We start from the raw sequence: 72,089 nt of genomic DNA on the forward strand, positions 1-72,089 counted from the left end.
GGAGGCAGCTCCTGCTGGTCATTGGTCTGGTCAGGCTGCAGCCCTGTACCTGCTGTGGGTGCACAAATCTGGGAGGGATATGTTTACTTCCCCCCCCCCCCCCCACACACACACACACTGGAGCTGGGGGCAGCAGATTGGGAGTGCGGGGCACCAGCAGAACCAGGGGGCTGTGGGTCAGGAGTGAGGGGCATCAGTAGATCAGTTTATGGTATTTTTTTTCAAATTGCATAATGATGAATGTCACTTGGAAGTAATGGATAGCCACATATTGATATTGCAGTTAATGTTTTCCTGTTGGTATTGATTTCTGTCTTTAAAATTAAGGCTGTTGAGCTTTTTTAACTTGTAGCACATGTTAAGTATTTTGGAGCCAAAATACTTATGTGTTTTCTTCTTAAGCTATTTACTGGGTCAGGACTGGCCAATGTTTACTAATGGGTCCTGATCCAAAGAAGGTTGAGAACCACTGCTGTAAATAGTTCAGTCAAGCCCATTATTGATGCTTTACTCCACTAACTTCATGCTTCCTGATGCCCCTTCCATGTTTCTGTAGCTATTATCACAGTCCACCAGGCTAGCTAGTTTAGTGGATAGAGCTGGGGACGGAGCTGGGGGTTGCAGGGGTAAGGATCAGAAGCCGGGATTCAGAAACTTAGTTACCAGTCTGAAGGATAATCCACAGGGCAAAGTCCAAGGTTAAGTCAAGCTGGGGTGAGGAGTCAGAGAACAGGTCTGTAAGAAGAATCCAAAGGCTGAAATCCGGGAGCAAGCTGAGGACAGGATCGAGAACCAAGGAAGTCAGCTTTGTTGCTGGGACAGGAACTGCTCAGAGGCTGGAGACCAGTGTGTTGTACAGCAATCCTCAGGTGCTGGAGGAGTTCCTTAAATGCATCTCCAGAACCAGAGGGAAGGGGCTGGGGGTCAACTGGCCTTGATTAGTGGTAACTGGGGCAGTGCACTTAACAAAGGCTAGAGGTCAGGAGTGTTACAGGAGCCTGCTGAGTATTACAGAGCTGGCCCAGGCTACAATGTAGGAGCCTTACACTGATCTCCTTCCCCTTCCATTTCTTCCCCTTTTCCTTCCCCGTCCATTACACTCCTTCCCTTTCCTTCCTCTGCCATTTCTTTGCTGTTCCGGGATTTCTGACAGTGGCTTACTAGCTCGCTCTATCTTGCTTCCTTCAATGCCTGGGTCTCTCGGGGGCCTGCATCCTTTCTCATCTGATACTGTCACTGCATCTGCCTTCTCCTTCTCTCATGTTCCCACCCTGCATTAGACCATGATAAGGAGCATTGGGCTTCTTTCTGGATCCTGCTACTCCCAGCTTCTCTCTATTTCTCCTATTTCCTACCATTTCTTCCCTTTCACATAGCGCTTCAGCTTTCTCTCCCTATTCATGTTACTGTCATTTGTTGTCTGCTTGGCTTTCCTTTCTGACTTTTACTCCTAGATCACTCTTTTTGTTTCCTCACAGTTCTTCATGCTTATCCTTGGTGACTTCAGCTTCCACAACGGTGACCTGTCTAACCGTGTGGTGGTGGTTCCCTGCCTTTGCCTCTTCATCTGGCCTGCAGCCCTGGTTCAACCATCCCACTGATATAAAGGTTATTAGCTGCACTTTGCCTGCATTAAGCCCTGCTTCCTCTCTCTGATCTTTTTGTCGCTGTTTCCTTCTTCAATCAGTCATCCACCACGTTGTCACTTGGCCTTAATGTTACTTGTAGTAGAAAGGTTGATGACGTTTTATTTGCTCTCAGCCCTCTCTTCTGTGATCTCTCTTATCTTTCTTCCCTGGATGTGGTTGTTGATTCTCTCTAGGCTTCATTCTCCACAATCCTAGCTTTGTTGGCTCCTCTCTCCATACTTTGCCCAACTGCAATCCATAGTTCACCCAAATCATCCACTTCCTTTGCTCACTGCACAAGGTCCTGTGACTCAGCTGGCTGCCTCTACTTCAAGTCTGTCTGCTCCTTCAGCTCTGCATTCTTCCTAGCTGTGAATCTCTGCTTCTTCAACTCAGTTACACTCCACACCCACAAACCTGGCTAACTTTTGCTGATCTTTGACTCACTGGTCACTCTCTTCTCCTCCTCCTGACTCTACTAGACTCTGCACAGGATTTCTCTGATTCCTTTAACAAACAAACACATAGATAACAGTTTGACACAATATGTATCCTTCCCTTTCTCCTTGGTTTTCCCTCTCTCCACTTGTACACCTCTCCCCTCTTCCCACGTGTCATAAACACAGGACTTTCTCTCCTCTCTGCTTCTCCAATGACCCCATCTTGTCCTATCTCTTGATTGCTCTTGTGCTCACTCTCATTCCTGTCCTTACTCTTCTCCATACTCTTAGCTGCAAATAGGCATTCATTTCTAGCATTGGAAATTTTCCACCACTAGAAATGTTTCTGGGAGAGGGAAACTACTGTGCATGTGTTCATCTACAACTTTCCCCTCTCCCCTGCTCCTTGTGTTTTTCTCAGACTGGATTGATCCTGCTCTGGGGAAACTATGGATAGCAGTGGCTGCTCCAGGCCTCCCATTGCTTGGGAAACCAGAGCAGAGCCACAACCTCCATCCTGCTTCTCATACCAGGAACGTGGTGTGAGGAGAGGGTAGTGGGCAGAGCATGGTTCCTTCACCCCTCTCCTCCCAGTTTATGGGAGGGGTAGAAACAGCTGCCCCCCAGACCTTCTCCAGACAGGGGTGACTCTAGTTTGGGGAAGGCAGAGGTGCCTTTCTCTGTTGCTTTATTCATCCTCAGACTGAGAAGAGGCAAGCAGCAGCTGCTCCTCCTGCCTTCCCTTGACCAGGATGACCCCTACCTTGGAAGATGTGGGGAGCATTTCCTTCTTGCTCACCTCCCCCTGGTCCCCGAGAGAAGTCAAGTGAAGTTAGTGGTGGGGAAGTGTACAGACATTAAATCTCCTGGGAGAAAGTGTCCTGGGAGTGACTTCAATCTGGTTAGAGATAAGTTATTTTTATCACAGAAAAGCTATTTTTATTCCAGGAGAAACTGGGTGACCACCTGTTCACTTGTGCTTTCTATCGGGAAACCTGTGATTCTCCCAGTAGAAACATAATGCCTCTGTCTCTCTCCCCTCTGGCTCTTTCACCTCACAATTTAAACACGCTTTAGTACTCCACTTTAAAATGCCCACCCTGACTGGGCTTGTCTCTCTAGCTACTGACCTGTCTCCTGTCTCATTTTGTCTATATTGTGAACATTACAATAGTTACATTTAAAAAAAATGTCTAACTATCACAAATTTTGTGTAAATGTATCATATCTGGGAGCAATTATTGGTTATAGGAGCTATATGAAACTATTTGTTAAAAGAACTATTGTTTGAAATTGTTAGCTTGGAGACAAATATATTTCCTTAAGTGTTCCCAATAGTTTAATATAAATAATTGAGGCTAATTTTTTAACCTTTATGTGTTAATACATGGTACAACAGTATCAAATAGTGAGCTCACTTATTTTAGATTAGATTAAATTTAGAAGATTGCATTTATTTTTAATAAACTTAAATATGACCTAAAATAAAGCATAACGGTATTCTTTAATATATAGAGACAGACACATAGGTTTACAAAGCTTGCTTAAGTAGTCTTCTCATCTTCTTTCAGAGTCCCCAAAGGAATAAGATGGCATATGGTGAGAGTTCCTTTAAGATAATCGTATAAGGAAAACTAAACAGACAGAAATACATTAGTTGTTGACTGTAAGGTCAAAGGTCCCCAGAGATGTTAGGTGAACGCCAGCATGAAATCTAGTCCATACTGAAATGGGCTTTTGTTCCTTTTTCTTTCTTCACTTTGAAGAATATATAGCACTTTCAGTATTAAAATATGATAATGATGGGTATTCAGGGAGATTATAATATGGTTTGTAAAAAAAGAAGATTATAGTGATACTACTAGATTTAAAATATTATATTCACAATTAATTATTCTTGTCTTTCTTCACGAATAACACCTGAGATTATAATTAACATCAAATTTAGTGCTAATCACAACAGTCCTACTAAGGCAGCTCTCAATGACTTCTTTTAAAGAATGAGGCTTTCACTTTCACCATTGATAACAGTTGTTTTCTTTTTAGATTTCATTCAGCTGAGACTATAACAATGAACCACAACCTTCTCCAGGTTTTTTCCTAGTCATTTGTCAATCTGCTTCTCATAATACAGTTCTGTGGTGAAGTTGCAGATGACTCTGGGTTAAAGAATAGGCGTTGACTGTTTAAACAATTCAGTAGATTTTTTTTCATTAAAAAATAATGCAAGCATTTTTAACATTGGTAATTTTTTTAAAGAATCCTCCCCCCCCCCCCAAGTTTTGTACTTAAAGCATGTTATAGTTTCCCCTTTATATTTTTAATTTATGTGAGTTCTTTTATTAATGTATATGTATAGTATTGATGAAGTTATTCACTGGCTTAATTTTTTTAAAGAGCTAAAATTAGGTTCCTACAGTTGTATTGAAGCATCTTCATATGTGAAATGGCCTGTAAGTTACCTGTTGTGATAAGTAGGCTTATCTTCAAATGTACTGAACATTCTGTGCCAGTTTCTATTCCATCTATTAGGCATATAAGTGGACATTGGGCATGTGATGCTTTAATGTGCATTAGTCGAAGTTAATGCACATTAAGGGTGTGTGTCTATACGGGCACACCCTTAATACACAGTTAGGCTCTTCACACCTACATTTGATACTTGCAAATGCAGGTATCAAAGTTAGGCACAAATAGTTAAAGTGCATTAATGCACATGTAGACATGTTAAAGTGCATTAACACTGTGTGTATGGACTGACTTGGGACTAACTTTAGATCCAACTCAGTCCACACACAGTGTTAATGTGCTTTAATGCCTGCATGTGTAGACACCTGCCTAAACCCACTTAATGAGCATTAAGCTAATGTGCATTAAATTTAGGCACGCTTAAATGAATGTGTAGATGTACCCTTAGGTGCCTAAGTGTCATTTCCAAGCACTAACTTTGTAGCTGGTTGGCTCTTTTATATCTGGATGTACTTTTTTTATAGTGTGGTGATTACCTGGGTCAATCTAAATTTATTGTACATTTAATCGTTAAACATGCGTAACATCCGGCAGGGACTGAAGTTAACTCTTAACACTTCCACTGGAAGATGTATTGAGCTTTGGCATCTGTGATATTATAGGCATTCACCCTACTTTTAAAATTCTAAAGGGATGGTATCTATCTTAAAATCAGTTTCTTAGATGCTTGTCTGTGACTTTTCTTTTCTAGGCTGTATCTTGAAAATGTGTGTACTAGCTGAGGACATAAGTCATCAAAAGATTTTGGGCTTTACTTGAAGTTATCTGGATTCTCATATAGTGTTGATTTTATATCACAATTGTTCTTGGTACTTGACAGTTACACACTATTCATACTGATGTATTCAATTAATTTAGTTCTTTTTTATGTAAGGTACATGACCTAATTGTGATTTTCCCAAATGAGATCATTTTTCATAATTATTCATCAGTTCATTTGTATGTACAAATGTCAGCCTGTGGATTGTCTACAAACCCAGAGCCATGTTTTTTGTTATGTATGACTAGCCATGTAAATCACATAATTTTTCCCTTGATTGGCTATCCTAAGCTTTATAAGCAGGAGTAATGTCTGAACAATTTTTGAGGCTTTGAATCTTTCAGGGATGGCAGAAAGCACTTTAAGTAGACAAGGCCAACAGGCCTGGGGGATTTTGGGTTGTTCTACATCTTTTTCTGTCCCTGTTTGCAAAAAAGAGCATTCTATTTGATTGCATTCATGGCCCAGAGATGTAAGATAGTCTGGTTCTTCCTGACACGTTGAAGCTAACGGATACATCTAGGTGCTCAGTATGTTTGAAAATAAGACCACTTGTTTAGCTACAGAATTAGTAATTTAAGCTTAGACCCTCAGAGATGCATAGAATTTAGCTCCAAATTAATGCATGTTAGGTGCTTACATACCTTTGAGCATCAAAACCTAATTTTAGACATGCTTTTTTAAAAACCTCATTTTAGTTTCTGTGTAGCTGTTGGTGAATGAATGTAGATGGGGAGTACAAACATGAGTATGAGAAGATGAGAGCCTGGACTGCTGTAAATGTAGACATACATTTCTGGATGTTTTGCTAAAGCTATTTGTTTTTAAGTTCTGTCTTACAATCCAGATTTAAATTTATTGGAACATCAGTTTAGTCAGAAGTTAAAACAGCAACTCAGCACTACAGAATCTCAAATTTTTTTTTTTTTTAATACAATCATTCTGAACTTTCCCTTCTCAAATAACCAAAACTGATCAGTTTTACCCCAGTCAGGCTAGACTACATTTATGGGTGTACCAGCTACTAAGAGTTTAAATTCTATGCACATAATATATGTAATTTCCAGGAAAATTAACCAGGAAGTCATATCAGGTTTTGGTGATTATATTATATTATATTATATTATATTATATTATATTATATTATATTATATTATATTATATATTGCAAGGGTAAAACCCTTTTAGATCCCTATTGTGGAACTCAGGTGCAGTACTGCTATTCTGTCTACTTATGTGGAATTCACAACATGGCCAGAATCTCAACTGACATAAATGAGGTAACAGCATGTGTGGGGAGATGAGGTTATCAGAGTGGAGATAGGTTTGAGAAGAGTTTTGCCCTACCATAACTACCTTTTCCTCTTTGCATGTCCATGCCCATCCAGCTGCCATCATCAGTAACTGAGTGGTGTGATGCCTTTCCTAAGGTCAAGCAGTCACCTCCCAAGCAAATGTGAGCTAAGTCAAACTATAATCTCAGAGACAGCTGATCTTAACCTTTACCGATATGGCAGTGTAATGTCTCACGTTTCTTACTTTGCTGGTTTTCAGTGTCAGTTTCTGCAAAGCCCTTTTTGTTAGGTTGATGCAGTCTCCCTGCCCATCAGAGAGCCTACAAAAAGCAACCTGATCAGACACTAGCCCAGAAGCAGCCAGTAGGAGAAATAACACAAAGGAAAAAGACTTGTCTGGCAGTCATGAGCAGGCAGCCTCTCAGGAAGCTCCAGAAAGGTGAAGTAATATATCTGCCTTATGTGAAATGCCACAGACCTGGACAGCCAGGAAAGCTGGCTCAGAAACCTTCCCAACATGCCAGAATAGCCGCCCATATGCTCAGTATGGTCATTCCATGGCTGAAATCACTGATAGGGTGGCTGAACCCCGACGAGTGGTGCTCAGAGGAACAAGCAGAGATGAAGCTCCTTGGTTACTCTTGGGAAAAAAAGGAACAAAAAATTTCCCCAGTTTTCCTCTTTGGCTTCCCCCTACACAGATATCTGGGACAGTGAAAGTGTAAGCCTTCACAATGAGCTGTCTGCCTCCCTGGAAAAGCCACCATTGCTCCCTGAGTGGTTTCAGACCACAAACACTCTGTAGGTGATAGAGAGATTCAAAGGGTTGTGCCTGCAGCACTTCCATACTCCTTGCTGCATTGCTTGTATTCTCTGTGTCAGATGTTGATGACAGGAGGCACTGTACCCCATCTAGCATAGTTCATATAAACCAGGGTCCATCAGATTCCTGGTGGCCACAGTGCTCAAGGGAGGGGCTATACTAAAAAAAGAACATCTCTGATGGCACTGAGAGAGCTACTTGCCACAAAGAACTTTCCCACTCATTGGGAAGTACTATGAGAAAACATGCTTTTTACTTTTCATCTCCAACACTTTACTTATCAATATTTGCCTGAGTTAGCTGTTTTAAGAAAGCTGCATGTTATCACAAAAATAAAGGGTGAAAAAGAACTCCAAGTGTTTTACTGCATTGATATTCAAGAGTCAAGAGTCAGTCTAACAGTGAGAAGCAAAACAAAGTGGACTCATGCAAATTTATAGTCTATTCATATGTACGTTTCCATCAAAGTTATCATTTGGCTCAACTGGTGCAGCTGCAGATTCATTTCACAAATTTCATGTTGTTTGAAGCCTGGAAAAGAAGAGACTGCCCAACAAAGGTAATTTTTAGTTTTGTGGGGAACAAAAATACATGCTTTCCCTCTTCTCTCTCTGGAAGAAAAGAAGTAAAGCCAATGCATCCTATGGTGTGCACAGTAGGTCAAGTCTGAAAAAAATCATACCGTTCCCCACCACCACTTTTTTATGCATTGAATGTTTTTACTGTTAAGCTATGAGCAAAAGTATGTCACAAGATCGTGTTAATTGTGCTAGACTTGGTATTTCTTCTGAGTGGCAGAGTACAGACTTCTTTGACATACAGAGATTCATCTTCTGTATTTGTTGGCAATAAAGATTCTGAGTAGACTTCATGCTTAACCCCACTGAGGGTACATAGCTGTAATCCATTCTGGAGGTCACAAGGTGTGAATGACTATGGTGACAGTCAGCATTGAAGGAAATGGCCACAATTCTCTAATTAAACAAAGAAGGAAAAGGCACCTCTTGCCATTGGTGCCACCTGGGATTCAAGAACTAATCAGGGAAGCAGAGTGCAAAACTCTTTGACAATTAGATGACATAACTCTACTGTCAGGCCATGTATACATGAAGTAAAAAGGCCATTTTCCATGCTCCCATCTAGGATGCGACTCAACTAGGTCAAACAATTCAAAAGGGTTAAACTCCATCTGCATATATGTTAAGAGGTACTTTCAAATTAATTAAGGTAACTCATTTGGGTTAATCTGATTTCCCATGCAGAATCTAATATGGTAAATATTACCACCTTCTCATATTTCATCTTACTGCCCACTGAAACAATTCCCATCTTATCCCAATTGAGCCTACAGCATTTTGTGTCCAGTACTGGAGTGTCTTCATGGAGGTATTTCTCGGTCTGGAGTATGCAGGTTGCAGCAGGTAGGCAGCATGTACTGCCATCACAGGATGGATATATCCAGTATGTATTGGCACATCTGGGACATCTACCAGACACCTGAGATTAGCCTACTGCCAGAAGGGGACAGTCAGCTTTTTCTGTGTAATACCAGGCCTACTGTCAGATTGAAACTGGTCAAGGAAAACAGTCCTGTTAAGACCAGAATTGCTTCACTACATCCTTTTAAATTATACTGCCCCTAAGAAAGTGTTAGAAACACAGTAATAGCTTACAAGGCTGTCAAAGTTGTGAGATTTTTTTGAGAAAGAAACTGGCATTTTGCCCTGACTGACAGTCTCCAGCAACAAAGGAACAAATACCTCTGTATTAGAAAAATACCACCTGTAAAGGGACTGAGTTTCATTTACCATTCTCATTGCAAAAGAACCAGAACCTCACCAAACACATTAGCCCAATATCAGCCAGGAAAAGATTGTATTTATCTGTTCCTACAAGGGATTAACTTAATAGGTTCATATATTTTAAGGCCAGAAAGGATCATTAATTAGACCATCAAGCCTAAAAGTCTGTGTAACATAATCCATAGAATTAACCCTTGTGTAACATAAAAGATCTCAAGGTACAACCCACCCCGCCTCTTTTATTACTGAACTAACTAATTTCCCATCAAGAATGAAGGATTTCAGGGAGTGTTACAGGGCTCCCCCTTCGCCCCCCACCACTCACCCTTTGGGCCTGGTCATTTAAAGACTTCCCCCACCATCTCCTCCTCCTCCAGCCTCCAGCACGGGGGCTCCCTCCCTCCCCTCCCCCCCCAACTTCTGCTTCACATCAGGGCTTCCCTCTGCCTCCCCTCCCCTCCCACTGTCTCCACCTCCCTGTCAGCTGTTGTGGGGCCAGGCGGCAGGGGAGGCATTGCCACTGTGACCCCCCCTCTCATCCCCTCCTCACTTCCCTCCCTTTCTTGCTCCCCTGCTGCCCAGCCCCAACAACAGCCGCCACCATGACCCCCCTTTGCCTCCCCATGCCCACCCAGGCCCACACAGCCTCCCTCCCTCCCTGCTGCCTCCCCCTCCCTGCTGGCTGTTGTTGAGGCCCCCTTCCCGCTTCCCTCTCCCACTCCCTCCCTGCTGCCTGATCCCAACAACAGCCAACCCCGTGGCCCCCGCTTCACCTCCCCCCACCCCACTCCCTTCCATCCCTTCCTGCCTGCCATCTCTCCCTCCCTGCCGGGTATTTGGGGGGGGGCATTGGGGATGGGTGGCAGGGGGCACTGCCACCATGACTCCCCCTTTGCCCTCGTGCAGAGAGGCGTAGGGAAGGCCTGATGCTTAGGTGGCTGGGGCATGTTTGCTGCCACCACAAATTTCCCCAGCAGTGGCTCAAACTTGGGCTGCCCATACAGCCAATCACCACCTGCCCTCTCAGCGGCATATGCTCAACTGGCCAAAAGCATTATGGACAGACACACAGACAGACAGACTAAGCCCTTTATTATATTAGAATACCGGTCTGATTGAAGATGGGAAAGTACCTTAATTATAAGAGAAACTAGTAGACTTAGCTAAAGATTCGGAAGGAAAAAGAAAAGGAAGACTAAAATAACAGAAGGAAAAGGACAAGCACAGACTTTGAGACTTATAATAAATGTATTGTTTTATGGTAAATCTGGTACCAAACTATTGCACTAACATTCCCATTTTATGTTTGAGCAACATATCAAATGACAGGACTGTTGAGAAGGAGGCTTGAAATACTTGTTTGTAGACGGGACAAGAATGGCAGATCAATATCTCTAATCTGGAGTATAGGCAAGTGGATTGCTTGTTCTGCTTTTATATATATATTATGTTGTTAATGCTGGTATTTGGGACATTTTTCATACAGTTCGATACAAATGTCTGATGGGAAGCATCAAGATAAGTTAAGGAATCTAGTAGACTGGATCTTTTTGGTGCATGTCTGTTGACTTTATTCATTTTGGCTTCAAGTTAATATGCACAAAATCTATCATTTGAACAGTCAAGGCACAATAAAGTACCAGATAAGTGTATATTATTGTGTGCCTACAGTCCTGCATCTGAAATGCTCACATTACTGAAATGCATGGGATCGTATCAGATTTTTTAAGCATGTATCCTGATTTTGGGGGATTGGCTTCATATCAGTCTAGAGCTTTTCTAGTAATGTCAGGTCATGCATACCCTAGAAGGGAACAATGTGGCTACCATCACAGCTGGTTGCTTTTGAATTTCCAACCTGTATGACCATATGCCTATTTTTATGGCCAGGTTTACAAGAGTAGCCTTCAGCACAAGTCCAAAATAAGGCTTGCACTCATGCCTGTGGACACATACACACACACCAGCTTGCTTAGAGGAGTGCCTCTGCTCCCATGTAAATAGAGTGGCTAGGGAGATATTCCACTGAATTATCTGAGTAAATCCTGTGAATACGAGGGTGGCATATGGCCTCTATGCTTTTGTTTGGCCGAGGAACTACCTGCAGACATGAACTACTCACAGAAAAAAAAAATCTTCTCTTGTTCCCATTTTTATCCTGTGCTACCTTCTGTTGCCCGGAAACTCTGTAACACCACATCACCGTCAAACATGGAGACTGATCAGGCTGGTCCATTGAACTAGTGTGTGCTCTTTCCTAATTTCTTCTATTTCAGCTACTGTCTGTCAAAATTTTCTTTTACTACAGAGCTGTACAGATTGGTCCAAGTCTGATTTAATTTATCTGCTAAATTAGCAGATTACTCCTCTTTGTGAGAAATATCTGATTTGCTTCCAGGTGAAGGCAGTTCAGATTTATTAGGTTGTCCACTACCAGGAACTGTTCCTCTAATTGTGACTTTGTGGATAGTACAGTGCAGGAAAAAAATGGTTTCTGTCTTCCTGCACAGCTATGACATTGGACTTTAAAAATTGTCTATGCCACCTTTACTGAGACTCACAGTGCCCTGTCAGCATCAGTGCTCTCTCTTAATTTACTCTTCATAAGCTTAATCTGCCATAGGTCATCTACATAAGTAGTTGTACAGGAAGATGACATTATTGGTCTGAAAAGAGACATGCTAGCTCTGTAACACTTTTGATAAGCTAGAAAGAAAAGATTGCACATGGATTCCTACTGCAGTGGTGCTGTCATCAGAGCTGGCCTACACACTACTGTCCCCCTCTGTTTGATTTAAACTTCCAGCTATACCCAGATCTCGTGCTTCTGGGGTCAGCAAAGTAAGACCAGAAGGACAAATGCAGTTCTCTGTTTCCATTGTTGCACTGGGGGCTGGGCAATTGCCTCTCTCCTATTCTCAGCATTCACTCTTCCTCAGTTAAAGTTCGTACAGGGCCCTTGGCTCAGTTCCTCTGCAACCTCCTCCACCAACAAAAGATCCTTCCTTGCTCCCTTCCTCCCTTCCTTCTAGCAAGATTGCTTTTTCCTACCCTTCCAGTAGTTTTCCCCCTGGGAAAAAGACTGAGAGCAAGTCCTACTATCTGTCCAATATCTTTCAGGCTAAGAAAAGAGGGGCTTTTCTACTCGACATAAGTTTCTAAGAGGTTACAGGCCCCAGAATTTTTCAGCGGAGTCCGTGTTACAGAACATAGATGACATTTGGCTCTGTTAGGATATGTCTGTACTCCATATGCAATGCTTTCTGGAGCACCACTCCTGAGCCCTTAGCAAAAACAGCAAGGCACCTTAGGTGTGCTTGAGAATAGGACTTAGGGCACCATCAGAGCAGAGCCATGGCATCTTTTCCAGGTTCTACACATGTGGAGCAGGAGCAGGTGGGCAAGCTAGAGAACAGTACTCCTGGGTGTGCTACTGATGCAGTGTAGACGTACTGGTAAAAGTCAAAGCTCACCCTTTGAACTCAGCACACCACCAATCAGAAAAGAAACTCCAGGACGTAGCTGTTTATGTTTGCTCTGCTTTGTAGTCGTTGCAGGCCTTCACAGAAATCAACTGGATCTGTTTAGGAAACATGGGAAGAGAGGTAGAAAGAGAATTTTACACTGGCAGGAACAGCCTATTTTGTGGAGTTGATCAGGTAGGAGGGTTCTGAGTACGTCAGCCAGACCGGGCCTCTTAGGTGGTGGGTGACATAGGGAGAGAAATGGTCAGTGTGTGAGTACTGACACTGGGCCAGGCTGCTCAGTGGTGTCATGGCTTGGGTGGCTGTGTGTCTGCCCAGAAGCAGAATTCCCTGTGGAACATACAGGAGTTAGGTACCTCCAAGACTGAGCAGCCCCTAAACAGAAATTTTGAGAGCCACAATTTTTCTTAAAACATGTAATGTGGGAATTAGGTACTTAAATCTTTTTGTAGATTTAGTTGACAGAGGCAAAGGCCAAGATATATTAAAGGACTGAAGTAGAATTTAGGCAGAATATAGACCGCTAAATCCAAGAGTGTGATCTTCAACACCCCCAGCCCTCTAATCCTACCCACTTAAGTACCTGAAAGTTTCACCAGTAAAGTTCCCGAAGGGAACCTGATTTTGTAGTCTAGCCGTAATGGAACTCAGGTAGCAGAGGTAATTTCTGGCATTTGGTTCTGGGGACTATTTTGTTATCTTCCATGCAACTCAGGCCTTTAGAAAAACATTCTAAAGAATAATGTCTTGTTCTGCTCCCACTGGAATACGTGACAAAACTCCCGTTGACTTTAACTGGAGTTGAATCAGTTCCAAAACTGAGTAAGCCTATGGCAACTGAAGGAATTAAAAGTAGTAATCCTGAGGAAAAAATTAACATCATTCTAATGGGTCTTAATTTGTTGATTAGCCAAGTTAGTAAGAAAATGAATTATTCATTAATTACATCAGGAAAATATCATAATTTAAGGTGGCAGTAATATAGTCTTCTGAGAGAGAGCTTTGTGTTCTTCTTAAGTTGATACTAGAACTATGTAATTAGTCTGTCTAATAAAATTGCTTAAACATTTCAAAAGAATCTTGGTTACAATGCCATGTGAAATAATAAGACCCAATCCTGTGGCATGACACAGGCAAAAATCTCACCGGAGTCAGCTGGGGTATTGCCTTCACTTGATGAGTAAGGACTGTTGGATCTGCCCCTGCTTCCCTTCATCACTGAAACAGTCCTAATGAATTATTGATTGACTGGAGTATTTAAATTGTTAGGTATACTAGTATAAAGACTCCAGTGTCTGGTAAATGTCAAGTACAGAAACACTGTTTGCAGCAGGACTGGAACCCAGGAGTCCCCAGCCATCAGGCTGCAAAATCATGATTCTTCTCTTTGCCCCTGGGATTAATGAAGTCTTGTCTGCACAGCCGCAGAGATTCACCAGGAAGGGTAGAGGATAACTCCTCCCACCCCCACACTAAAGCAGCTGATAGCCTGGTAGTTAGGGCACTTTCCTGGGAGGTTGGAATTTCCCGAGGTTGGGAATTAAATCCAAGTCTTCCAGTTCCTGGGTGAGTGCTGTAAGTATGAGGCCATGTGAGGTGATGGGGAAGCAAGAAGGGTGTGGGTGCCTCTCTAGAGAGGATTCCAGATTGAGGATTGAACACTGGATGGGGTGCTTTCCCACTATCAGAGAGGATAGGATTTCAGGCATCTCTGTTCTCAGCATTACATCTTGGCTACATCTAGGCAGCTGCACATGGAACAGGCAGGTTTCAAGCACCTCCCTGCTCAGTGTGCTGCCGGCCTTGGATCCTCTTCTGAGCTGCCTCAGGGCATGCCTGCATTGCTTCTGCCATGCTCCTGAGCACACCTGGGAGAAGCACAGTCCCAGCCGCCCTCTCCTACTCCCATTCTGCATATGCCAAACCTAGAAATGAGGCAGCAAAGGCACCCTGGGGCACCCCAATCCCTCCTGTCCAGCACAGTCTCCATCATGATTGAAGCAGGCAGCAGGGAGGTACCCTGAGGGAAGTTTCAGTGGAAAGGATTTCAGACTGAGGATTGCACACTGGATGGAGGTGCCTTCCTCCTTCCTGGGTTTGGGGCACGCACAGCAGGAGCAGGCAGGCAGATGGGACTGTACTTGCTGGTGCTCTTAGGGGCACTGTGGAAGCAGTATAGACATACTCTGGCTCTGCCCACGCACTGAGTAGGAAGTAGAGGTCCTTCACTTAGGGATCTGGATTTCATTCCAGGGCCCAGGTGGTTAATAGGTGTGGGATTGCCTAACATTTAGGCATTTCAGTCTTTGCTGGATCTTGCCCTAATTGGAAGACCACAGCAGGGGGATGGAAGCAGTGACATGAGCATGCTTTTCTTGGCACTGACACTACCTGGCTAATGCAAGTAATTGAACCATGCAGTGCTTCATTTTACCTCTCTGTAAAATGGGCCTCCTAAAACCTGCTTCACAGAAGTTCTGTGAGGAATAGTATGTGCAGAGGGAGGGAATGAAAGTGAGGCATAACTGCTATATGTTATTACATTTAGCAAACCACTGAAATGCTAGTGAATGCAGAACCTTTTACTGGACGAACCACATTTAGAATATACCAATACTTGGCCACTACATTTACAAAGCTAGAGGTATGAATTAAATGCATGAGAGATAACAACATAAGGGATCAGCACTGAAATTTACTCCTAACTTAATAAAATTGTGTCCAACTAATATCATCCAGTGTAGGGGCTCCTCATTAGTGATGGAGATGATTCTCCTTTCCCAGGTTCTCTCTCTACCCTGTGCCCCCACTCTATTTGGAGATCCTTTCAATACTGCAGGAAGTTTCACTTCTTACTTTGATTTTGAAAGTACAGTCTTTCTGATTAAAACAGTTAAAGTGAAGGTTATTTTTTTGGCATTAAATAGGGAATGATCCCCTCTACCACACATGCACACACTAGGGCAGCCATCATAGAGGACAGTTCGCTTGTCCTCTGTCCTCTAGTGATGCGACCCAACGCCTTTATGTCATAAAGGCATCAGGTTTTGTATCGACAGAGGACAGAGTAGCAGAAAACCAGCGTATCCTCTATGATGGCCACCCTAGCACATAACCCCATCACATTTTTTGAAAATCAGATTTAAATGAGAAAATTGCTAAGACTTTATCAAGTGTATGCATCCTCTAGAACCAAGTCTCTCTAAAATATTTGATGGTCCAACTCTTGTCAGGACAAATTCTCCTTATTGTATGAATGAACTGAAAGAGCTGTTGTTTTCTGTGGTGTAAAAATGCACTAATTAAAGTCTTTAATAGTCAGGTGTCAACACAGACTTAAATATATAGGGGGAAATTGTGCTCATAAAAGTTAATAGAAAATGTTTGCATGATTTATTTAGCTGTCTTTTCATTAGCTACCTATAAACTAGTAGACTGCTGCAATGTGTTACTTTAATCAGGTTACCTAAAGTCCAACCCTTTATTAGCTTAACATTTAAAATTGTTTGAGATAGTTAGACAGCTAATTGCTACTATTTCTTCTTCTAGCTTTTATTATTTAAAGAACAGGCTATCTGCCCAGTTGCAATTTTGCATGCATGCCTGGGAAAAATAGATGACATAAATTGCATGCATAATCTCAAGAGACAATCATTTTAAATCTTAATTGGCTGCCTTTTAAATATCATTTAAGGTCTCGTTTTCTCTGCCTCTCTCTCTCTAGTTAAGAAGGTGTTGTGTCAAAGTCTATTACCTTGCTGGACGTCTCTCTCCTAAGTTTTTAAAAAAAATAGAACCATCAGCAGAGGTTTGAGAGGTCGATAAAGCTTTTAGATTTGGAGATGTTTTCAGGGAGCCCATTTCCTGCGGCTAAGAGTTGTTAATGGAGCTTAAGGAATTATCTTATGACTCGGGCTGGGAGAGCCGTATATTTCTTCGCTCCTGTTCCCTTGTCGAGACTGAATATGCTGCTGTCAAACTCGCTTAATGAAAAGTAACGCGTCGCTGATTACAGTTTTATTTGGGCTCTATGTAAAAAGCACTGTTAATTTAGCATCCCCTCCTTTGTGTGTTTGAATTTGCCATGGCTGAATGATTTAGAGTCTCTCCGTTTCAAGCCGTTTCTCTATGATTCCCCCCCCCCCCCCTTTTCTTTCTTTGGTGCCTCTTTCTTTCTTTCTTTTTGATTCCCCCTTTCTACATGTCTGCTTTATACCGCCAGCCAAGTTAGATGGCTTTCTCTCTGAGCCCCACAGCCTGGGCAAAAGCAGCTGGAAGTGATCTTTGACTCATGCTATTGAATCGCCTAGCGAGAAATTAATCTCTTTTGTTTACACGTTGCGGATGCTTGTGAATGATCCCTGCGTTGGGCTGCTAATCTGTATACAAGGTTTTTAAACAGCAGCAACAGCCAGCACACGAAAGCACAGAGCAGGAGCCCTCTCCCGAATCCTAATGGCACCGAGTGCAGCCTCTACCTGTAGCCCACGCAGGAGGGACCTGCTACAGATGCAAACTTATTCCAAGTTGTCTTGCAATAACGATGCCATAAAATGAAGGAATGATTCCCCCCACTCCCCCACACACCCCAACTCACCTCCAGCCGGCTGATGACACTGAAAAAGGTCTTTTCTTTGAATCCAGGTCTGTTGCCTATGCATGATCTGGACTATTTGGGAGAAATCCCTTCCCCAGATTGGAAGCTAAGCCAACATGAATCAGTGACGAGCTCAAACAGCACTTGGGATTTTGTCATCAATATCATTATCATCACTGAATCATAGAAAAGGGGGGTTGGAAGGGACCTCAGGAGGTCATCTAGTCCAAATCATCATCATCATCATCATTACTCTTGTTATTCTTGTTTTTATTTCTATTTATTTATTTATTTATTTAAAGTCTTATGGTCACAAAATAGATCTGCAGAGTTCAGATGGGAATGTCGAATTGTTGTCTCCTCTGAGTGTGTGTATGGGGGGGAAGCCCTGTCATTATTACACGGAAAGTGCCTGGTGAATAATTGAGCATCTCCGTGGATGTCTCTCTTGTCCACAGCCCCATCTATGAACACCTGAACTTTCTCCCCACCTACCGGGGGTCCTATCACACCCCCTTGGCTGCTATGGTATTGGGGGAGTAAATGGGGGATGCTTCTCAGCAGATCCTCAGTGACATGGGCTGCAATCCCTGCGCCCCTTCGCTTCCTCCTCACTTCCCTGCCCCCCTCCCCTCCCTGCTTTCTTTTTTTTTTTTTTCCACCGCCTTATTTTGGTTGAAAATAATTTGCTTTGTCTAAAGGGTTTCAGTGGAGCGGCTGCCGGCCGCCCTGGCTGCATTAAAATTCCTGCCGGCCCAGCCTCTCTCTGCGAACACTTCTCCCCGGAGACTCCACTTTCGCTATTACTGTCAAGTACCCTTGACTCTTTATTTTTGCCCTTTTATCTATTACAACTAATTCGAGTTCTTTTGCCCTTTTCAGTTTAAGACGTGGCTTTCTGTAAAGCCTCCCCCTGCCACCGAGCTCTCGGAGTGCAGAGCCTTTAGAAATTGAGGGGTTTACTGTCAAAATGAAAATTTCACTTCAAATTATCTTGGCTGATGCACGTTTTCCAGGCCGGGGGCTCCTGTCTGAGCCTTTTGACAGCCAGATCAGCAGAGAGGTTCAGTGATCTCGATAATATCATCCAAGAGAGCGAAAGTCAATACAATGACAGGGAATATGACTGGATACAATCCAATTACAGCTGCTGGCTCGCCGAGAGGGAAGGGCTGGATCTGCCCCCCGCGCCCGGATGCCTTTATTCAAGCCTTGCACTAACAGGTCTCAGCAGCAAGTTGGCAGGGCTGGAGCTGCCCCCTGTCCCCGGGGCACTGTGGATCCCATCCGATCCCTTTCCCCGCGGGGGAGGTCTCTTATACGATCCCCCCTCCCCCCTTGGATTTTAAGCTCGTCTGTTTGGACAGATCGGCTGGTTTATTGTTGATCGCCTCATTTCTGCCCCCCACCCCGGAGCTGGCCGGCAGGGAAGTATGTGCCAGTGGCCTGGCTGCAGGGAGAAGTGGCGTGTCCCGAGCCACGCGTGGGGAGCTTCCCCCCCCCCCGCCCCACTCGCCCGCCTGCACTCTGGTTCATGTCAGAACAGAAACGCATCCGTCCTGACGTGCTGAAATATTCATGCAGGAGCAGCGCTGCTCCATCCTCGCGCAGGAGCTAAAGCGGGTGTTTAAAATATCAATTTTTCCGTGTGAATCAATTGCTCCGCGCGCAGCAGAGGAGAGTTCCCCGGCGGCGCCGCGGGGCGGGCCCGGCTGCTCCCCTGCCCGGACACCCGCTCCCCGGCCTTGTCTGCCCTCTGCCCCGCACCGCGCCCCCGCGCTGGGGCTCTTGTAAAGGAGGAGCATTTCCCTACTGCTCCTGGGTTTTCCTCCCCTCTTCCCGCTTTGGGGGTGACAACTGTTAAACTCAGCCGATGTCATGATAGATTGCCTCGCGCTCCTCCAGCAGGAGAGGGCTCTTGAGACTGGACATCCATATTTCAGTGCAACACACGGCTCTCTTCAACGGAGCAGCGCCCGGTACATGCAGGGGTTGACTTCAGAACAAAACAGTAGCTATCTGCACGGGGGGGGGGGGGGGGGGGGGGGGGGAGGTGTGGGACAGAGCACCATTTCACTCCGGATCTCAGAGATCTGGATGCTTGATTCCTTGAACACCATTTTCCTCCGGATCTCAGATGTCTGGGTGTTTTGGTTCCTTTAACACAAGAAAGAACCAAAAGGCCCAATGAAGAAGCACCGGTCTCTGATTTCAAGATAGTTGCTTGCAGTGCTGCTACTGATTTATCGGGACTTTCTACAGCTTTCTTGTACCGTTAATGCAGCATCCTGGCATTCCTTTCAATTGCTGGAAAGCGAATGCTAAGGCTGGAAAATGTCCATTTTGTAATGCAACACGCCACCACTCGTTTATTTAACCTCTGAAACAGACAATTTATTGGAGTGAACATACCTGTTAACATATCTCATTTGTCAAGTTAAGTTGTGTGCAATAGTGTAAACTCGGTAGAAGTGCTTGTTTGTGAATTAGATGCTAAAGATGAAATCAGAAGGAAAAAAGTCTGAGAAGTCTTCATAACTAATGTTGGCATGCCTTAAATTAAATCTCTGAATTAAAATTTCTCGTTTGTAAACTTTTGGATGTAAACTTTTAAGTAGGTCTACACTAGGGTACGTGCTTTTTAGTCATGGAGTTAAATCATTTTCACGACACTGATCCCTTCCAGTCGCAGCCAAGAGAAATTCTTCAAACCAGGAATGGAGAAAGTCTGTCCGTTTAACTAAGCAAACTGAACATTAAATCCTTGTTATTGTCGTTGTTGCTCTGCTATTTTAAAAAAGTTTTAGATTTTAAATTTAAACTCTTCCAAGTCTCTTTCTCGGTGTGTCCGATTCTTCACGTAGCTAGACAGTCCTTTGCCACGTGGTGGGCTGTTAGGAACAAAACATTTTGCTTCCTGATTTGGGAAAGGCAAGGAAGTCCTTGCTGGAGTCCTGGTGAGACAAGGTTGTCAGCTGCCCTTTGAGCACGCTGGCACTGTTCCCGACTGAGCGTCCCAGGGACCCCGTTTCCAGAATGGCCCCTTTGGTGGTGGCCCAGGAAACTGTGGTGTTGCTCAGGGCTTGGTTCAAAGTACTGTGTCTGAATATGGGGTCGTGAAACACCCCGTCCACCCAGTTCCTGAGGTTGGTGACTGGGGAATCCTGGTGCCTGTCAATGACCCCCACAGGGGCAGACACCGCGGCGGAGGAGGGCACGGCCTGGCGCTTCAGCATGCAGGAAGGGTACTCAGTTTGGTTCAGGGAAGTGGCGGTGTGAGCCAGGGACCAGATCCTGGGCTTGGTCTCCAGGATCTGCTGCCCTTGCTGGAAGCACATTTTGGACTCGCAGCTCCTCTGCCTGGCGTGGATCAGGTCTTGCTCGCACTCGTCCACCACGCTCTTGAGACAGTTTTTAGCTCGCTCCAGGTCTTCCTCCATGGCGCCGGCCGGGATGGGCATCTTGAGGGTAGGCTCCTTGCAGTGGTCGCCGGCACACGTGTCGGCGGCCCGCATCTGGCTGCCCTCCAGGGCTGGGAAGGGCGGCTTCATCTCGCACTCCGAGCTCTCCGACTCCATGGGGTCGAAGTCGTCCAGATCGCTCAGCTCCAGCTCCTTGTCCTCTTTGCTCGCGGGCTCTGCGGGGAGGGGCGGGGGGAGGGGGGGAGTGGAGACAGCAGGACAGACAATAAATGGCCACACGCTGTTTGCCCATAGGGACCCCAACCTGGGAGACCCGGAGAGCTACACCCGCAGAACTACAGCCTGGTAGCCTGCACTAACCCCTGTGCCAACAGGCTGGGGGCGACCCCTGTACCAACAGCAGCCTGCTATTCCCAGTACGTCCTAATCAATCATGTGACCCAGAAACACTAGGGATAACGTGCCTATCTTGCTGGGGTCATCTGATCCCAGCGGTCCTTCCTGCCCAAGTGCAGCGGGGGCTGGACCCGATGATCTGTAAGGTCCCTTCTAGCCCCTAACAACTCTGAAAGTCAGGGCTTAACAGGAGCCACTCTAGCTACCCTAGCATTGATGGTTAAGGTACATGGCTAATAAGGTACCCTCGTTTTTCTCGCTCTTCATATTGTCTTCCTGCGACTCTTCCTCCTCCTCTTCCTCGTAGGGTCTCTTCTCCTCCGAGCATTTATTCCTGGGAGGCCAGGTCATCTTGTTCTCCTTCTTGAGCCGGCGCCGGGCGTTGGCGAACCAGGTGGAGACCTGCGTGAGGGTCATCTTGGTGATGATGGCCAGCATGATCTTCTCGCCCTTGGTGGGGTAGGGGTTCTTGCGGTGCTCCTGCAGCCAGGCCTTGAGCGTGCTGGTGGTCTCCCGCGTGGCGTTCTTCCTGCGTGTGCCCCCGTCCATCGTGCCGTACCTGCAGCTCGCGAGACACAAAGGATATCACGGGTGGGCCGGGACAGAGCTGCAGCGGGGTGGGCTTGATCCCTTGGGCGCCCACGGGGAAGAAGACCCCGGCGTGCTGGGGACACATGAGCTGCACTTTATTTTTTCTAGCAATGTGCAAAGGGCGGGGAGCAGGATTTGGGGGATAAGGACTAAGAGATGGCAACGGATAGCACAGCCTTGAGCAATGATTCAGCTTGGAAACCCGGTTCAGAGAAAGAAGGCATGAACGCACACGCCCGCGTGTTAAAAGGAAAAAAATGCGCTTGTATTCAATTGAGCAATAACCTTTTGGTGGCGTAAATGGGAAAGAAAAATGTCTGTAAAGTCTCCCTTCAGATCCTGGGTGGGAGAAAACCTCAGCCGCTTTAGGCACCCCGCACCCACACAGGCGCCCGCTCAAGTTCTGGTTCTGAGCGCTTTGATCACGCTTTCCCGGGTACAACACGTTCAGGTGACCTCAGGGGGTAGCTGTTAATAGAAATATATATTTCCACTTACTCCTTTTATTAGTAATCTCTCCCTACCCTTTTGTTCCTGAAATTGTAAAAACGCCACGCAGATGACACCGGCCTGCACCTGAATATTTAATGCGCATCATCTGGGAAAGGTCAGCGGAGCCCAGTGGGCTTGAAAGGTTGCGATGGTTTAAGTAGTTTGATTCTGTTTTAAACCTAATAAACACGCCAAAGATAAAGGGGCCTTTCGGTTTAACGCCAGGCAGGGGAGGCGAATGAATGCAAGCTCTGGGGAGTGGGAAGCCACCTCTTTGAAAGAAAGGTCGGGCACAGTGGGTTGTATGGACAGACAAGCACGGTTATGGGAAGCAAGGAAGGAAGGAAGGAATAGAACGTTGAAGAAGAGAATAGAACGTTGCGGAACAGACAACGTGGAAGCTGCCTGTCTGATCCGTCCAGGAGCAAGCAGGGAGTTTGCCGCCCCAGGCCGAGGCTGCATGGAAGGAGGGATAATTCAAAGGCTCCAAATGGCCCGGCAGAGGTGGGGGGACTCCTGAACTTGATCCAGGGTTGCTGAAGGGCGGAGTCATATCAGATCAGACGCCGGGTGCAGGGCACACCCACGCCCCGGGGACAGGGGGCAAGGGATTGACCCAACCCCCGCCCCTAGCACCCTGCCTCCTTCAATTCTCCGGTGGGCACATTCAGACTGACCCGGGGCGGGGGGAGGCAGGATACAGCCTTGCCACAGGAGACAGGCAGGCTGCGTCCCCGTCCCCCGCAACCCCCTCATTTAACTCTTTCCTGCCCAGTGCCAGCTGTCTCCAGTCGGGGTGAGGATGGGGAAGCATGGAAGGGGGGGAGGGGTCCGGGCTCGGCTTTGCCCCTTACCTGTCGTACTGATACTGACTGAGCGTGTGATCGTAGGGGTAGTAGGCAGCGGCCTGGGTGATGCCCGCATGCGCAGAGCCAGCCCCGTCCTTGGCGTCGAAACTATTCTGTAAGGGAAGAGCAAGCGTGTCTGTCCTCGGAGCGACCCGGGGGAGGGGGGGGGGGGGGCGGGTGCAGCGAGCCGGGCCGCACCTAGGCTCAGGGGCAAGGCAACTTTTGCAAGGCTGCGGCTGGGGGAGGTTTGGTCCCTGCCTCCTCGGCCTCCACTCTTTGCAGCCGCGTCACCCCCCTGCGGGCCCGGGAGCTGAATGCCTTGCCCAGGCCCGAGACAATCCCGAGCTAGAAAGGGCTCTGCAACTTTTAATGACGGCTGTCAGAGTGCACGGAGGGGGCTGGCAGTCGAGCCACGAGGCTTCACCCAGGAGCAGAATCAGCTCGGGCTGCGGCGGAGGGAGCGGGTTGGTTGCCCCGTGGCTGGCGAGTGCCTGTCGATGGGCACATGGCCTCGCCCCACGGCGATGCCAGAGGGGAAAGCTTCTCGGAGGGTGCCTGGATCCGGCTGAACCTTACGCGACTTTGAACTCTCCGGCGAGCTACACACCCCCTGCTTTCTACAAGTCTCCAGCAGACCCGCCGAACGGGCATTTCATTGCATTGCCCTGTCACAGATCTTTTCATTTATGAAATATTCACAGAGCTCAGGAAGCAAACAAGCGAGCAAAACAAACCCCGCCACGTTGATGCCGCCCGAGTGAAAACACAGGCTGCAGCATAAACATACAACAACAACATAAAGAAGAGCGTGTATTTAGGCACTTAAAGTGCTCTCTGCCTTGCAAACGTGACTGATTTCTTAGTACAGCCGAAGTGTTGCAGGACATGGATGTTAGTGCGGGGGGGGAAACGGCTCTAACTCAGAAGAAAGGGCAGGACACAGCTTCCCTCCGGGGGGGACTCACCCCCGCCAAGGAGCGAGGAGACATATTTCCCCTTATCTTTTGAGCTGAGATTTGTTTTTACTAATGAGTAACAAGAAAGATTGCAGGCTTGCTTACCAAGGAATAGAAGGCAGAGGCTTCAGTGCCATAGGTAACGTAGTTTCCATAGCCCTGGGTGCTTGTATAAGGGTTTCCATAGACTCCTAAGGCAGCCGCAGAATTGAGCTCATGTCTGGCTGTAGCCAGCAGCCGGCTTTCGTATACAGGACAATAGACCGGGGTCTGAGCCGAGGCGGCAGCCCCCGACTCTGTCAGAGTCCTGCCACTAGACTCGCAGCAAGTAGTCAAGGAATTGGTGGTCATCAGGAACTAGGGGGAAAGACAGGACAGAGGAAAACTTTGCAAAACCCACAGCTAAGTTTACCTCCCTTTCTGAATCATTCCCCTGCAGCCTTCCAGCCATTCCCGGCGGGGTGGTGGGGACAGCGAGCAAGAAAGGGGGGTGAGATCCAGACGTTTGGTGCCATCTCCAAGGAGAGGAGAGTTTCTCCTGCTCTTTCAGGAGTTACTTTTGAAAAAGTAACTTTCCCATGTCATTTACAGGGACTGTATTTACATCGTTTGCCTTCCCTTGCAGCACAATGCCACCCCCCAACCCCCCATCTGCGTTTTTAAACCTGCTTTCCAAATCACTCATGCATATTTATACTGACTGTGGATTTGTAACAGCCCTAGAAACATCTGTTATTAACCTTCTGGCTTACACTATCCCCGTTACGTTTCTGCAGTGAAGCCCCCAGCGCTCTCCTTGTTTAAGTGTGCAAACAGGGCATCTGATCGGAGAGAGAAAAGATTGCCGGTGGCGGACTTTCCCCCTCTTGTCACTGCATGCCCCCTCCCCCACACCGCCAGCCCCCTCCCCTGCCGAAAGGACACCCCAAATCCTGCGCTGTCCTTTCATTTGGCAAATGTGAACGCAAGGTGCCACTTAAATATCTCCCAGACATGCTGAGGGCTCAAACAATTTCACGCTTTCGCCTCCTATGACGGATCGCTGCAGCTTTTAGCACGGAACGGAAGTAATCAATAATGACTAAAATGCAATCAATTAACGGCTTGCGGACAATCGAGCCTTACCTGGGGTGCAGAAGAGTAAGGGTATCCGAACTGAGGATATGACATGGTACAGAGGCTCCCAGTTTTCTAGGAACGAGGAGAGACGTCTGCTCTGCACGCTATTACAGCCTGCCTCTGCTCTATTGTACCGATTGATCGGTGCCCACAGGTTCCTAGATGCTTATAGGACGAAGCAGAATACCAGATTTAATGTACTGACATGCTTCTGAAACTTTTAAAAACTGAAATAATAATAATAAAAAAAGAAAGGTACGATGATGGCTGGCTGTATCTTTTTTTTTTTTTTTTTTGGCTACAGCTGCAAAGCAGAAGCCATGGCTACATGTGGGAGACTGACAGACGTGGAGAGCCAGGGATACCGGGGATTTTGCACACAAGACAGGAAAGAAAGAAAAAAAAAAGGAAAGTAGCTCAAACATCCAGGCAGATGCACGTTGTTTTAAACAGCAGAGCCACTGACGTCAGATAAATCCTACTCACATTCACCCGGCTGGAAGTTTACCATCCATATTGGGTAGCTTTAGGTGTGTGGTGCGACTGTACAAAAGAGAGTCCGCCACATGCGGGGGCTAAAAGTTTGGAAAGCACCGGGGCACCAGCTAGCTCTGCTTCTAGCACCGGAATCGCTTTCCCTTGCAGGGTCTGGCTGGGTAAGAATCAATGTTGCGACCGCCTAAGAGGTTCCTTCCCCCTTAGTCACTGCAAGCTGGTAAGCACTTTTAATTAGAAATTAATTAATGAGCAGCTGCTTCTTCCCACCCCGCCGTAATAATTAGTCTCAATTACAAACGAGACGTATGAAGGGACACACGACTGAGTCTTCACTGAAGATTTAATCAACAGTTAAAACGAGCCCCGCCGCTGACAATACAATAAAGCCCAGGACCCGCGCGGTTCTGTTTCCTTTGGCTCCAGATGTGCGCTGCTGCCTTTGGCTCCAGATGTGTGCGATGACATCCGCACGCCTGCTGCAGGTGGGACCCCTCCGGGCCGGGCCAGCGACCTGGCTTGGTAACACTTGGTTAGAAAAGCCAGCGCCGGCCCGGATCCTGTAGCGATCTCTCTCTCACTCTGCCGGGTGGCAAATTGTCCTCAGCGGGTTCATCGCTTGGCTTTCTATTTTTTTTCCCTTAAAGCTAACATCTCTTTACTCAATTGCCTTGGAAAGCCCAGGAGCAGAGGCAGGTGCTCCCTGGGGACACCCCCTCTGACCTGGGAGGTTCCTGTACGGGGAGTTTCTTCCCTGCTCGCCGGTGCCAGGCTCAGCTTGTGCCTTGTATAGAAACACAGACGTTTCCAGCAACCAAGGTCCCAACCACCCCCCAGGAGCAGGGATCGGGCCCCACCGCAGCTGGAGTGCTTGGGGGCCAGGGCCGGCGGCTCCCTGCTTCCCTGGGGGGCGGGCCGCTGTCTCAGGAAGGCCATTTGCAACTTAGGGTCCGGGCCCTATGCACCCTTTGGGGGCACTGAAGCCCAGATCCTGGGGTGGTGGAGGGCTCACTCGGGGATGGGGCGGGTGCGGAGCAGGATGGTGGTAGGGGCTGGGGGAAAGGGTGGAGGACTCTGGGAAAAGACCTGGTGGCTTTGGCAGGCCGGGGGGTGGGCAGCCTCGCTCCCCCTCCCGCCAGCACACTAGGGCCGGATTAACCTTTCAGTGGGCCCTAGGCAAAATAAGGAATGGGCTACTTAATACTGTATATTTATATGACTTCCCCTCCTCCCCCCGATGATCATAATATGTAAAAGAAGCACAATCGGGCCCCTTCTTCACTTAGGGCCCTAGGCGTGTGTCTAGTTTGCCTCTGCGTTCATCCGGCCCTGAGCGCACCCCGTGCCCCAGCTGGGCCAGGTCCGCGGGCATCACCCCACTGGCAGCGGTGCCAGGGCCAGGCGCACCCCCGGAGCAGAGCAACCCGGAGCGGGGCCCGAGCACAGCGCCCAGCCCCGGCTGCCGGGGCCGCGGAAGGCTGCGCCGCGCTGTGCAGACTTGCTCGGAGAGCTTCCTGGGTTCAGACATGTGAATAGCCCCAGGGTCACACTCTAATTAATGATGATGTTCTCTTCTTCTCCCCAGCTGGAAGACTGCCTCCCAGAAACGAATCTGCCCACTCTGACAGCTAGATTGAGGGTGATTGATGACTATCTGGAGACCACAGTACACATCATATAATATCTGCTGCGTAATTGCTTTAATTTACAGATGAAAATGCTCGTTCTCGGATCGAGTTAGGCTACAACGAGCAAGGTCCTATGGCATCTCAAACTGTTTGCAAATAGAAAGAAAGGAAGGGAAAGAATCAGCGCACTGCAAATTATGCAGCCGGCTCCGGGAGAAACGTAGAAAGAGCTCTTGTGCTTTATTAATGTCATTCCTATGGCATTCATAATCGTTCCTGAATTCCGTATTGATTTCTCGGAAGAATGTGTTTGTTCCTTTCTTACCTGCAATGCTAATATCACCTTCTGTCTGGGAATAATAATGAACTCGCGTGTTACAACAATGAAATGTTTCTTTAGTCCTCCTGGTTCCTCCAGTGTCTCCAGACCATCATGCTATTTCCAGCTGTCATTTGCAAAGACTATGTTTATATGCAACATGGTGGAGGATTTAAAAAGGGGGAAAACCCCCCAGAGAAAATCAATCAATATGTCAAGAAAAATAAATAAAAATAAAAAGGTGTGTGTATGGGGGAGGGGTTCCAATGAAGATGTTTGTACTGCACTGCACTGCACAGCACTCCTATTGTTATTAAGCTCAGTTTGGACTCTCTAAACACTAGGGATAATTCAACGGTGCTGGAGACAAGAACGGTGGCACTTATCTGGAGAGTAACTCAGGGTAAAGCTCTATAATTAGCTGATAGGGACAGAGAAGGGGTCTGAGGAACTGCGACACCATCTCTCCGTTTTTTAGACCGTAGTTTCGCATGTCCTGTCTTTTTCTTTTGATGCTAGTGCAGACGTCAAGCCGGCAGTGACACCCGGAACACCACAGGACTGATATTTAGATGAGTCTATTAATCTTTAAAATACAAGATCAGATTCAATATTTATACCCCTTGTCTATTTATATATCTCCAATTGTCTCTCACCACCCTGCACCATGCAAATCCGCTGATATCCATTTCTTTTGCACTGAAGGCTCCTTTATTAATCACTCTAATAATTTGTCATTTTCCTTTCCAGCCTGCCTGCTGTATTACCTTACCCTAAGTCAGCATTATGCCAGCACCATTCGGCATTCCCTGGACGGCTTTCATTTAAACCCCCCCTTAATATATTAAGATCTTGAAATAGCCAATTTATAAAAGTTGCCATGACCTCTTCAGAAAGTGTTCCTGCCTTGTTATGTTTCACTTACAATCTACCAATAATGGCTTTTTGTTGATGCAAAACTCCACGAAGTTAAAATTCACCATGATTTTTGGCTGCCAGAACTCAAGCACAAGCCCAACAGTGATTTAAAATAACCACTGTGGTTCTTCGCACATAAGCAAGCTGGCACTGCTCACACCTAAGGAGTAAGGCTTAATGGTGTGGGCTATCCCCTTAAGCACGTGGAAAATGCAGGTATTTGGAGTGCCATGAACATTAATCCTTGCCATGCCCCTTCCCAGCACAAAATAGTTGAGCGAAATAATCAACCCCTGCCTTTTCCCCTCCAAAGTGAAAAGAAAGTAAGACCTTCAAGATCAACGTGAAACGGTGGAGTCCCCAATAGAAAAATAAGTCCGTGTAGACACACACACACACACACACACACACGTCTTTCTGCATCCCAGTCAAGTGAAGTATGGCTTCAAGGGTTATGCACTGGCAGATTTCTTCCTCCTCAGAGGAACCGGAGCCAATGTTCATACAAGTTTTATTATAAAAAAAACATGAAGCAAGAAGGAAACTGTGCGGTACTCGAACAGGCCACAGCAGGTAAAGCAGAGAGAGCCTGGGCAAGGCTGGGCTTTGATGGACGTCTGCAAAGACTCGAGGGGATGCCGCGACAGCTTTATTGTGTCTATTTTCATCGCCTCCTATTTTGGAGGTGTTACTGCCTCCTCGTGCAGTATTTCAGGGCGACGGTATTTGCTTATGGGCTAAATGCACCTCCGCGAGTTCCTGCAGTCGAGTTTGCTTTGTTTTCACGTTAAAGATTTAAAGCAACCTTGACACTGCCTGACAAACACTGTGAAGCACTACACGTTGCCCAGTTAGGATCTGACACCGCACGGAGGGCAGCCTGCAACATCAGCAGACAGATTAGCTCCCAGAAAGTCGGCGCTGACATTAAATCCGCAGATTTCCAACCAGGGTGCCCGAAGTGTGATCACACACGCCCTGCCTGCCATGGCGAGAGCCGGCCAGGTCATTGCATCTGTTCTACCTATACATCCATACATATATATGCACGCACGCACACACACACAACACACACATGTATATACGCATATGTATGCATATATACACACATATGTATATATGTATATATATCTATATAAATGCATATATATGTATATATGCATATATATCTATATAAATATAGATATATATATACACACACGTGTGTGTATAATATATCGCTATATAGAGAGGTATAGAGGGGTGTGTGTGTGTGTGTATATATATATATATATATGTATACGTATATGTGTATATATATATACACACATATACACCCCCCTCTATACCTCTATATAGTGATATATATTATACACACATTATATATATATATATAGATATACACACATAGATATATAGATATATGTAGCTATTGATATTGATATACATATATATATATATATATACCTCTCTATATAGCGATAGATAGATAGATAGATAGATAGATAGATAGATAGATAGATAGATAGATACGGACAGACACACACACACACATATACATAGATACATATACAAAGATACATATCCAGATATCCTCACTATGGTTTGCGATCACTAGAGTAAGGATGACACGCATAAGAGTTGCCTAAAAGGGCAGCTCTGATGTTAATTTACTCCTATTACCACTACGTGTAAAACGAGCTGTTTAAAGCTACCCACTTGGAACATTTTTAATTTGTAGTCTTCGCTTAAATCCTCTTGGCAAGCCCTCCAGACGACTGCAGGAAGGCCTCGCCTTCCCGTGCTAGTCCTTGCAATGTATTAGCACGGAACATTTCAGACCCGGAGCCGAGGCACACACGCGCACCCAAAAGTTTTCAGCGTGGAGGAGCCACCTGAACCCGCATCTGGGCAGCTGCCGCCTGGTGAGCTGGAGCCCGCACCACAGCCAGGTTTATGCAAGCCACGACAGTGCCTGCCAGGTGCCCCGTAACGCTGCCCAAGTCCCACCACTCTTTGAGCAGCCAAGCCAAGATTACACAAGATCTCCCCTTCCAGCTCCCATCTGCCAGGCGCCGCGGGCTCCCCAGGCAGTCCCACGCTTCCTCCTCTGCCTCTCGCAGCTGCCGGTTAAAAAACCAAAAACAACCCTTCACCGATACAAACTTTCTTACGAGATCATCGGCGATGCCTTTCCAACTTTGCCGTCAAATCCAGAAAGTTGAACTCCGGTCCCTGCCTTCAGCCCCGGACCCACACCCCCCTGCCCAAGACAGAGCACCCAGGCTAGCCCAGATGTGCGCGCTGCCCTAGGTAAGGCTCGCCCGGCGCCCGTGATTTATCACAGGTCGCTTCTCGTCCCCCTAGCAGCTCCTTGGCAGCTGGAGAAGCAGGCTCTGAGACAGGGGAAGAAGCAGGGAGGAGGCGGGGGGAAAGGCAGTATCATCACAAGAAGCAGAAGGTTTCTTTACCTGAGATCACGCCAGGCTTCCACTACAATCTTCTAGCGAGAGGTTTTCCATGGCAGGGGTTCCCGTCTCTTGCCTGCGCTGGCTCGCTTGGCAGGGAGCTCTGGAGAACTAATGTAGACATTTCTCAGTGTATAATACCTGACTGGAGTGGAATAGTGCCTTCAGTCCCTAGGCGCCACAATCACTTCACTAACCCCCTGTACCAGAGTGACGTTCAAGTGAATAGCTTCACTGATCACACTCTTTCCTCCTGATTAACACTTTCCAACGCCGCCAGACACTCAAGTTTCAACTTTCCCTTTCCGCAGGGAGGCAGGAGGCACTCCTGGGCTCCTCGGGTTATAAGGGCTGTCTGGGGCGTGGGGGACACCGCAAGGGATCGCGGGCGAGCGGAGCGGGCGCTGCCGCTGTCCCCGGCGCGGGCCATAATGGGGACACGCCACTGTCCTGCCTGGCACGGCACCTCCGCGGGCATCAGCCGCCTCGGCCCTCCCGGGTTTTGGCCCTGGAAGTGCTGGAAACTTTCTCCCTGCCTCCCTCCCCGCCTGCCCTGCGGCTTTGTCGGGCTGCCCGGAGCCCCCGCCTCACCTGGGCAAGCGGGCGCCGGCTCCCTGCCCCGGCCCCCTCGGCCCCTCGCCCCTTCCCAGCCGCTGGCGCTGCGCCGCCCCTGCCCCTGCCCCTGCCCTCCCGCGGAGCCCACTGCCAGCTCCTGCCCCGCCGGGTGCCAGCCTTCCGGCCCTTTCCCATTGCTTGGGGGTAGGAGCCTACCCTGCTTGCCCGGGGGTGCCCTATTTATTCCCCCCCCCTCCCAGGGCAAGGAGAGTGCCTGGGCCCTGCCTTTCCCCACAGCTGGGGGGACCTGCCCAGGGCAGCTCAAGGCTGAGTTGCCCTCAGCAACGCCTCCACTGCAGCCTATGGCAGCTGGACACCCCCATGCCTCCATTCCAACCCCCAACCCAGCACCTCCACTGCAGCCTATGGCAGCTGGACACCCCTCTCCACTTCTATCCCAGCCCCCAGCAGCTCCTCTATTGCAGCCTATGGCAGCTGGACACCCCCCCCCCCCACTGCCATCCCAGCCCCCCAGCACTTCCACTGCAGCCTATGGCAACTGGATATCCTCCTCCCCACCTCCATCCCAGCCCAAAGGGTAGCTCAGTCCTTTCCTGCCTTAATTGTTTGTTCAGCAATAAGGGAAATAATCCAGATTTACAGAGAAGGAAGGAGGGATCAATCCCTGTGTGGGGGCTAAGGACAGAAACTATAGCAGATGTCTCAATAGGACCCAAGACCAGGGAAGAAGAAAGGACCCAAGACCAGGGAAAGCCCACTTAGACCTGAGTGTCCAGGGGTGGCCAGGGTGCAGGGCTGGCAAACTGCCAGAGGCTGGGTGTGGTGGGAGTGGGGGACACATGGAGATGCCAACTCTTAACCCGAGACCTGCAGCAGTGGTAGCAGGTTGCATCAATATGTGAACACCTATGGCCTGCCCTATTCCATGGCAGCATTGCAGGCACACTCACAATGCCCAAGGCAGCTATGCAGATGTGGAAGGCACTTTCAGTCTGATGAGAGTTCAAATGGGCAGGCTTGTTCCTTTCTTTCTCTAATTTGTGAAAAAGCAAAGGTGAGAGAGCCCCCCCCCCAATCCACACATCACAGACATTTTGCCCAGAGGATTGTGTAGTGTTCTTTTGCATCAGAAGACAAGTCCCCAGCTCCCAGCAGCTTCACTTCCTGGTTGTCCCTGTGGTGTAAGTGGGATGGACAGACAGGATCCAGTACACCCTGAGGTTGGGTCAGGGGATTAAGAAGGTTCTCAGTACGGCCCCAGCCAGATCTGCTTGCTTCAGGCCATTGCCCACCCAACCCAGGTGGGAGGCATGGGTGTGAGCGATGCCTTCTTGGGGTTTCAAGTGTTGTTTTGGGCTCTGCTTAGGTTTCACAAATCACCCTTCCCTCCCTCCTACAATGGGAAGGAGGGGGCTCATTTTAATCAAAAAGGGGCAGGAAACAGGCACGGGGAGGGGAAGCCTGGCTCTGGACATATGTACAATTTTGGTCCAAATTGAATTATCCCAGGCATTATTCCTTTACCCTCTAGTTAGGGCTATGTGGCTACTAGCACTAGGAAAAACAGCAGGCAGGGAGTGTGAATACAATCAGAGGAGAAAAGGCTGAGGAGTGTCAAAGGAATAAGCCACAGTTTTATTCTCCAAGGTCGAGCCAGGGCCTGAAGACTAAACCTGTCACCAGGAGCCTCCTTGTTTCCTTCCATGCACTCCCTTTCCCCTCATCTGCTTTTCCCTTGCCACTTCTCAAGTGGCTCTCAAAGAAGAGCAATTTAATTTCACTGCTTTAAGCAGGCTTTTTGGTAACCCTGAAGTGAGAAGACCAGCTTTAAAGTCATAGGGCACTCCTGCTCCCTGCCTTCCCTACCCTAATGCCTGCAGCCTGGGGTAGACTTCATAGTCATTGTCTTGATTCAGGAGCACAAAAAGCCAAGGGAAAGACCAAGTGCCATCTGTCTCCAGGAACAATCCCTGGATGATTTTGTAGGGACACTCTCCCATCTGATCATAAAGAATGATCCCTGCTCAGTGCTTTGGAGGGAGTGTAAAACCCCCCTAAGACCATCACCACGATGACCTAACTGAATATTTCTTCCCAAACCCAAGTGACATTTTGATTTGATGCTGGATCCTCCAGCCCTCTCTTCAAGCTCATGGTACTTTGGCGTTCATTGGAGTTTTGCAGGACCGGGTCCTTGAGAGTTCACCACATGCTTACAAGGGCTGTACATATCAGGGTCCATTAGAGAAGGAGATGTATTGCCTCCATTGGTTGGCACTTGTTTCCTAGTATATTTACTAGCCTAGCATATTTTACCAGATCCACATTTGTTTTGGTGCTGGTAGAGGTACCTGGAGTAGAACTGACAGAATCCTTCAGTTCCCCTAGGATTTGGTTGCTGCTGCTTGAACTCCCTTTTCCAGCAATGATGAATTTCAGAGTGGGTTCATTAAAAAAAAAATAAAAACAATTTTTAAAACACCTTACATTCTTACAGCACATTTAGTACAGTCAGATCAGAATATTTGGTTTTTCCACTATCTCTGTGAGAGTAAAAGTAGATTTTGTACAAAGGCTGGTAACATTTTCTCATATTCACACAGGATTGAAACATCTCTATAGTAGCTATGGCAGCTTTTTAATGGTGCATAACAGCACTATGTCACAAATCAGGACAAGAGGGAAAGCAAAATTGAACTGATTTGAAACTCCAGTGGGGATTGATGTAAGACAGCCTGATTTGGGGTTTGACAATAGTGAGGATTTCTCTAAATGGGAACTGTGAAGCACCCATGTAGGTACCAACATAGCCGCAACCCAGGGAAAAGACCTTTGGGAAGCACCCAGAATGCAGCAAAAACAGACCCTGCAATTCAAGAGGAGAAATGTTAGCCTCAGGCCATGTCTGCTGTGGTGTGTTTTTCCACTGGTGTAACTACACCAGAATTCCTTTTCTTGTGAATGGCTGCTGAATGAAAAATGCCTCAAACCTTAGTTTCTATATCATTAAACAGGACTTACAGCAGCATCATTTGCCTCTATACCAGACCTAAAATGAGGGACAGTCTCTGAAGTGCTTGGGCCAGTTCCTGCAGCACCACAATGTTCCCTGTAGATCTACTCCTGGAAAGATCTGATAAGACAATTGTTCTTTCCTTTTCCTGCCTTGAGTCTACTATTCTTTATATTGGATCACATACAGACAAGGGCTTAACACATACACCTCTCTCCAAATTCATCTGCATTACCAAGGCCCCAGAAAAACAAAGTTTTACATTTTTCTAACCAGAAAATCAATGTCATTGTTTAAATGATTAGGGATAATTGTACAGCAAAGCCCTAAATCACCCAGGATATATTAAGATGGAGAAATAAACAATCTGATTTTTACTCTATTTTAGTTCCCCAGGGGTTCTGGTACACAGTTCCGTACTCACTTCAATATTGCAATGTTGATCTTAATGTGCAGAGATCTGCAAAAGGGGATGTTTCTTTTCCTTGCCTCACACTAGGCTCACGATGTGATATTCAAAAGACTGAAATACATTAGGAAAACCTTTAGGGGATTCAATGTAAAAGGAAAGGTTATTAATTTAAACAACAGCTTTAATGTGCATATTTAAATATGAAATGTTTATCTAGCACTGGCCTGCTTTTTCCCAAATCTATAAAACTGTACATATAGCTACAATGGTAAAATGGGATTTTCAATTCCTGCCTGATAATTTATAATCTTCTATGTTTCACAAGGACATAGGTTTAAAAATTGTTTCATGAAGACAGAGTGCTTTTATAAAATTAATGTTGTGGATCCATAGTTTTTAAAAGCTCTTTATACCTCAGTAAAGAGAATATTTATTGGAATCAGATGGTTAGTTAAAGGCTTTCTCACAGCATTTGATGTATGAGTGGGTGGAGAGAATTATTTTTAAGCAGGAAAACAACATCGCTCTAACTGTGTAAAAGCTGAGTCGAGTCATCTCCATCCCTGCTGAAGTCACCGGCACTGAGAATGCTTAGAATTGCACTGAAGCTGCTTCGAACCCCCCACAATCCAGGCTCTTTTTGATGGTAGTGGGAGTTTGGTCTCAGTAAGGAGAGACAGCTGGCTTCTACACATCTTATGTGAGTAGGTAACTAAAGTGGGTTCCTAAGGACTGCAGGAGTAGGTTCTTCTTGTTCATGAGGACCTGTTAACCAGTGACAGCAAAAGGGGAGAAGGGGTCCTATCCTGCAAATCCTTCCATGTGTGAGTTTGCCCGTATGAGACTACTCACGCAAGCAAACACTTTTCTTACAAAGGAGTCCTGCGGAAAATCAACTGCCTTGTAAAAGAGTAATGCAATTAAAGCAACATTCATATTTTTTCAGTTAGCAGTAGCTTTCAATACAGGATGAACAGTCTTTTTTGCTAATTATTCTCATTAGCTATTTTAACTCTTCTTGAAAGCTCTTAATCATTGCTTCAGAGATAGAATGTGTAAAACTCAAAATTATTTTATGGCACTGATTATAACTACAGAAAAAGAATGTGGGAAGGCAAGAATAATTTACCATAACAGAAAATTCTGTATTTAATTGTTTAGTATGAAAGTTTAATTGTGCTTGCATATAATTATCATGCATATATCACAGTGATCACTTTAAGAGGTTATTTCTAAAAGTGTGCCAAAATTCTGGAGCAGTCTGAAAAGAATTAATTTTTTTTGCTTTGCTTCACAAGTCTCTCAAGTGCTCTATATGTTTTAACTTAAACCAAAATATAGCCAAAGGCAGACAGGAGTTCCAACAGTGACCAGTGTAATACTCAGTGCTTTTAATTACTGTAACAATAAATCACACAGGAATGTCCTCCAGGAACTAAATGATTTTCTAAAAACATTTGAGAATATTTTTGAAATTCAATTAATTGAAGGCACCAGATAAAAGGTACACATTCTTAATGGCTATAAAGTAACCCTAAGGGATGTAACTGAGCTCCAAGCTTAACTTCAAAGTGTGACAGAAATACTTACTGTATTACTTTAAAAGTATTCAGATCAATGAATCAGTTAAAATTACTTATACATTTACAAACCTTTTCATTTTCTTTCTGAATCCGATAGAAAGAATTGCTCTCATTTCCCATGATACAAAAAGCTGTTGAGACCTGTAAAAGAAATTGTAATTAAAGCCAGCCTTCAGTCAAAACCAGTATTATGAATTTTTAGTTGACACAAGATAAAGAGGCCAGCAAAACATAAAAGTGGCTTGATGAAACATACATTTACATGTTTTATATTCCAATTTAATAGGCTTGTGTAAATATGTCAGGTTTTGGGGTAAATTCTGTTCCCAGGGGACTTTTGCCATTGACTTCAACTGAACCAGGATTTAGCCCCTAACATTTTGCTTTTGTTCCAGCATCAGACCTGTCAAGGAGGTGTTTGATTTGGGGCCAAATCATGATTTCTTTACTCATGGGAGTAGTCATCTTGATTTCAATATAGGCTTGATCCTGAAAAGTGCTGAACCATCCTTGAAGGTGCTGACTGCCTTCAGCAATCACTGGTAATGGTCTGAAGAGATGTGCACCAAGGTGATGTTCTGCAGTTTGCAGGATCAGGCCTTAATGATAATGGCTGACAGGGCTTGGTTCATTGTTTGGAAACGATAAGAAACTGTGAAAGGAAAGCACAGAAATGGTCTGATTTGAGAGATGACTTTATTATTGCAGTGCATGTACTAGAAAATATTAACAAATGTGTGGATTATATGCCACTAGATGGGATTTCAGCAGATTGCTCTATTCTGCATTGTTCTTCTTTTCCTAGCATTTTCCTTGCTTTTAACTTTGATCCTAGCAGCACAAGCAAATACTTTACATGAAGCTGGATTTTAGTTTTGTAGAAGACAATGGCATTTGTTGTGTCATGAAGACAAATTTCAATGTCTACAATTATAAGGAAAGAAATTACACACTGTAAATATCAGTACACAGAAGAAAAATGTTAACTTAAGTATGCATTATTTGTTAAATGTTAACATAAGTATGCATTATTTGTTGGTGGAGGAAGTTTAGACACAGTTAAACTAGAAATATGCACACAAGCGCCTTAATATATGCAGGCACATTTACAAACAGAAACAAAAAGATGCAAAATAGAAGAATAGGTATCCATTTTAGATGACTGAGCTAAATTTGGAGTCAAGCCTGCTAGATGCTGTAGAGAATGAAAAAAAAGCTTACCGAATTATGTTCTCAAAATATTTAGCTGGTTTCAGCATTTTCTAAGAATTTCCTTAGTTGCACTTTAACATTGCCCCCTCCCCTCCTTTTAAAAAGTTGTTAATATGTAGGAATAAGGGTATCTTTCTCTTTCTTTCCCTGTTATCCAAAAGCATAAAAATTATAACAATCTTTGAGCAGCCTAGTATTCTTGCACACATTTTATAGCCCTGTGTACTAATACCACCACCCTAGGGGTAAAGGGTAAATGTGAGGGTCACTGAACACTGGAAAAATTCACAATGCATTACAATCACAGAAGCACCTGGGCTAAAGAGCTCTGTGATGACCCACTCTGAAAATTCATATTATTTTCAAACCAGTCCAAGAGTGTGTGCTTATGTAAATGTAGTGCTTGTAACAAGAACGAACAGCAGTAGTTAAAGTCAAGCTTTGCCAAAGTACTTTAGACATGCTGTTCTATTCCAGTCATGAGCCTCTCTTGGTCAGACTACAGATGTAGTAAAGTGTTGAAGGGATTTGTTTACATGAGCAACTATCCACATTATCTGAAAAAGAATAGCATGTACTGTACCAAACAATACTGGACCTGTGAAATGAATCCTAAGAGCAAGTCTGCGTGAATGAAAGCCTAGCACATCTCATTGAATACCTGGATGTACCACTAGTCATTTCAAAAACGTTGTTGAATAGCTCTTAGAAAGGTCTTATTTGTAACAAACACAGTGTAGTCCGAGACCTCTTTTCTGGAGCAAGGAGTTTAGCTATTCCAGGAGGGCTGCATCTGAAAGCCATCAAGTCTAACAAAAGCGTAGATAGATTTATGACTGTGTCCCACCCCCACAAGTTCGGAAAAGTGGCAGCATGTTCCTGCTCTTTTTTTTTTTTTTAACTATTCTTTTTGGAAATCAATAACATTTCAGATTTAAAAATGACTCATTCCTTACCTGTGGTGAAATGGTTGAGTTGCTGCATTATAGAAGAGCTACAGAGTAAAACAAGTCAGGATATTGGACTGAGATTAAAGCTGGGTGAACCTGGGAAAATTTGCCTACAAAGCAAGATCACTTAAAAAAAAATTCCAGCTAACAAACTTAGGCAAAGTTTAACGTAGTCAGTGAAGAAAAGGATACTTGAAAATGTCATTGTAGGACTCACAAAAAGTTTTGTCAAGACATGAAATTACGTACATCTGTAATAATGTGATATGTTTTATCATCATTTTATTATTCAGCTCTCTTGGGTCTTCTTCCAGGAGTCTCATTTCACATAAGATACACCTGTCAATGTTTAGGGCTCAGATAGTAGGGGGCCCATGAAGCCTGCAGGAGCCTTTATCACCTTTGAAGGAAGAAGCTGTTTGGGGGAAATGACACTGATTTCTTGTTGCTCTCCAAGGCTGCATCCAGATGAGTGCAGATGTGCGGTATGTGGTGCTGCAGACCCATCTGTGGCACCACACACCACATGTGCAGGTGTTCCCTGTGCCGCTCAGTTACTGGGTCGGGGGGGGGGGGGGGAGTGGGGTTGACTCTAGGAGATCCCAGGGTGAAAAAAACCATGCCAAAATAAAAGCAGGGAGGTAGTGCATATGACGGTAGTGCACGCCAGCCAAACCAGAGACTGGCCAGCTGCTGGAGTCATGCTGGAGTCATGCTCCAGTGACTGGCCAGGCTTTCTGCCATGGCTATGGCCCTGGGAGGCCCCCGGGACCCCAGGTAAGGCGGCTGGGGCCAGCACAGTGGCAGCCTCCCCTTCCCCACCCAGGGTAACCTGCTGCACGCTAGAGCACATGTAGCACAGACAGTCCCCGTGGAAACAAACATCTGCTCTCATCTGGAGATGCCCCAAAGGGGCAACTGCAGGTGGCTGAGGGACAAAAATCAGAAGCCTGAAGTGCAGGAGTAGCCTTCTGGAGTCAGTTTTGTCTAATGCTGACATGGTGCCAAAGGTTTCTGGAAACGACACCCGCATGCTGACATTTGGAGGATCTCAGCTAAGCAACTATGACAGGAGCCTCTGGAGGAGTAATTTGGGTGTGGTGCCACTGATGTTTCCAAAATGCCCACAGTCTTTTTCACTTGCATTGTCAGAACATGTCCGTTGTTGGGTTTTATCAGATGGATACAATGGCCACCCAGAGGCAGATGACTAGTTATGTTGCCCCAGATTTGAGGAAATCCTATCCTTTCTAGCATCCCTAAAGCATGGGCAATTACCCTCACCAGCTTTGGCTGCATTCTAGAGCGGGTCTCAGCTGGAGTTTTTTTTTCTGTATTTTGTAGTTTCTTGGAATAACAGGCACCATAAAATGTGCTTTTTACAGCTTTATCTAAAGAAGGCAGAACTTGAATTTCTAGAACCTATTATGCTGATTCCTCATGAGGCTCTTTTTAACCCAAACGTTTTCGTAAGAATTTGGTACTAAAAGAAACCTAGCAATCATACTACTTATGCCTGAGAAAACATTCTTAGGGAAAAGTACCAAGGGTTACCAGAGACCTTCGTAGCAATAGGTATGAAACAGTGGCTTATAGGTCTTCTGGACCATTTTGATAAGGCATACTTAGCTTAGTGACCTTAGCTTAGTAGTTCTCAACATTTTAGAATCAAGGCACTCCAAGATAACCCAGGGAACCCATCATTAAGCTCAAGGCACCCTTTGGAAAATGTCATCTGTTAGTTTCCATTCTGTTTTTGACTACAGAAAGATAATAGAGTAATTCTTCTGTTGCAAAGCACTCAGAAAGACCACACCAGGTCATACTTTTTTTAACATTATGGATTTCTATTTGCAATCTCTAGCTGTGTCCAGACTAGTGCAGATGTGTGGTATGGGACACCACAGTCCCATCTGTGGAGGCACACACCCCACATGCAGGTGTTCCCTCTGCTGCTACCTTGCAGCATGGGGTTTTTTTTTTGACCCTAGGAGATCCTGGGGTTAAAAAAACCCACACCAAAAAAAAGTGTGGTGGTGCACAAGGCAGCAGTGTGTGCTGCCCAAAACTAGAACCTAGCTGGCCAGAGCTATGCTCCAGTTGTGGCCAGGCTTCCTGCCACAGCTGCAGTCCTGAGCAGCCCCCAGGACCCCAGGTAAGGCTGTTGGTGCTAGCACAGTTGCTGGCCCCAGCCTCTGCTACCCCACCCAGGGTAACGCAAAGGCGTGTCCTGGGGACAAGTAGCAGCAGAACAAGGTGTGCTGCTGCTACTTGTCCCTAGGGAAAAAAATGTCCATGCTCATCTGGATGCACCCTTTGGGTCTATTTTGTGAATCATGTATGCACACCTAACATTGCTAACATTGCATGACACCCCACAGCACCCTGGAAAGGATTTTAACGCACCCCTGGATGCTGCAGCACCCTGGTTGAGAATCACTGCCTTACCTGATGACTTTTCCACAAAGCATTAGAAACACGTGAATCAGGGAATGTGGCAATATCAGAGAAACACCTCTTAAATTTCATTTTTAGATGAATCTGCCTAGGACAATATCAAAGTGGTTCAATTACACAAAGCTAGGCCAAGCCCCTCCAGAGCTTAATTTATAAGTCTTAAATTTGCCTAGTTAACTACACTTTTTGAAAGCTGTTTACAAGTATTTTACACAAATTGAATTAATGGAGGAACATTTTACAGCTCTACCCCACTTCTTTAAGTGACTGGTTTCACTTATATAATGAAGTTAATTAAAAGTGATAGTTTTATCTGGTATTCAGTTTAGGTTGTCTCTGCAGATTCCCACACCCGAGGAAGGGCACTCTACTAAAAGTTTGCCTAACATTTCTCCCAGCTATTTGGTGGTTCTACATTCATTCTGGGAGGCAGAAAGGAAGATGAGGGTAGATTGAAGACTTGCATGTTCACCTTTACTACAAGCAGTGCTCTGGTTTCCCCCATGGTCATGTGATGAGGCAAATGACTCCTACAGAGAAGCTTTATTATGAAGGAAAATATTATTTTTTTCCTGCTCATAAAAAATATATATATTTTTGGATAACTTAGCATCATCCGTGTTTCAATGATTGTTGATAATTTTATAAGGGCTCTCTAACTGTCTTTTCCCATAATTATAAAATACTACAGCTTGCCATTTGGGCAATAGCCTTTGCTTACCTGCAGTTCAGAATACATCACACAAACCACTTCATAATTATTGAAAGAGACAGGGGGACATTTATATATATTGTAATTAAAAGTGCTGTTGGGGGGCTCAAATCCCAGTTCCTATTTCTCCTTAACTCTCTCTTTCACTGAGGCATGTGAGTTTGCCCTTGTCTTGCCTTCATCACATGAAAAAAAATTAAATATGAAGTTCAAAATGAGAAATGGGATAATGACAGTAATAGTCTAGTTCTGTAGAGTACCTTTAATTTCTACAGTTGTCTTGAATTGTGTCTCCATCATGATAGATTTTCTCCTGTAAATGAAATAAGAAATTTGTTCAATAGTTCCTTTAGGATTGAAAATTTAATGTAAAAACAGGAGGAAAAAAATCTAGTTTTAATGATGCCAAACAAAGATGTCTCATAATGTTGTGCATGAACTACCTGAATTTAAATAGTGATAATAATTATTTACTTCAGCTCTGCAAAGTTTTACTTAGTGCTCCTGAAAGTTGCAGCAAAGAAAGAATGGTGTTTACTTCCCAAATTATGTCCTAATTGCTGTTTAAACAAGTGACAAAATTCCCTATTTGGACACCACACTAAAAGTTGGATTCTACGGTGAGGTAGTTTTAAGTAACTAACTAGAGGAGCTTGAAAGAGATGTAAATTATTTGGTCTGAATGTCTCAGGAGAAGACTGGAGTAACAACGGGAATTAAAAAAACCCCAAAATGATAATACAAACCTATAGCAGAAACAGATCTTAAGAGTCATTCTTGCAGTCTTGCATATGCTGTGGAACTGGTATTCAGCTTTTACCAGTATCGGGAGGATGTCACTCACATGAGGATCCTATGCAAGTTTTGTTGACTTATTTATTACTTGCCTTTGTAACCAGGTAGCGTTGCTTGGGTATGAATTAAATTAGCAATATGCCGATTCTACATAATGCTTTTGCTTTTTCTCCCATTGTTGTTTGCCCTTTTAAATAGTGTAAAATAAATAGCATGGGCAAAATTTATAAAACTGGGTGCCTAAAAGTATGCTCTTAAATGCACATTTAACATGAGTTTTTTGTTGTCTAAATAAGGATTTGTGACCTTAATTTATGAGGATTCAGCAAAAGAGTAGACACTTATATTGGTAATGAAAACAATTAGATTCATTCCCTTCATTTTTTCTACCACCAGACTTTGGAAGAAATATAAACCCTCATGCTTCAGGACATGAGACAACTTCTGATTGAGCAGGTTAGACATATATTCTAGATTTACCTGTAGAGGGGTTTTTTCATCTTTTTTTTGAGCAAATCACCTCAGCCAATGTTAGAAAGGATATCTGACCAGACTGATAATAAGACTGACCCAGAATAATGACTCCCATGCTCCTGTCCAGGTTTGGAAACATTGGTTTATTCATAATATATTTGTATCTGGGGTAGTAATCTTTGGCACACCTCTGACAGGCATGTTCTTAAATCTCCTCTATCAGTGACAGGTTTGTTAGACTTTATTACCTGGACAAATAGACCACAGTGGTTCCTGTTAACTGGTTTAGAGGGAATTGTCTTTCTGACACTGGTGTCTCTCCAGGAATATGTCAGTAGCATCTCTTTAATTAGCTGATAAAGTAAACATTTTCAAACCTGGAGTTAATTTTAGGCTGCTAGATACACATTTAGACAAACCAGGGACTTGAACATTTGTTTTCTAGCTCTAATGGGTTGACATATGAACAACTTGCACTGAGTAAGTATGGTAAGATTTTCAGAGTTGCTGAAAGTCTTGCACTTTGGTCCATAAGACCTGAAACTTAATATCTCAATATTTATTGAGATCTTCAAATATGGATTCAAGTGCCTATCTCCTAAGCATCCAAGTATGATTTTTTTTTCCTCAGGCCAAGATTTGTAGAAGATCCCTAAAGTTAGGCTCCTGAGTAAGCAGCGTAGTTGGGAATTTCATTTAGTTGAAACCCCAAAAATTCAGAGATATGCTACTTTCCATAAAGAAAGAAAGAAACATGTTCTTGCCTTCTGGTGAGGATAATTGCCTTAGGCAATGGACAAATGAACAACTTATAGTGAATTAAAAGTAGGGGGACTTATCAGTTATTAGCTGCACTTCAGTGGGCGCATCTACACAAGATGTTTACTGCAGTGTAGACTAATTAACTCTGCAGTAAACTTCTTAGCTTCTACACATGCGGCCCTATTAGGCCTCAGGAAACTAAAACACTCTTCAGCAGGGTAGTACTTGTCAAAACAAGTACTACTCTGCTGAAAAGCTTTTTGCTACACTGCAATACATGTGGATGGTGATACAACTGGCTGGGGCATGAGAGTGCTACAGTGCGAGGGCTAGACTGAGTCGGATCAGAGCAGCCCTAAACTGGCAAGCTAACCCCCTCACCCCGCCATGCCCCTGTCAATCAGGGCTGCTCCACTCTGGCTCAATGTGCTGTGGTCCCTGGTGCACATGCAAACGCTGTGCCCAGGAGTAATAAACTCCAGCACATATTGCACTGGAGTGTATTGCTTTGCATAAACATGCACATGTAGAAGTGCCCAGTAGCTGTTATATGGGCCCACATTTATCCCATGATAAGCGAAAGCTAAACCGCATTAATTTGGCCTTGTTTCATTTAGGGGTATGCTGCCATGGTTTACCTTTTGCTTACCATGGGATAGAAATAGACACCTGAAATAGTTACTGTAGAGTAGCTATGATGTAGTAAGTCCCTTCCCCAACTTTTTCCTTCGTACAACCTGTTTATGTGTCAGGGCAAAATCAACACAGTGCAAAAGCCCTTACACAGCTCTTGCCCTAGAGCTAAAAGAAAAGGTTAAAGTCCCTGCTCTGTCTGAGTTAGAGCAGGTTATAAGGAAAAGCTCTTCTCTGAATCTTGCAGAGCTGGATCTGCCTGTATCTTTGATACCTTAACCCCAGCAAGCAGGTTTTACACATACGTATTTTTTCAATAAAAAATATTTCAGTCCACAGAAGAATATATTGACATAGTTACATTTTTGTGGTAATGTGTAAAAACTCAAAAATTGCCACAAAGTATGTTTGCCATTGTTCAGCCAGCTTTTCTCTTCACTCCATCTCTTTTTAGGTGCTTAAATAAATGGCCTGGTTTTGAAGTACCTAGGAGATGCCATGGGGTTCATGGACATCTGCTGGGTGGCCAGTATTTCTGAAGTTCAGACAATCAATCATGAGGTATAGCCAGGAATTTTTACAAGACTAACTAGTTTTCCCCTTACAAAAAAAAAAAAAAAAAGCTGACTAACCATTTTCAGTTAAAATGATTTGAAAATTATTTAAATGAAAATGAAAAAAAGTTCCATTGAAAGTGTCAATGGAAAATTTCAAATTTAATTGAAAAAATATAACCCCTCAATATACATTTAAAAATGTTTGCAATGATTGTAAATTGAAAATATTTACTTGAAAACTATTATGAACAGAAATCTTTGGGTTCTTAATGGAGGGGTTTTTTGTGTTTTTTTAAAGAAGCCAAGGGAAATAAGTAGTTTCCCCAAATAATTTAATTAGTCAAAAACCCATTTTTTTATTTAAAAAAAAGAGTTTCTCAGTGGATTTTTTTTTACCAGGCCTTTTCTGAGTCTTTATTTTGTGAGTATCTATTTTGTCTCTTGCTAAGTACAAATACAAAAAATCTCTCTCTCCCATCCCCTGCCCCCCTTATTTGGTATACGTGAAAGACTGTGTGCTGATCACTTTAGCTATGTCTGCAAAAAACAGGAAAGATATTTTAATTTATGGTCTAAGGACTTGAGCCCCCCAGGCTGAATATTCAGCACTTTTCATGAGTATTCTATCCATGTTAGTAAAATTAGAATAAAGTATTTTGACTATACCTTTCTCTACAATGAGAGAAGATGTTATGTGGAGATAAAATGGTGAAGATGCACAAAAATCACAGAAAATAATTATATTATAAGGTTTCGTATTGTTTTGGCAATTCACTGAGTACCTCATCAAAGACACATTTAGTAGATTCTTTTTCTTTATGCTCACTTGCACTGAAAACACAGAAAAAACACAGTAGTTAAATAATGATAACTCATATCTTTGCTCTGAAAAAGCTTCCATTTGCTATCTATGAAATGACTCCAGGCAGTATATTCTTTTGAGGCACACTTTCACATTTACCATACATTCCTTGAAAGCAATATGGTCTTGATCACACTATATGACTAGTAATTGTGGTTGCATCCCCTCTCAAGCTTCCTCCCTCAATGGATGTGTAACAGATACTTTAAAACACAGATATAGTAAATGTTTTAATTGATGATACAGAACTGAAGAAGTGATTTCAAAATGCTATTTAGTCCTTAGTTGTAACAGTAATGACCATGTATACAGGACTTTAATCTGCATTTTTAAAAGACTTCATGTTTTCTTAGAACAAGAAGGGGCAGCAAAGAAATAAAATAGCTTTCCTTAAACAAAAATAGTTTTCCTAAAACAGTGCCTGTATTTCCAGTGGCTGCATCTCATAAGATGTATGCATCAAAAGTCCTGATGACTTCTCATGCATACCACATGATCCAGAAGGATCAGTGGTTGCCTAGGACCACTGTAATTCACATTGGAAGTGCACTGTGGTAGCTCCTTTGATTGTGGAGTTTCCCCTGGGCATCCTCCTACCACTGATTGGTGGAGGGGCCCCATCGACCCTGCAGCTCACTGATTGCCGTGATATGTAGGGAGGCAAAAAACACAGGTTTGTATATGCCATGGCTTTTGCCTCCCACTGCTGATTGGTGGAGGGGCCCTGGTGTCCCTGCTGCTTGCTGCTGCTTGCTGCTGCTTAGATGGGAGACAAAAACCATGCCATATTTAAAACTGTGGTTTTCATCTCCCAGCCATCACGAATGAGTGGCAAGTTGGCAGGACTGACAGGGCCCCTCTGCCAATCAGTGTGTGTGTGTGTGTGGGGGGGGGGGGGGCAGTGCACAGGGGAAACTCCAACAGAAAAGGAGCCACCACACAATGCACTTCTCATGTGAATTCCAGATATTGCTAACTATATTTAAAGAAATTAGTGAAGATTGCTATTGCAGGAATGGACATAATCACAAGAACTGAGTATTAAAAGAAGGGCATTGTCTAGAAAACAGTGGGTACACCTACACATCCAATTAATGAGACGTGATAAACTCAGGCACAGTTTGCACCGGAGAAAACTGCTCCTAGGAGCCGCATCTGCACATGCACCTGGGACTGCAGCACTTTGAGCCAGGGTGGAGCAGCCCTGGGTTGGCAGGGAGCCCACAGGGTCAGCACCAGGCTCCAGGTGGCAGCACTGGGCAGTGTCAGGGATGGCTGGGACACATGAGTGCTAAAGTGTAGGGCTAGGTGGAAGGCAGACCCCATACTTCAGCATCCTCATGCCCCAGCTAGCCCCTGTCACCATCTGTGTTTCAGTGGAGTAAATTACTCCACCATAGAATAGTACTGTCCCTGATAGTACTATTCTTTGGTGGAGTTAATTAATTTACTGTGCCTTTGTACTAGTGCACATGTAGACTGAAACACTTTATTGCGGATCTAGCAAGTTAACTCCACAGTAAAGCACACATGTAGATGCACCCAGTAGGAGGGGAATAACATTTGTTAAAATGATCCCTTTGAAAGTCTTTGTTGTATCTGGCAATAAAAGACTATGTAAACACATACATTTGGAACTATTTAAAAGGAAATGTTTCAAAAGGGGAGCTGCTGATTGGGAGTGCACAGCAGCTGTTATGTTCTGACAGTTACTGTGGGCAAACCTGGAGCTTTTACAAATGTAGTAAAACAGCTCTAACTTGAAACTCAAATCTGGAGCAGTTTTCCTTCATTTGTATTGTATTTTAAACTATAATAGCTGCTGTCCTTTTTGGCATGGCTTAAAAGGGTCTAGAAAGAGAGGCAGACCAGTGCTCAGATTTTGGGATGCTTGCAATTATGATTTAGGATCCTTTGGAATCTCTGTGGATGATTGGGAAAGGAGTGCAGAATGATGCTCTGGTTGATGGAGTCATTTTGCAGATCAACCAAGATGCTACAAGGTGGACTGGATCAAGTTTTGTGATGACCAACGTCAGAGGAGGAAAGAATCTACTGCTCAGATTGCTACTGCCTAGGTGTGCCCTACCTGTGGGTGGATCTGTCACTCAAGTATCAGACTCAGCAGCCATCAGAGAACTCCTTGGCACATTCACCATGCCCTGTGAAGAACGGCAGGGCCAACTGATTGAATGGAAGTTTATATAACATTTAGAATGGTTTGAAGGAGGTTTAAACCTGAAGCAGACAGACATGCAAGCCTGATAAACTGGTTTAAATCTACTTGGTTCAAAAGTGGACCTAGAAAATCAAGTACTATTTTGAAATGGTTCATTGTGACCCAGTTCAGTTTTGCGTGTAGACATCAAGAATTCTGTGACACAGACCTGGCCAGTCTTCCAGACATCCCAGATTGCATGCTCGTCCCCTTCCTATCCCTCCCCACCCACCCTCCACCATGCTGCAGCTGGCCCACTCTGGTATATAATCAGATTTCTACTATCCACTTTTTTTCCTCTTTCATTGGCACTTTTTATCAAACATCTCCCTTGCACTGCTTGTTCAGTAAAAGCTATCTTTCTAACAATCAGCTGTGTCCTCACTCTCTACTTGACTACAGCTCATCATTATGCAGTCCCAGACTCTGGAAATCAAAAAATGTGCGTCAAAACACTCCTTCCTACCCTCACCCCAAGTCAGGTGAGCTCGTGGCAGATTACAGTTATTTGTAAGCTATCAAAGTTTATGGAACTCGTGTTTAGGAAACAAGGGAAAGCAGAAAAATGACATAACTCCCCAGCCACAGGTCACCTGCCTCTTAGTACTCTCAAAGCGTGGATGCAAGCGCTCCCTCCTACTAACTCACTGCGAGGCATGCTGGGCTGGGTGCTTTCTCTCACACCCTTGTGTTAGAGCCACATTTCACACAATCACAACCAGTTCTGAATGAGTGACATTTTGAAATGATTCAATTGTTATGTTTGTTTGCACCCTTTGAAATGTTCCCTTTTGAAATCACTCCAAATGTACGTGTGTACTTACCCTATGACTCTTCAGTTTGTTTGAATGCTGTTCTGTGAAATCCTGGCTTGCACAGAGCTAACTATAATTGCCACTGGAATAAAGCATAATGCTCAATTATTAATCACAAAAGAGATCCGTGAGTCAGTTTAATGTAAAGCTTTGCAGAAAACATCAAACACTGCCAGTTATGCTGAGGGCTCATTTGAAACAATTCTTATGTTAATTTCACTTATGTTGTAAAGGTATGGCTTTTTGGAGATTATCACAAAATTGGCATAATCTCTTCAGTAGTACCTTAAGTAGTACATGTGCTACCTTACCAATAGTCTCTATTACTTCATTGTAGAGTTGGGTATTTGACCAGTTAAATAAAGTGCAGTGAATTGATCGGTCAAATATCAGTCAAAAATTGTAAAAAATTGCCAATAGCACAATTTTTCCATTAAGAAATGTGTCAAAAAACAATAAAAAATCATATTTCTGTCAAGAAAACTACAAAAAAAAATGTAGTTTTTTTGTAAAGTTGTTATAATTGATTGGTCAAAATATATACAGTCAATTGACCCATCATTTGACAAAATTTGACCGGTCAATTGACCAGCTTGCTAACCCTAATTTATTGTAATGCAATTTTGTATGCAGGTTCATAGTGGTGTATGAAACTGTTCTTCATAGTATTCAGGGGGAAGGGGGTGGGGGTCAAGAGGAGGTTAGATGAGTATCTAGCTGGGGTCATCTAGACCCAGCACTCTTTCCTGCTTATGCAGGGGGTCAGACTCGATGATCTATTGAGGTCCCTTCCGACCCTAACATCTATGAATCTATGAATCTATGAAACTGGTATGAAACAACCAAGTTTAGTGGTTTTATAGATATCAAACCAGCGCACTGTTCTACCAGGTGTTCTACCAATTGCTATTGATGTCTTTTTCTGTCCCTCAATGCTTTTAGTATGAGTTTAAGTTTGATAACTTTGAGAGGGAGCTGTCATTCATTCGTATCACAGAGAAATGAGAATTTACAAATAGGAAGTTCAGACTTAGCTGGCAATAGAACACATAGTGAAACAGAGCCAGGTCTCTTCCACTTTGTCACACTGTTTTTTTAAGGGATCATGTCAGATTAGTTGTTTCTGTAATAGCTCCATGTGGGTCTCTGTCACCTGCTGGCAAAAGGATTACATACAGAAACTTTTGATGCCAATACTTTCACACTGGCTCCCTTTCTAAAATGGGGGGGGGGGGAGGGGGGAAGAGGGTAGGGGGCAGGGAGCTAGGGGGGTTGGGGACACTTACTTTTACATTCAGAGATTCAGCTTTAGTTCTTACAGCTGACTCAAATAAAAGTTTTATTTAAATCACCTACACCTCTTTAACCACAGGAATCTAAACTGACCTCAGACGCAGGTAGAGACGCAGAGAATTTCCATGTCCAGAATTCCACTGCTATCTCAAATATTTGTATGATCCCCAGTCAATATAAACTGTCTCCTTGCCTGGGTTTATCCATATAAAGCAGAACAGCATTTTTATGAGTTGTTTCTGTGGATAAAGAAAATTAAGTTTTTCCTGGGAATAAGTAAGTGTGGGTGGTGGTGGAATCAGGGGGCTAGACCCTGCTGTTGATGCAGTTGAGGTGAAATATATTCATTTGTATGTATGCATAGCAGGTGGCTAGTGAAGGTCAGAGTAGTATATCACATGAGCAAATGCTGGCTGACCTGAAGCATACCTTTTAGAGAGAGAAGCTGATTTAAAGGCTCCAAATAATGGACAATCTCTCCACACCCCTATATAAACTGGAAAAGTAAACTGTTTAAAGTGTTATTTACCTTCACTTTTGAAAATATTGCACCTTGTTTCCAGTCTGAATTTGTCTAGATAAAGCTTCCAGTCATTTCATCTTGTTATGCTTTTGTCAGCTACATTACAGTGGCCTGTATTATCAGAAATATTTTCCCAGTGTAGGTATTTATAGACCATTGTGAGTCCCCTCTTAACTTTGATAAGCTACAAATATTGAGCTTCTTAAATCTTTCACTTTATGAAAGGTTTTTTGGACCTCAAATCATCCTTACAGCCATTTTTGAACTCTTTTCAAATCTTCCGCATTCTTCTTGAAGTCTGGTCACTGGAACTGGAATCAGAATATAGGCTTTTTCTGTCTTGCTTAGTTACAAAGGCAAGTGTTTACACCCCTGCAGAAGAAACACATCTCATCTAGCAGATCCATTTATCAGTAATGAGAATGGCTTAATTATATCATGCTTTTTATTGATAAATGTTAAAATGTTCAATTGGATATTTGTGGTTGTTACTTATGGTTATTAACTGGTCTTTATGATTAATGCTATTTTCAGTCAATTTAACTTTTGATTTGAAAGAAGTTTGCCAATTATTTTATTTTTGAAATAATCTTGGTAATGCAAATTTACATTGTGTCTTGGACACTTTGATTTTAGCTATTATTTCACTTGGATGAGCAATTAAAGTATCTTTGCTGTATTTGTGAACCATGAGTGCAACTTTTGCAGGTGCAATCTTATAGCATTTTGAAGTTCAACATTATCTGTGTGTAACAGAGAGCCTGGGAATCTCTGTCACTTTAAGAGAGAAGGAGCCCAAGCACAGCCCTGCAGGGAAGGCAGGGCACAGCTGCAAGGATCTCCATGAAAACTAGATAATGAAATGAATTGCAGGCATCTGCAAGCAACCCAGGGAAGTCACCTGACAGGAAGGGATGGGGTAGGAGAGATATATAAGGCAGCCCCAGAAGCTGGTCAGGCAGTCTGGCTATGGACGCAGGGTAGGGAAGAGCTGCCTGTGGCTGAGATCCAGGTTGCATGTGTGCTAGGCCTGGAGACAGCAAGGGAAGAAGCTGAAGGTTAGCAACAGTTACAGACTCAGGATTGGGGTAGGAGTTTAGTTATGGCCAGAAGGGCTTGTGTTTTGATTTCAGTTTGGTCCAAAACTTGGGGGAGACCCGGTGCCCAGGGGGGATTAAATACCTCCAGTTTGGTCTAGTGCCTGTGGAGGGGACCAGGAGGGTCTGGTGCCCAAGGGGGACTAGGTACTGAGAGAAGACCTGGTGGTTTGGCGTGGACTGTGAGGGGTGGCTTGGAGGTCCCATGGTGCCTGCAGGGAGGGTGTAGTAATCCCATAGTGCTTGAGAGGGGCAATTCTACAATGCTTGCAAGGGGACACTGAGCATACTGAGAGGTGCAATGCCATAGAGCCCAGGATGGGTAATGCCAAAATGCTTAGGGAAGTTCAGCAGCCTGAGAGAGGGCAAAAGATAAGGCCTTGCAACAGATAGACAGAGAGAGTCCAGGGGGTCTCAGCAGCCTGGAAGGGCAGAGATAAGGCCTTGGAAGTTGGGAACTCTGAAGCTCGGTTCAGTCTGTGGACTAGACCTAAAGGGTTCAGATACAGGAAAAAGGGGCAGAGGCCAAGAAACCTGACACTGGAACAATGGCAGGCTCACTCTAAGCCCTCAGACAGCCTCCCACCTAATAAATATTAATATCAAAGGCCTGGTGGGTGAATACAGGAGGCAAGGGTCCTTAAGAGTTGGAGCTGGGGCAGGAATTGTGTGGCCACCAGGGGTGCTGTGGCTGCCCCTGGGACCCAAACCTGTCACACTGTGTTGATTTTTTGCCCTGTGCAAAAATAATTGACACTTTAACCTATTTAAAACCCAGAACTAAAGAAAAAACCTCACGTGCTATTAATTCAGCACATTTTAATCTTTCCAAAGTGTGTGCAATACATCTTTGAAATTAACTCCACAAGAAAACCAATACAAATGTTTTCTGCATAAAAAAGGTGTATTAAAAGTCATGTCTTGCCAAACTGCATGATTTGCACAAGATACTGAGAAGATTTGGATTCTAAGACTTTAGTTAGATGATGGGCCCACATACACGTCCCTTTTGGGATAGCCCTACATTTTATTTTGTCCCTGAAGCATAGAGATCTTCATTTGGTCTAAAATTGCTACATTTCTATCAAGGGCAAGAAAGTGTTCAAAGAGGACCCAAACAGGTTAACTCAAATTTTTGGGCACCAAGAAGTCTTTTGTCTCTGAATGACATAAGCAATTCCTGACTGCCTCCCTACACAATCAGGTCAGAGTCTGTAGACAGGGCTTCCATCTTGTCAGAGATTTTGGGAGCATCAGGCTAATTTCTTTGTTTACTTTTCCCATCCTGATCTGAAGGTGACTTTTTCTGTCCTGGGAGAGCTCAGCCAATATGGCAGATGTTTAAGTCCTTGTGGTCATCCTCTTTATAAAACGTGTATCCTGGCCTTTGATTTACAGTAATCCAATAGCACCTTCTCATCTCTTGAACATTGTTATCTGAATCTGGAAGTACCAGTTACCAGCTAGATGGACTGGTGTGGTTATTTAGATAGGAAAATAGAGCTGCAGCTTCTATTCTTGATATTGTCTTCTGTGGAAGAAGATGAGAGAATTTTGATGCACTGTAAGCCTCCACCTTTCAAACAACAAGATGAGTGAGTTCTACTTCTACATGAAAAGTCCATGACCCATCTTGCATGTTCTGTGTAAGAAGGATTGTCCATGTTTAGCCTGAAGGACTCATACTACCAAGTACTTGTTAAGTCCTTCTCTCAGACTCATGGTGCACTTTCAGTGAAGGATCATGGTGTTCCAGTTAGTATTAACCCTGAGGGTGTTCATTGGCCCAGATGAGGGACTAATATGTCTTTCATGACCCCTGGTCAGTTAACAGAAATTTATTTTGAAAAGGTCCTAGGATCCTTTTGTTGTGGGAATGATGGCAGGCAATGAAGTTTCTTCTGGATTGCTTTGGAGCACTGAGAGGGTCAATTCTTTCCTCCTATGATGGCCTGCTAGTGAGAGATCATTTTAAAAGGTTATGACACTTATGGTGTCATATACATACATATTTCATTGGAGGAGCACTGTCAATTTAGGTAGAAGGTGTTTAGGCCACCATAAATACTGTATTTATTTGAATGTATGACAGCCCAGCTTATAAAATGACCCTCCAATAATTAGATTTATATATGGACAATATATACATTTGGTATAATTTTCCAGGTATAGAATTATTATTGGAATTTTGTCCTGAATTTGTCAGCCTCCCACTGCTCGAGCAGGGAAAATAAATTTGGCTGGTCAGGTAGCCCCTTTGCCTCCCCAGTATCTTCCCCTTGCAGCCCCTTCTCTCCTCCTTACTGTCAGGCCCAGGTCTCCCTGAGCACTTAGGAGTGAGGAACAAATTTGAAAAAACTGACCTTGAAATAAACATAGCTGTAGCAATTTGTGTAGAGTACCTATAGACTTAGTTTACCAAGAAATGACACATTTTACTTCTTTTGAAACTGATGCAAGTTTTGGCAGAGATACTTGTTAAACATACTTTTTAAGTAGCACATTAGCACCTCCTTAGAGAAACAACAAACTTTTTTTTGCAAATATATATATCTCTATATATCTATATATATCTACCTCCAACACTCTGCCGAGTGGCCCTTGTGGTTCACTTGGCAGCTCAAAGCACACTAAAAACCCTTTACACAGTTCGCACTGCACAACCATGCACCTGTGCACCCATCTCCATATCCATACCCCCACCCTCTGCCCTCCTAAGAGGGTCTACTCCTGAAAAAGTCTATGCCAGACCCCTCTCCACCAGATGAGGTCTGCCATTTCTTTCCCGTCATCCTCTTCTGCCTTTCTGTAGTGCCAATACATTTCACTTAGTCCTATTTTAATACAGTCCTTGACTGCAGGGTCTAAGTGTCTGTTTGGGAGCAGGTTCCTGGTTTTCCACAGTGCAGACCTGAAGCAGGAGATGAACTGGTTGAAGTGAGCTGTTGGGGCCCTGTGCTGTCTGGTCAGGTGTCCGTAGAGTACCGCTTCCCTGGTCAGGTTTCTGACACCTGTCACCATCAGGAGGAGCACAAAGACTTTCTTCCACACCCCTCTGGTGTATGGGCAGTCCCAGAAGAGGTGGCCAATCATTTCTGCCTGCCAGCAGCAGGTTGGCCTCAGGCAGTTTGATGGACCTCTCTGCCCTGCACTGTTTCTCCACGCTGCAACGGGAAGTGCCTGGTGGGCTGCCTGCCAGTTTAGGTCTCTGTGCTCCTTCTGCAGGTCCCTGTGGAAGATTTGCTCTCACATGGCCTGGTAGCTGTCACCAGGTACTAAGTCTACCAGTGATACCATGTCTCTTGCCCTTACCACCTTCTGTATCTTGCGGTGGTTTACCAGGGTTGCTAGGGTAGCATCATGCAACTTGTATTTCTTTCAAAAGCACTTCAGGATCTTGTATAACCATGGGGAGAACATGGTCCATGGGCTGCCATTAGTCATTGTGTGTACTTGCCACTGTCGCAGCAACTGCCCTGCAAAATACTTAACAAAGCTGGCTGTTTTAGATTCCCACCCCCGTTGTTAGTTTGCAAACCTGGCTCATGTACTTGGCCCAGAGGAAGGAGGACATCTGGTGTTCCTCTGCCTCTGAACTGTTTTGCTTTGTACAGCTTGGCCCTCACCACTTTCTCCTGTGTGGAATTCCAAAAGAAAACACACATGGCTCTCTGGATTCTGTGAGCAATTTGTTCTGAGGTGGGTGGAAAGACTAGAGTGGTGTGTAGCAGAATCAGCAAACTATGCACAATATTAGTCCAAAACCAAAAGGCTCATGATTTACCATATAGTTTGTTGGGCTGGGCCCCAGCAGAATCAACCTTGTTTTAAGCTATGGTGACCCCACAGCTCAGTACTGCTCAGTATGTGTGTGTACTCCAGATACCCCCCACAATGGAGCCATGTGCTAATTAGCCCCAGACATGGCTGGAACTGGGTGTTCTTGTCATGAGTCCTGGGATCTCCCAAAATGTATTTGCGGATGAGGTGCCAGGCAACCTGGTCCAGCTTCACCTCATGGATGGTAGGGCCACATCAATCATATGCAACAGACTCAGAGAGGGGTTAACAGAGGGATCTGGGTGAACTGCTTGGAGACCTCTTAGGTAATGTTTGCCAAACACCTAAGGATGGTGAATAAACAGGAATCATTGGGAATGGGAAAGAAAGGCACAGCTCAGCTGTGGGATTGAAGAGGAAGTCTAAATGTATTTCATAGATTTCATAGACATTAGGGCTGGAAGGGACCTCGGAAAATCATTGAGTCCAGCTCCCTGCCCCAGGGGCAGCAAATCAGCTGGGGTCAAAGGATCCCAGCAAGATAAATGTCCAAATGTCTCTTAAAGGAGTCCAGAGTAGGTGCTTGCAGCACCTCTGGCAGCAGTCTGTTCCAGGCCTTGGGGGCTGACTGTAAAGAAGTTCTTTCTTATGTCCAGCCTGAAATAGTCTTGGAGGAGTTTGTGACCGTTTGACCTTGGCATCTCTTGGGGCGGTCTGGTGAGCAGGCATTCCCCCAGATCCTGATGTACACCCCTTATATACTTTTAGGAAGCCACCAGGTCCCCCCTGAGTCTGCACTTATCCAGGCTGAAGAGTCCCATGGCTCTCAGCCTCTCATCATAAGGCCTGTTCTCTTGCCCTCTGATGATCATGTGCATGGCTCTCCTCTGGACTCTCTCAAGCTTCTCCAAATCCTTTTAAAATTGTGGAGCCCAGAATTGGATGCAGTACTCCACATGTGGCCCCACCAAGGCCGAGGAAAGTGGGAGGATGACATCTTGGGACTTTCTAGAGAAGCATTTATGGATGCAAGCCAGAGTTTTGCTCGCTTTACCAGCTGCAACATCACATTGGTGGCCCATATTTATCTTGTGGTCAATCATGACCCCCAAGTCCCTTTCGGCCGTGGTGCTAGCAAGTGTAGCACTGCTGAGCCTATAAGCATGCTGCGGGTTTTTCTTCCCAAGGTGGAGTACCTTGCATTTTTCAATGTTGAACGCCATCAGGTTTACATCCGCTCATTTTCTGAGCCTGTCAAGGTCAGCCTGGATCACCATCCTGTCCTTGGGTGAGGATGCTTTACCCCAAAGTTTGGTGTCATCAGCGAACGTGGCCAGTCTGTTTCTGATACCAATGTCCACATCATTAATGAAGATGTTAAAAAGTATAGTATGGAGTGCCGTGGTTCATCATGACTTGAAAAGGAGTCAGCACAGAAAGGGACTGAGGTCAATGGGCACTATTGTATATCTTATTCGAATGGGTTGCACTAGCCTATCTTTGTAGTAGGTTCCCATCTGGGCTTGGGCCTGCATGTAGGATGCCTGCCAAATGTTTTGGAAACATCTGAAGCCCCAGGTAGGGGTGGAGGAGGTTTGCCGGTAGTAGGGCAACATATGGTTCAAATGACTCATGGATTTGGAATTGATTTGGCTGATTTGGCTTGGAACACAACAAAATTCCTTAAAAAAAATAAGTAGGTTCCCATCAGTATGTTTTCCCTATATGGATCATGTGTTTTATAGTCACGCTAAGTGTTGGCTACATTTAATCATCTTCATAGTTGGACTCCATTATTGAGTACATGCTATTTTTAGCAGCAGTTCAAAGATAGACAATATATTTAATGAAGTTTTCCTATATGCAAATATAAGATGAGAAGCCTTTTTTCCTTATGCTGATTGGGGGAAAAAAATTCTGTTTTATATTTGGGTATATGGTAATATTTCTGCAGAAGCCAGTTGACTGCCACCAGAACTGACCCTAGGAGGGTGTGGGGCCTGGGGCAAGTCAGCCTGTGCGGGGCCCCCTTAACATTGCGTGGGGCTGTGATACCTCTGCAAAGGGCAGGGAGGGGTCTGTCTCTGTGCTTCTTCCACAGCGCGGGGGTGAGCTACCAGCTCCAGGTGGGCCCTATGGGATGGGCTGTGGCCACTCCACCCAGCTCCGTGGGGCCTCCCCAAAGCATGGGCCCTGGGATAGTCATCCCGATTTGCCTAGGGATGGTTCTGACTGCCATCCCATGTTTTTATTTCACTGTTATGTACTGAATACTGGCTTTAGATGAAGCTGCCTTGCTCCAGACAGCAGTATGTAGCTAGAGTATCATTGTGTGAAGTTGTGCTTTTATTTTGAATTATAAAGAAGAGAGGAAAAGTTCCTAAAGTGAATTCTTTGGGAATTCCCAAAGTTAAATGACACACTAGTAATTGAGTTATTATAATTGTATTCCACTTCATAGCTTACTTTCCTCCTCCTTTTTCCTCTTTGAATTGGATTGCTGTTTTTTATGCAATTCTTGATCTAGAGATCAAGTACAGACTTACTCTAGATAGATTAGTTGACTGAGATACATTTTCATTTCCATTCTCCAGGCAGTTAGACACATACTAACATAATTCAAGAACCTAGAAGTGGCTGCTTGCATGGACTGCTAGTGAGGAAGAGGAGGAACAGGCAGAGGAGGAGACTATGACAAACTGAAATATCAGCAAGTAATTTTCCCTTGGAAAAGATATATATTCACCTGAATGAGTTACTAATTTGTTTACCTGCAAGTAAAAACATACCTCCAGCACGAGCCAATTTTTATTCTAAGGTGCAAAAGAGCTGCCCAATGTGGCAGCATGATGGATAACTTCATTACACAACTTATGAAGCTTTCCTTCCCTTTTCTTGTACCTTTTCACACACTAGTTAATCACCTTGCCCTGGTTAAGCCAGTTGACTTCTTCAGCATTAAAACTATGCAAAATTAAATTCTCACTGTACCAGTGATAGGGGGAAAAAAGGAAGGAAAAAAGAAAAGAAAACCAACCACATATCCATTTGGAAAGGGAAGATTCCTGTTTTCAAGGTGCTTTCCCTCCAGCACACCAGTAATTGTTGGGCATTAGAATTATAGAAAACCAGGGCCAGATGGAACATCAGGAGGTCATCCAGTCCAACCCCTGCTCAAAGCAGGAACATCCCCAACTAGATCATCCCAGCCAAAGCTTTGTCTAGCTGGGTTTTAAAAACCTCCAAGGATGGAGGTTCCACTACCTCTCTGGGTAACCAGTTCCAGTGTTTTACCACTCTCCTAGTAAGAAAAATCTCAATTTCTAACCTAAATTTACCTTGCTGCAACTTGAGACCGTTGCTCCTTGTTCCATCATCTGCCACCACTGAGAACAGTTTAGCTCCACCCTCATTTGAACCCCCATTCAGGTAGTTGAAGGCTGCTATTAAATCCCCTCTGAGTCTCTTCTTCTCTAGACTAAATAAGCCCAGTTCCCTCAGTGTTTGCTCATAAGTCATGTCCCCCAGCCCTCTCACCATTTTCCTTGCCCTCTGATGCACTCTCTACAATTTGTTCACATCCTTTTTGTAGTGGAGTGGGGAGTGGGGACAAAACTGAACACAGTAATCCAGATGTGGCCTCACTATTGCTGAATAGAGGGAAATAGTCACTTCCCTTGACCTGTTGGCAATGCTCCTACTGATGGAGCCCAGTGTGCCATTAGCCTTCTTTGGAACAAGGGAACACTGGTGTTTCATATTCAGCTTGTTGTTCACTGTAACCCCCACGTCTTTTTCTGCAGAGCTGGTGCCCAGCCAGTCAGCCCCCAGCTTGTACTGATGCATGTGATTGTTCTGTCCTAAGTGCAGGACTTTGCACTTTTCCTTGTTGAACCTACGCAATTTCTCTTGGCCCAATCCTCCAATTTGTCTGTCACTCTGAGTCTTAGCCCTACCCTCCAGCATATCTACTACTCCCCGCAGCTTGTTGTCATCTGCAAACATGTTGAGGGTTCACTCTATGCTTTCTTCCAGGTGGCTGATGAAGACATTGAGCAAACCTGGCCCCACGACCAACCCCTGGGGAACTCCATTTGATACCGGCTGCCAGCTGGACATTGAGCCATTGATTACCACCCTCTCTGCTCAATGCTTCAGCCAGTTTTCTATCCACCTTACAGTCCATTTATCCAGCCTGTACTTCCTTAGTTTGCCTGAGATAATTTTGTGGGAGACCGTATTAAAAGCCTTGCTAAAATCAAGGTACACCACATCCAATGGTCTCCCTGCATCCACAGAGCCAGTCACCGTGTCACAAAAGGCAATTAGGTTGGTCAGTCTGTTCCGCATCACCTTCTCCTCCAAGTGCTTAGAAATGGATTCCTTGAGGATCTTCTCCATGATTTTTCCAGGGACTGAGGTGAGGCTGACTGGTCTGTAGTTCCCTGGATCCTCCGTTTTCCCTTTCTTAAATATGGGCACTATGTTTGCCCTTTCCCAATCATCTGGGACCTCTCCTGATCACCATGAGTTTTCAAAGATGATAGCCAGTGGCTCTGCAATCACATCAGCCAACTCCATAGTACCCTTGGGGCATACCATCTGGCCCCATGGACTTGTGCGCATCCAACTTTTCTAAATAGCCCCTAACCTGTTCTTTCACCACTGAGGGCTGCTCACCTCCTCCCCAAACTGTGCTGCCCAGTGCAGTAGTCTGGGAGCTGACCTTGCCTGTGAAGACTGAGGCGAAGAAGGCACTGAGCACTTCAGCCTTTTCTGCATCCTCTGTCAGTAGGTTGCCTCCCGTATTCAGTAAAGGACCCTCATCTTCCATGATCCTCCTCTTGCTACTGACATACTTGTAGAAACCCTTGTTGCTCTTAATATCCCTTGCTAGCTGCAACTCCAATTGCATATTGGCCTTCCTGACTTCATCCCCTCATGCCCAAGCAATGCTCTTATACTCCTCCCTGTTTATTTGTCCACATTTCCACTTCTTATAAGCTTTCTTTTTTGTGAATTCATTTACTAAAGAGTTCCCTGCTGAGCCAAGCTGGTCTTTTGCCATACTTGCTAGTCTTCCTGCACATCGGGATGGTTTATTCCTGCACTCTCAGTAAGACTTCTTTAAAGTACAGCCAGGTCTCCTGGACTCCTCTCCCGCTCAGTTTGGCTTCCCAGGGGATCCTGCCCATGAGTTCCCTGAGTCAGTTGAAGTCTGCCTTTCTGAAGTCCAGGGTCCTTACTCTACTATTCTCCATCCTTCCCTTCCTTAGGATTCTGAACTTAATCATCTCATGGTCACTGCTGCCCAAGTTGCCATCACCTAGTATGTTCCCCACCAATTCTTCCCTATTTGTGAGCAGCAGGTCAAGAAGAGCATGGCCCCTAGTTGGCCACTCCAGCACTTGCACCAGGAAGTTGGTCATGGACCATGGTCTCACCTTCTCTCAACTCACCCCTTTACAGCATTTGGCCCTGGAGGAAACAGGAATTCAGCAGCAACTACTTACAGGAACTGGTAGTTCAAGGTGACCCTTTCTTTCAGGGTTGCACGAGGCAGAAGGCTCTTATTTCTCATTCCTCCAAGTGCAAAACCGGATTATAGTCTGGCTAATGTAACCAGCATTTTTTTATTATATTTACCGTGCTCACTTCATCTTCTGGTTGTACAAAACTTGAGATGCTGGGGCCTGATTTTTAGAAGTCCTGAGCTGTGACTACAGAGTTGAAGCCAGCAGCTGCAGGTGTTTGCAACTTCAGTGAGATCAGGCTCTGGGTGTTCAAAACTGAGCCTTCAGCCACTGAGGCTATGTCTGTAGTACCTCCCTGAAAAGTTCAGGATTACTTCTGAGAAACAAGCCTTGCTTCCTTGCTCTATGTGGGTCTAAGCCCAGCAAGATGACACAGACAAGTCCTGGACACTCAGCCTAGCACTGCTTAAGCTGTCTATTCTGCCTAATTGCTACATGTGGTTTTCTGTATATTGCTGAATAAATGGTCAGGGCTTGATCTCAGCAGACGTCCTGGGCTCAATAGCATAGACATGTCCTGGGGAACTCAGTTAATAGAAGCTTTAAAAGTGGTGGGCCTCAATCACTTTCAGCCCTAGTTTCTCATCTTTAAAATATGGATAATAATATTCCTTCATCTCACAGTGGCATTATGAAGATAAATATGTTATGATATGTGAAACCATCAGACTCTATAGTGATAACAACCCATGGAAAAAAAAAATTCTACATTGAGAGTGGGGATTGTATAATGGGTAGTGAATAATGTCTGAGTTCTGAGGTCTCACACAATGAGGATACAAAGAAATACTGATTAGAAGCCTCATTCACTGGGTATTGTCTATGAAATCAAGTGTGGTCTGGAGCTAAAAATAGGATGTGTTCGTGTAATTAATGCTATGAATCATACGGTACATGCAGGAGAGGGCTAAATTAAGGTTAAACAGAGAATCTTATCCTGTAGTGTCCTAAATTTTGAGATGTTTGAATTTGTAACTTTACATCATTCTTTTAACATAGATTTCTATTTAACCATTATTTTCAACCAGGGTGTTGCAGCACTCTGGGGCACCATGAGATCCTTTTAAAGTGTTGTGGGGTGCTATGCAATATTAGCAGTGTTAGGTGGGCAGATATTTAAACATGATTCACATGATAAACCCAGACATTTCAAATATGAATACTTAGTGTCAAAACCATTCTTAGTGTGGTCTTTCTGAAACCTTTGCTTTTTATTTTTCCATAGTGAAAAAAAATACGAGCAAAATTAGTTTCTGAATTGGGCTGCTGCTGAATTCAAGAAAGTTATAGCTTGAGTCTAAAAACGCTGAAAATCACTGGTATATAATAAGTGTTTGCCTTAGCCAAGGGAAAGCTATTTTAGTTTAAACTTTTTTGGTTATGAAATGCTTTTGTAAAGTGGTATAAATGATAAATCACATTTTAAAATCACTGCTCCTTCATATTCCCTAGAAAAAATTCAAAACAATTAAGAATATATTTTTTTAAAGTCTTCCATTTGAAAACTTTGAAAAATCATGACATTAAAAATATGTTTTTATGACTTTTTGTGACCTGTTCATTGACATTTCATCAAGATGACATTGAAGTACTCTTTAGAATGGTCATATACATTTTCATTTACTGAAAAATCAGGTTTTATGATGACTATTTTCTATGAAAATAAATTTACATTAAAGTTTTCAATTGGAAATTAAAAAAAACAACAACTGCATACCAATTTAAAAATGGGCACTTTACAAAGTCTGTGGAATGGAAACTTTCAGACTTGTGAAATTCATTGCAATCTCTTTTTTAATAGCTGCAATAGTCAAATATCAAGTTTGCAATTCTGTGTACTGAGTTGACAGTGATCTCTTTATTGAAGTCCTTTCTTCACACTGGTAAGGAGCAAGAACTAGCTAAACAGTCTGTTTCATCCCATTTGCTGCAAGTCCTTTTATAAAAAAAAAAATCATTTATCTAATTGTAGGAATGCACTCAAAGAATGAAATCCTGGGTCTTTCTGATCTGTTGGTGCTTTCCACAGTGTAGTGATTTTGCATTTAGGCTGGTCTTTTTCACCTTTCTTAGATACAGATGTTTTCCCTCACATTGTTACATATCTCTTGCTGGACTCAGGCTTTATCTATTTCAATGGGTTTTGCTTGTACTCAATAGTAATCTGCCTTGCCTTGAATTTTGGATTTCTGATCCCAAATAAAAAGTAACCCTTGAAAGATTCTGTCAGCTGTTTACCGCAATTTGGGTTGCAGGCAGATTTTAAGACTAAAAAGTGTCATATTTACTACCTCTCTGATTTCTTAAGTGAAATCTGCACTTAGAACTTTTGGTTTTATTGTTTAAGCACTTCAGTAAGCCCTCTTACTTCATTGTGAACAATTCTTGAAAGAAAAAGAAGTCTTCCAAGACTGAAGGCTTGTTTTCCAATCTGAAATAAGGAAGTTGATCTTTACTGAAGACTTGCTTCAGTGTCATAGATATAAACAACTATTGAAACGTGCATATGAACTTCACCATCTCTTTCTTTTTCATCACTCCTTCCCTTTTTGCACTTTTTCTTTGTGTGAGCATTTCTAGGCTTCTTTTTGTTTAATTTTTTTCCTTTTTTGTTCATCTGAAGACTTTTTTTTTGCAGCTGTGGTATGAGCACTTCCTTGTTCCCAAAATGAACCCATCAAAGGTATCACAGGAACACATCCTATTTTGTCACCATCAGTCTTTTTATTATGACAATATTTCATAGATTTTATAGACGTTGGGGCTGGAAGGAACCTTGGAAGATCATCGGGTCCAGCCCCCTGCCCAAGGGGCAGGAAGGCAGCTAGGGTCAAAGGATCTCAGCAAGATAAATGTCCAAATGTTTCTTGAAAGTGTCCAGAGTAGGTGTTTGCACCACCTCTGGGGGGAGTCTGTTCCAGGCCTTGGGGGCTCAGACAGTAAAGAAGTTTTTCCTTATGCCCAGCCTAAAATGGTCTTGCAGGAGTTTGTGACCGCTGGACCTTGTCATCCCCTGGAGTGCTCTAGTGAACAGGCGTTCCCCCAGATCCTGATTCCACACCCCTTATGTACTTATAGGCTGCCATCAAGTCACCTGAGCCTGCGCTTCTCCAGCCTGAAGAGTCCCATGACCTGCAGTCTCTCTTCATAAAGCCTGTTCTCATGCCCTCCGATCATGTGCCTGGCTCTCCTCTGGATTCTTTCAAGCTTCTCCACATCCTTCCTAAATTGTGGAGCCCAGAACCAGATGCAGTACTCCAGCTGCACCCTCACCAAGCCCGAGTACAGTGGGAGGATGACATCCTGGGTCTTGCTCGAGATGCATCGGTTGATGCAAGCCAGGGTTTTGTTTGCTTTGCCAGCTGCGATATCACATTGGTGGCTCATATTCATCTTGTGGTCAATCATGACCCCCAAGTCTCTTTCAGCCATGGTGCTAGCCAGTATAGCATTTCCGAGCCTACAAGTGTGATGCAGGTTTTTATTGCTGAGGTGGAGCACCTTGCATTCCTCTGTACTGAATGCCATCAGGTTTTCATCCTCCCACCTTGCAAGCCTATCGAGGTTGGCCTGGATCATCAGCCTATCCTCAAGTGTGGAGACTCTTCCCCAAAGTTTGGTGTCATCAGCGAACTTGGCCAGTCTACTTTTGACATCAGTGTCCAGATAGTTTATGAAGACATTAAAGAGTACAAGTCCAAGAACAGAGCATTCGGGGACACCACTAGTCACCAAGTGCCATGTTGATTCGGTTCTGTCAACTAGCACTCTCTGGGTCTGACCTTGGAGCCAGTTCTCCATCCATCGGACTGTGGAGTAGTCGAGGTCTCAGTTGTCCAATTTTTCCATGAGGACATCACGGGACACCAGGTCAAAGGCTTTTTTAAAGTCCATATATATGACATCAACCTCTTCTCTCTTGTCCAGGTGATATGTCACCTAGCCATAGAAGGAAATGAGATTGGTCAAGCAAGATCTACATGCAACAAACTCGTGCTGGCTATCCCTCAGAATGTTGCCTTCTGTTAGCCTGTCAAGAATGGTTTCTTTGATCATTTTTTCCAAAATCTTCCCAGAGGTTGAGGTCAAACTGATTGGCCTGTAGTTTCCCAAGTTTTCTTTCCTCCCTTTCTTGAAGATGGGCACCACATTGGCCGTCTTCCAATCTTCAGGTACTTCGCCCGAGCGCCACAAGTTCTTGAATATCCTTGCCAGTGGCTGTGCTATGATGTCTGCCAGTTCCCTTAGCACTCTTGGGTGCCACTTATCCAGACCAGCTGATTTATGGGGTCCAGCCTCTCAAGAAGCTCCCTTACAAGATCCATGCATAGAGACATAGTTAGGCATGTTAGTCTGAAGTCAAGTAGCAGGCAGGGTAGATTTGCACCTTATTTGCAAAAACAAAACAACATTTACACGACAACTGCAGTCCTATGGAATGGAGAGCCATTCTCAGCCCTAAAAACAACCTGCATATTATCATGTAACAGGCTGATAACAGGGGTACCATTGTTGTCAGGGGCAAAGCAGTCTACAAAGAGGAAGCGGAGAAACAGCCTTCTAACACAGTTTTACAAACTCCTGACAGAGGATCCCACAACATAATGCAGGGAAGAATTGGATAAACTCTTATAGGTCTATTTGGGGAAATACAGGAGATAATTATTGCTTTCACCTCCCAAGAGACCAGGCTGGGCAACTTTTACTTATTACCCAAAATACACAAACTTAGCAACTCAGGATGCCCATCATGGAGGAAGTTTCTTGCTATGTTGACTCTATCCTATCTCCATATGCTACTGGAGCTGCCAGCAATTTGAAAGAGACCACAGACTTTTTGGAGAAACCGGCTTCTATTGGTTGGCTTCCAGCTAACACTATATTTGCTACTATGTCTATGCATACCACTAACATCCCCTATAAAGATTGTTTACAAGCCATAAAGAACATTATCCCCAGTGAGGAAATTACTTCCATTTCCATTACACTCTCCTGCTTTGTCCTTGCACACAACTATTTCAGGTTGGGGATACTCTATACCTACAAAGGTATACCTACCTAGTATAGCAACATATTTAGGACAGTGCTTGAAGTTCATTTCCTCCACGGCTGCCCTCTCATCCTCTTGATATCCCTAAGGTACATTGATGACATCTTCATTGTATGAGCACATAGGAAGGAAAATAGCACAATAGTTAGAGCGCTTTTGCTAGGACCTTTCTGAACATCTATACTTAGCCAAAATTGTGTGTCAAAATTATACTAGCTTGAGGTTCAGGGCAGGTGATAGTTGTACTGGAATAGCAATATGTTTTAATGTGGTTACCCATAGCCCTGTAAAGCTAAGAATAGGAGTTGTTAGTTTTTGAAAATTGGAGATTCCCATAACTTGTACATCTTTCTGAACATGGAAGATCCATTATTATCTGAACTTAAATTTACGTCTCAAATCTATAGCATGATCTTGAGCACCAGTATTTATATTGAGACATTTTCTTTAATGGAAACATGCTTATGCTTAACTCAACCCATCTGCCCTATGACTTTACATCTAACAAGACTGATATGTTGCTGCTATTATACTAAAGAGGTGAAATAACTGTGTGGCCTATACTAGCCTTTATGTCACACCATGCAAGGACAATAACAATCAATGTGTGAGGTATGATTAACCAAAATTAATTTTTGGCATATCATGCTCCATTTAAATGATCTCTTTACTCGGTCCTAGAACTTGAAAGCAAGATTTCTGTTAAGAATGGAAAAATCCAGTATTTTAACAGTTCTATACTGCAACCATGATAATCCTGTTTGTCTAAGATATTTCCTACAGGTTGCTTGTGAAGATTAAGAAATTGATAATTATATTTATTTTACTTTTCATAATCTTTAAGACAGGTTGCTGTTTGGAGTAGGGCTGTCTTTAAGTGGCTAGGGGCCACAAGCCCTGCATGCCACACCAGTTGGGGCTGCATGCCATGGGAACTGGACCTGCATGAGTCACAGGCTCCTCAGGCTGCACAGTTCGTTGGTACCCCCTACTACACTGTGCTCACAGATGCTCCCTCTTTCACTATGCGTGTGGGAGCCCCAACTCCCACCTTCAGCATCCTGCCTGTGGGCTCCCCTGCTGCACCATGCTATATAGGTGGTCTAGGCTGCCAGTTCTCCCAGCACCATGAAAACTGCACCATGCTTTCCTGTCTTCTGGGTGGGGTTAGGAAGTGGAAGCCATAGAAGGAAGGGGGACCTGGAACCCCCTGCTGATGCTGCAGATGGAGTGATGAAGGGAACAATGGTTGGGTGGGAGCCGAGGGCCTGCAGATTTACCTTTCATGAGCCACTTGCAGCCTGTGAGCTGCCAGTTGGACAGCCAGATGGATCTGACTGCAGGCGTATTGAGGATAGTTGTGATATAGAAAAGCATTCCAAAGTGACACAAAAATCGGCTTTGCATTTGGCCTTCAGTTTTAAGTGAACCAGATATAAACCAGGGGCTAATTTTTACTATCAGACAGTTATAGGATGGGCAGTTGGCCTGGTCTGTGAGCATCCTGTTTGTCAGCTTGGACCTGTCCTGGTGACTCAGTGCTGCTGTTGTTTTTCTCATTATTTAATGCCCAGGCCCCTCCTGGCTGACCTGCAGTCTAAAATACAAAACTCAGATGCCAGAAGCTCTTACCTGGAAGATCACATCAATAAAGAGAAGAGACGTTTTCTTGATTAAAAAGAAAGTAGAATTTCTATATGATAATGTTGAAGATCTGCGATACAGAAGTGGGAGTCAGGGAGAGATTGAGAAAGACAACTCCAGAAAATTGATACATAAATTATACAGGTTGAAATAAAATTGTTCTCATCCAACCTTTTAGAAATAGAGCATGCACACAACACTCTTAGTTCATGGTCTACCAAAAGCAAGCTTCCCAGAGCTATCATAGTAAAATTTCTTAAATACCACCAAAAAGAAGAAATTTTAAGAGAAGCCAGAAAATTGAGGGAAGAAAGTTATAAATGGAAAACTATTGTGCTTTTTCTGGATTTGAGGACAGACACTTAAGAAGAGGAGAGAGCGGAATTATCACAGAGGGAGCTTGACGAAGCTGAGCTTAAAAGCTACTATTTGCTACCTGATAAAGCTGACTTTCCTCTTCCAAGGAAGGCACAGGTTTTTCAGAGATAAACAGAGACTTAGAGACTTTTATAAGGAAACATCCAGAACTTTAATCTCCCACCAGGAGTCTGATTCATGAGGTAGAATGAGGTTGAAATTGATGTTGCTGAAAGTAAACTCAGCAAAGAAATGGGTCTGGAGAGAGAGAATCAGTTTTTTCACTGTAATACATGTAGAAGGCAGGGCAAGGTGGCACTTTAGGCCCCTGACAGATGTTCACTTCGTGATGGGATCTAATTCTTGATTCAAACAATTGTGCCTCCTGCCATGAATATATGGCATTGCAGGATGCCTAATTTTAGGATTGGGGTTTAGATCCCAATCAGGCATTGATGGTGCTCATGAGCCCAGGCTCTTCCTGCATCAGCAAGATGAAACCAATAAGCTGATTTCTAATTGGGGCTGGGAACAAAACCAGCCCCTGGCTTCAGCCAACAATCAGCTTGGCACACAGGGAGCACGGCACTGGGCTGCTACAGCTGGATATTAGGTTCTCCATGTACTGGGGCTGTATAAGCCCCATGTGCCATCCAACTGAGCAGCACACAAGGCTTGGTATCACCCCACACATGGGGATCCCAGCATCAGGATGCAGAAGCCCAGGGCCAGGCTTCCTGTGTCCTGGGCACTGTATGAGCTCCATGTGCCAACCCACTGAAAGAGACACAGGGCTTCATAGCTCCCCACAGATGGGAAGGCTTGCATCAGGCTATGGCAGCCCATGCCAGGCTTCCCAAGTGCAGGGGGGCTATCAAAATATGCGTGCCACTCAACATGGGAAGCCTGACACTGGACCATGTTCCGATCCAGGCTCCCTGTGTGCCAGGAACTACCAAACCCTATGTGCTGCCAGGCTGAGTGACATATGGGGTTTTGACAGGCCCTGGCCACATGTTCAATTTAAGGCATGATACAAACAAGCCATGAAGTTATATATCTGGAATAACTTTGTTGCTCATTTACAGTATTATCACATCTTAAATTGACTTGCATATGTGGCCAGATTACTATTTAAGGTGCAATTAACCTGTTAATCACATCTTAAAGGTAACATGTACTGGGGGCCTGAGACTAACTGGTTCAGAGAAGTATATGCTTTTGTAGGTGATGTGCGCGCCGGGTCTGACCCCGGGTCGCTTTCGTCGCTCTGCACGCGGGCTGTGGCCAGCAGCCCAGGCAGGCCGGATCGGAGAGGGCGGGCGCCAAGCTAGAATTAGGCACAGACACGTAACGGTTGATTTTAAGATTGTTTTACTTACACCGAGATGGTCGTGGTGTAGGCTGAGAACTTGCTTGAGTTGCGGTTACAACAGAAAACACGAACACACGTGGAGCTTGCTAGGCTCCACGCAGACAAACTCCGGATGTCCAGGACAAGCACGCATAAAACTTGTCGTTACGTCTTATAGTAGGCTCCGTTCAAAGACGGGAAGAGGTGGGCGGTGGATCAGGCCGCCAAACTCCTCTGAGCGACACACAGGGTTTCTATTACCCTGCCGCGCACACCCAGAGTCCCCACGAGATGGATGCGGAGTCCTCTTTGGCTTGGGCGGAAACTGTTCAAGCCTCTTATACGGCTAGCAGGCCAATCACTAGCCGCCACGTATGAATAATTTAGAACTAGCCAATTGCGGGGCACGAATTTGCATACGACGAGCGGGAAACCTTTGCACCGTGCATTTCTGTGTTGCAAAGGAAATGCACCCTGCAAAGATCGCTGCAAAGTGGCGGGAACTCCTTTGCACGTGGGTTCTCTGCGCAGCAGAACTCCTCCGTGCAATGAAGTTGCAAACCCACGGGGATAATTTGAGTGCCGAAGCACACACACAAAAAAATCAGACCTTTGGGTCATGACATCCCCCCTTGCTGAAGGCACAATAGAATTATACTTCAAACCTATCATCCGGGTTATTCACAGCTCTGTCAATGGTTCGCGAAACTAAACGAGCATAAACAAAATCAGTCAACAATAAAAGTTCGTCCTCAAGGGATCGAATCAAATAATAGTCAGCACACACACATATACATAAAATCACATTCATAACAAAAAACTGGACGATCATGACTTCGGTGGGCATCATGGTGGAATCGCGCGTCAGGCCTTCGTTCCCTTCAGTGATGTTGTCCCTCTCGGGGCCTCTCTCCACCACGCACTCCGAATCCCAGATCTGTAAAAGAACTCTCTTAAAATGGTTATTCACTACTATTTACAAAATCACACGGGACCGCACGATAATGCAGTCGATTAAACTTATCAGTACTATTAAATACAAATATGTAAACACGATTTTATACTGGACAGCTCTCTTTCTTTTTCGACTCAGCAACTCGACGAAATCGTCGATGAGCCATCGTCGCCTTCTTCTAGATAGTGAAAACCTAACTCGTAGGCTAGCTGCCATTGTCCCGCGTCTCCTAAAATCCGAAGCTGTCTCTTATTAAGTCCAGAACGCTGCAGGAGGTATCCAAACATATATCTCTCCTCCTGTGTTCTCTGGCGTAATACTGGACGCTCGGATTCACGGTGTTTCGTGTTCTGAGCCTCAGTCGGGCGTTGATACTCCCGATCACTGGATAGTCTTGGCTCCATTAGGACGCGTAGTCTTGACAACTGATGAAGGAGACTACTCACAGGATGATCGACCAGTGGGTTCAGCACAATTCGCAGAACCACGATGTTTCTTTGCCCGTAAACTTTAAGACAACTATCTATGCTGTCGAGGGTCACTGGAACGGTTCCAGGGTCTCGCAGGTGACGATGAGGCCACGGTCGCATTCGTTGGAGCGGTGTTAGTCCCAACGTGCATTCTCTTGGGTTCCAGGCGCAGTATGAAACTCCGATAATAGCCAGTACAAGCTGTTCTGCACCGGTGTGCTCTGGTCATCCGTCATGCCATGCGTGGGCCTTCTGTTCGATCACTCCTGCCACAAGCGCTGGAATCGGAATAGGCCAGTGGACGCTAAATGCCACCATGTCGATGTCGGTGACATGTCCCCTACTCCATGAAGCTTGTCTCACCAAGAAGCTTGCTTCTTCCTGGTCCAGGAGGTCGGACCCAAGTTCCACGACCAGACATCCCAACCACACAACCAGAGTTTCTTCGGGTCGGATCCTGGATTCTCTACACAAATTCTGCAGTTCGGCTCTGGAACGAGCGTAATAGGTGGTAGCTTGAACTGCACTCTGCGGACCGATGACTGGGCTGCTTGATGCTGCAGGCTGATCAATTTCCTCCTGAGTTGTCGTTGCTGTTGCTGTTTCTGCCGGAGCTGCAGTCATTGTTACAGTGGGAGTCGTTGCTGTCTCAGGCGGGACGGGCGGATGCACTCCTCCGCTTGACTCCCCCTCCCTTCGGCAAAGGGGCGTGGTCGGTGGAACCGACGCTGCGTCGCTGGGCGGAGTTACCGGCCGAACCCTCGCGGGCTCTCCCGAAGCTCCATCCCTCACTTCCGGCTTCTCCACGCGGTCTTCCCTCTGCTCGGTGCCATCTTGTTGGGGCTTATCAAGATCCCTTTTCTCAGCCGCTTCTCCGACCGCCCGAACGGCCATATGCAGCTGGGTCTTTAAACTTAAAGTTTCACTCATTAAATCAGCCATAGTTTGAAAGGTTGCATTTAGTTTTCCCCCCTTGTCACACCGTAGGACCACTCTCTCATTTACGGCGCG

The 72,089-nt window shown here is 44.7% G+C and overlaps 1 protein-coding gene across 5 annotated transcripts; it reads right to left on the bottom strand.

The window, feature by feature from the left end:
- Window positions 1-19,727: 19,727 nt before the first annotated feature.
- IRX4 (iroquois homeobox 4) lies at window positions 19,728-38,765 on the bottom strand. Of its 5 annotated transcripts, XM_059724464.1 has the most exons (11): window positions 38,743-38,765; window positions 36,644-36,715; window positions 35,004-35,102; window positions 33,918-33,980; window positions 32,517-32,599; window positions 30,994-31,101; window positions 25,190-25,348; window positions 24,170-24,421; window positions 23,115-23,221; window positions 21,423-21,736; window positions 19,728-20,996 (listed from the first exon to the last, which is right to left on the bottom strand). In XM_059724464.1, the coding sequence occupies exons 7-11, from the start codon at window positions 25,232-25,234 to the stop codon at window positions 20,254-20,256; spliced, it is 1,461 nt and encodes a 486-aa protein (XP_059580447.1). In that variant the 5' UTR covers window positions 25,235-25,348; window positions 30,994-31,101; window positions 32,517-32,599; window positions 33,918-33,980; window positions 35,004-35,102; window positions 36,644-36,715; window positions 38,743-38,765; the 3' UTR covers window positions 19,728-20,253. The 5 variants fall into 5 exon arrangements, with proteins under 5 accessions (XP_059580447.1, XP_059580448.1, XP_006269973.2 ...); XM_059724465.1 differs by having other exon boundaries at window positions 32,517-33,980; window positions 35,004-35,122; XM_006269911.4 differs by lacking the exons at window positions 32,517-32,599; window positions 33,918-33,980; window positions 35,004-35,102; window positions 36,644-36,715; window positions 38,743-38,765 and having other exon boundaries at window positions 30,994-31,480.
- Window positions 38,766-72,089: the final 33,324 nt, after the last annotated feature.

This window comes from Alligator mississippiensis, chromosome 3 (genome assembly GCF_030867095.1).
Source record: "Alligator mississippiensis isolate rAllMis1 chromosome 3, rAllMis1, whole genome shotgun sequence".
Taxonomy (NCBI): domain Eukaryota; kingdom Metazoa; phylum Chordata; order Crocodylia; family Alligatoridae; genus Alligator; species Alligator mississippiensis.

Coding starts and splice junctions, on each gene's coding strand:
- IRX4 (XM_059724464.1), bottom strand. CDS start 25,234: ATGTCATATCCTCAGTTCGGATACCCTTACTCTTCTGCACCCCAG. Junction 23,222..24,169: donor CCTCTGCCTTCTATTCCTTG/GTAAGCAAGCCT, acceptor CTTCCCTTACAG/AATAGTTTCGACGCCAAGGA. Junction 21,737..23,114: donor AGTCAGTATCAGTACGACAG/GTAAGGGGCAAA, acceptor CGCGAGCTGCAG/GTACGGCACGATGGACGGGG.